The following is a 72,089-nucleotide window of genomic DNA, read 5'->3' on the forward strand; positions in this document are numbered from 1 at the left end:
TGATCTCCTGACCTCCTGATCCACCTGCCTTGGCCTCCCAAAGTGCGGGGATTACAGGCATGAGCCACCGTGCCCGGCCGCTTCAAAGCTATTTCTTAATCTTAGCATCATTTGCTATCTGGAAAGGCTAGGAATTTTCAAAAACATGAAATTCTGGCTCTCTTTTGTTTGACAATACTTTCCTCAATTTTTTTTCCTCTCTTCTTTCACATTTTATTATAAGCAGAAGTATAAAGCAGGTAATACATTTAATGCTTTGGAAATCTCCTTAGCAAGACAACTCAGTTAATTAGGGTCATTTTCTAATTTCCATGTTACTGCAGGGAAGAGTGTTGCTAAGTTTTCTGCCATTACATAATAAGGGTCACCCACCTTTCCTCTAGTTTCCAATAACATGTTTTTCATAACCCTTTTAGGCAGAAATCATGATTTCCATTAACAGTTTAATCAAGCAACTTAAGCTTTCTCTAACATACTCCTCAAAATCGGTCCAGCCTCCTCCACTGCCCAGTTGCAATGCCACACATGTACTTTTTCTTATTTGTAATGACATCACCCCATTTCCAGGTATAAAAATCTGTTTTAATTATTTATTTTGTGTAACAAATTATCCCCAAACACAGTAACTTAAAACAACAAACAATTATTATCTCACAATCTCTAAGATTCAGGAATATATAAATGTTTAAAGCAACCCTCAAAGCATAGATTTTAAAAACTTTCCACGATGGTCTTTAGATAGAGGAACTGGGTGACTTGGGGAAAGAGCAGAGGGAAAAATAGTTTTTGCCATATATTCTTTTAAATTTTGTGTCATATATGTGTATTACCTATTAAAATATAATAACAATTAAGATGAAATATAATAATAAAGATGATCTCAGTTTATAACATGCCAGTGAGAAAAAGAGAATCCTTCAGGGTAAAAGTGATTAAAGGGAAAATATGAAGAGATGGATCTAAAAATATGGAAGCTGTAGGGCAAGTTGCCTTTCTAATGGTCAAACAGGTAAAACAGGTGAGTCTCACCTTCTAAGGTCAAGAGATTCTGAAACATCCAGACAGTGGCTGAGCGAGATGGAATATATTTTGTGGAAAATTTTTTATTTGGTTCTGGAAGAACTGGAGAGCATAACTCATGGAAGCTTGTAGTGGTAGTGCAGTGGGCTTTGGTGTCACATGCACCTGGATGCAAATTCCATTTCTACCATTTTGATGCATTATCATGAAAAATCATTTGAATTATTTACAAATGTCTTGAACTCAGTTAGAGATAATCATAATGTTGCCATTGTGAGAGTTAAGGAAAAATCTATAATGATCTAACAAAGTCTGGCACAGAATAAACTATTAATTGAAGATAGTACCTATGATTATTAATAATTATGATGATATCACAATACTCTTTCTATACAACAGAATCAATCAACATGTCTATGCTAGTTTACCAGGACTATCAGGGCCTCTTAGAAATACCAGATTTGCCAAAACCTGGTTTAAAATGACAACAAATTATAAACCCTGAAAAGTTCATTCCTATAGCGCCCTTAACATAATGCTAGATTAAGATACAGTTTGTGGTATTGGAGGCAAAAATATTAATTTTTGGATTCTCTTGAATGTCATGCCATACTCCCTCCTAGTTGAACTTCCTTCTTTGCCTTCCTTATGTCTGCACTCAAATTGTTGAGCATTGCTGAGGAAAATGACCCAGTAAGGCAGCTTAGAAACATTGTAAATGTATGATCAATGAGCCTTCAACATGCCATCAAAAGGCCCAGCCACTTAAACCTAGTTTTCTATTTAGAACTCCCACCTACCACCATATTTGTACATTTCATCCTCCTTTCCATCTCTCTTCCCATTTCATCCCCTATTTCATTCTATCCCCCATCCCACCCATTATATGGAGGAGCTGTTCCCATTATGAAATACATATTCTCCTACCTGTACTCTGAATCCTATAACTGCTTGCCTTATTAAAGCCTTAACCTATTAATAATGCCCTCACCTATATCTTTAATTTCTTTCTCTACCTCACATTTCCCATGAGCTTTCAAACATGCTAAAATCGCTTCCATATTTAAAATTTAAAAATTAAAATAACTTAGTTGAATCACATATTCTCCTCCAGCTACTGCTCTGTCTTCTTTTCTTCAAACCAATCATCTCAAATGAGGACCCAATCTGGACCTCTTTACCATCTTAGGTAATGGTATTGCCATTCAGTTGAGCAAATTAAAAACCTTACCATCTCCACTTCTTAATCGCTCCAGCATGTCTTCAACATGCTCTGTTTCATCAAAACTGCTCTCACTAAGACCAACAATGACCTTCCCTTGCATTTTGTGGGCACTTCTAAGACCTCATTTTACTTGGCCTCTCAGTAACATTTGATACTGTTGAAAACACCCTCCTTCCTGCAATTCTCATCCCCCTTGACTTCTCTTTTCCCACTCTCTCACGGTTTTTCTTCTACCTTGCTGGCCACTCCTTCTAAATCTTCTTTTTTAGCTCTTACTTTCTATCTGGCTTTAAATATTTTAAAAATATGAAGGCTTAAATGTAGACCCTGTTTTTGGTTTACATTTTCCCATAGGTAATTTTATCTTCATAATGGGACTCCTAGACATATTCCCAGCTAAAAAACCCTCTTCTGAGTTCCAGATACACAGGTTCCCCACATATTTCTTCTTCAATGTTTAAAATTCATATCAAATCCAATAAATTTCAGTAAACTCATGGTCATTTCTCCCCAAACATGTTTTCTCAGTCTGTCCAGGCTGCTATAACAAATAAATAAACTGGATACCTTATAAATAACAGAATTTTATTTCTTACAGTTCTGGAGGCTGAGAAGTCTAAGACCACGGTGCTGGCAGGTTTGATGTCTGGTGAGGGTCCCCATGCTGGTTCACAGAAGATGCTTTCTTGCTTTTTCCTCACATGGTAGAAGGGGAAAAGGCAGCACTCTTGGGTCTCATTTAAAAGGGCACTAATTGCATTCATGAGGTCTCGTCTACCATAATCTAAACACCTCCCAAAGGCCCTATCTCCTAATATGATCACATTGGTGATTAGGTTTTCAACATATGAATTTTGGAGGGACACAAACATTCAGTCTATGGCACAGGTCCTCTCCCATATCTTGAGGAATGGCACTGCAATCTAGAAATCCAGATGTCACCATTGACCCTTATCTCTTCCTTACCACCTATATCTACTCCAGCACTGAATAGACATTTTACCACTTAAATATCACTTGTTTGTGATTTTCAGGTACATTACTCAGTACAGATTTTAGTAATAATATTTCATATTTCCAAATCCCACCTAAATCAGTTAATCTGTGGAGATCCCCTTAAAGCTCCAAGATGACTCTGGCCCTTTTGGAATTAGTTTATGATATGAGAAGTCATTTTATGGTTTATAGTTGAACAAATTCAGTTAACTCTAAAGGATTCTTTTAGTTCTTCACTGGCCAGAGTTAATTTCCACAATTGTAGTTTCAAGTAAAATTTTTGTTTTTATTGCTTTTTACATTTTTTAGCTTAAGTTTTTGAGTCATACACTGTCAACCTAAAACAAACTCATTTTTTCCCTTAATCTCCCCTTGGAAATAAAATATATTCCTCTCCATACTTCCCTTAGCCTACAGTGAAAAGTCCAAAAAATTGTGAAACAGGACTACTACCTTGCTCCTGTAGAGCTGTTCCACATTAAGTTGACAAATCTTGCAGGCAGAGGTCATTTGTCAAAAAAAATACTATATTTATTTGAGTTGAACTCACTTTAGGTGCATGGTGTGCTGGGTTGATTATCCAGCTCTTCTTAAATATTTTATCAAACTCTTAAATTGTTTGAAAAATAAAAAATAAAACCTCATAATAAAATTTTAAAATGTTCTTGTATCTCAAACTGTGCATTAGAGAAAACACAATTATAGCTCTTCACCATATTATATACCTCCATTATGCTAAATTCAGTAGTCAAGTGGTTGCAAGTGTATTTCAAAATAAACACAAATAATAGTGTGAAAGACAGAGAGCTGCTCTACTTTCTTTTTTTTTTTCTTTTTTTTTTTTTTGAGACATAGTCTCACTCTGTCACCCAGTCAGGAGTGCAGTGGTGTGATCTCACTCAGCTCACTGCAACCTCTGCCTCCTGGGTTCAAGTGATTCTCCTGCCTGAGCATCCCAAGTAGCTGGATTTACAGGTGCCCGCCACTATGCCCAGCTAATTTTTGTATTTAGTACAGATGGAGTTTCACTATGTTGGCCAGGCTGGTCTCAAACTCCTGACCTCAGGTGATATGCCCACCTCGGCTTTATTATTTATCTTTTTCTTGAGGTCCTAACCAAACTCCAGTATATGAGAAATCATCATCTTATAAATTGCTCTAGTGTTCAAAGGAAAATATAGTATCAGCTATATTTGGAGTTTGGTGGCATGATCATGACCCACTGCAGCCTCAATTTCCTGGGCCCAGGCGATCATCCCACTTCAGCCTCACAAGTAGCTGGGATCACAGGCACATGCCACCACACTGGCTAATTTTGTTTATTTTTTGTAGAGACAAAGTCTCACTATGTTGCCCAGGCTGGTCTCAAATCCATAGGCTCAAGAAATCCTCCTGCGTTGGCCTCCCAAAGTGCTGGAATTACAGGCATGAACTGCTGCATGCGGCTAGTATCTGCTGTTTACAAAACCTTAGGGACTCTCTTAGAACTCAGGAAAAGTAACATGCCCTGTATATAGATATTTAAACAATATGGATCAATGACCTAAATGTAGGAGCTAAAACTATAAAATTAGAAGAACATATAGGAGAAAGTCGTGACTTGGATTTGGCAAAGTATCCTTAGATATGAAATAGAAGTCATACGCAACAAAAGAAAAAATAAATGAGACTTCATCAAAATTAAAAACTTGCGTGCTGCAAAGGACACCATCAATAAAATAAAAAGGAAACCCACTAAATGGAAGAAAACATTTGCAAATTATATATCTAAGGGACTTGTATCAATACTATATTAAGCTTAATAAAATGACAGAAATGTTTATTAAGATCAATTTTTAAAATGATCTAAATATCCATTTCTCCAGGTGGCTAATAAGCACATGAGTGAAACGATGTTCAACACCCTTTGTCATCAGGGAAATGCACATCAACACCATGAGGTATCACTTCACACCCACTAGGATGGCTAGGATCAAGAAGACAGATAATAAGTGTTGGTGAGGATGTGGGAAAATTGGAAACTCAGGCATTGCTGGTGGGAATGTAAAATGGTGCAGCCACTGTGAAACAGTCTGGCCATTCATCAGTTAAACCTAGAGTTACCATCTGACCAAGTATTTTCTACTCTTAGGTGTTTTCATTTCTCTTCCAAGGAAAATAAAATGTTTTGTTTGTGTTCACACAAAAACTTGTACACAAATATGTATTGTAGCATTACTTATGATAGCCAAAAGGTGGAAACAACCCAAAAAGAAACAGAATGTGATATATTTCTACAATAAAATAGTACTCAGTTATCAAAAAGAATAAAGTACTGATACATGCTACCACTTAAATGAGACTTGAAAACATACTAAGTTAAAAAAAGTCACAAATGTGTACACATTATATGATTCAATTCATATGAGGGTCCAGAACAAGTCAATTTATAGATATAAAATGTGAATTGGTTGTTGCTTAAGGCTAAGGGTGAGGAATTAGATGGGGATTGGGAGATATAGCTAAAAGATGAGAGTTTCTTTTTGAAGTAATCAAAATGTTCTAAAATTTACTGTGATGATGGTTTCGCATATCTGTGCCTATCCTAGAAACTATTGAACTGTACACTTTAAATGGATGAATTCAATGTCATATTAATGATATATCAATAAAGCTGTTTTCTTTTTAAAGAAAATGCCTAGTTTGAAATAATAGGTGGTGAGAGGGGTGGCTCTTCATCAGCACCAGAGGGATGGGCAACTTTTTGCTCTGTGCTCACCAACGTTGTCCCAGCAAATAGGAAGGAATATGCATAGCAGTTAGTTGTGCACATTCTGGAATCAAACTGCTCAACTTTGAACACTGAAGCATTTTCTGTCATTTCCTAGCTGTGTCATCCTACACCCATCATCTCCCTTCTCTAAGTCTCAGTTTCCTCATCTTAGTAGCAATAGCACATATGGCTGAGGATGTTGTGTGGAGTAGGGGTTGATCAAGTCAGAAAATCCATGTGTCTGACAGAGCATAGGCACCCTATTGCTTATGCTCTGGGGTAGCTTAGTTGACATTCCTTTACCATCTCAAAGTATTTAGTCAGGGAGAACATCATCTTAGCCCGTAGCTGCCCAAGCCCCTCTAGCTGGAATTACTTGGGCTTTCTACCTGCCAGGATCTATCCAGGTTACTCCTCACTCAGTCCTGAACTACACAGTATTTTGTTTCAACAGTTTTAGCCCAGCAGGTCATAGAGTGTGGAATGGATCTCACAACCATAGATTTGGCATCAGGTGTGCCCACACTGAAATCTAGAATATAGACTCTAGACACCCGAGTGTCCTTTTCAACTCCAGCTTTCTGGTAGATTACTTAGTCTTTGACTATCACCCTGAACCAAGGTTACCTATTGATACTATAGCCAGATCCTGAAGTGACCTTCTTGGATGCAGCCTCAGAACTCTCCTCTGAATATTGTTCTAGTACTTACCAGCTAATCACTGGCATCTTGTTATAAGTGGACCAATTACATGGAGCCATACCCCTCTGCCCACCGAAATTAGGGTGCTCTACTTCCTAGGCTTCTGCTGCCATATTCAAATGTCTGACCATCTACTCCATTTAAAAGAAATCCTGTCTAAAATTTTACCTAAGTGGCCAAATCTTCAGACCCAAATAATTAGAATGCCAGCAGTCCATTGAGTTGGACACAGTAGAGCAGAATATTAGCTGTGTAAAGGACACAGCCTTCAGCCTGGTCAGTTTCTTTGTATGGAATCAAGCCTCTTCCCTTCTGCCATGAATCAGCACCTGAGCCTCCAGCATGCATTTTGCTGAGCCCTAGCTAGGAAGTGAATTAATAAAAGATGTTGAATATTCCCTTGATTGTAAATAGGTCTTTTGATGGTTGGAAGACTGGGGAGATTGGCAATTGTAAAATTCAACATGTGGGGCTTAACAGCTTCTCAGAATAAAGGTCACCCCCTGGGTTATTTTGTTGGTTTGCTTTCCTCCATTTTGTCTGTGCCCTAGAATCACTAGCAGTGAAATCTGAAACGTCACAATTTTACTCTGGAATTTTGAAAGCTGCCAGTACTCCAACTAAAACATACCCAGGTTTACATATTTTCTTTTTATTTTCCTCCTGTTTTCATAGAAGTTGAATAGAATTAGAAGACAAATTAGTCATCAAAACAAACTCAAATCTCGCCTGTAATCCGAGCACTTTGGGAGACCGAGGCGGGCGGATCATGAGGTCAGGAGACTGAGACCATCCTGGCTAACATGGTGAAACCCTGTCCCTACTAAAAATACAAAAAAATTAGCCGGGTGTGGTGGTGGGCACCTGTAGTCCCAGCTACTCAGGAAGCTGAGGCAGGAGAATGGCATCAACCCAGGAGGCAGAGCTTGCAGTGAGCCAAGATCGTGCCACTGAACTCCAGCCTGGGCGACAGAGTGAGACTCTTATCTCAGGAAAAAAAAAAAAAAGACACATTACAAAGTCTTTTAAAGCATTCCCTCTGTTGTCCATTGACTCTTGGGGAAAGAAGTGCTCTAGTTTTTTTCTGCAAAACTGGGCATGTAGTTTAGCAAGATCGTTTACAAGATTCTCTCTTTCTCTCTCTCTCTTTCTCTCTCTCCCCCCACCTCCCTCCCTCTCCCTCCCTCTCCCTTTCTCTTCTTCTCCCTCCCTCTCCCTCTCTCCTCTTTCCCTCCCCATCCACCACCTTTCTTACCTTTACAAGATGAATGAGAGCTGGATTTTTTAAAATTTTCTGTGGGGTGTTGTCTAAAATCAGGACACCATGGTGACAGTTTAAAGGGGCAAAATGCTTTTTAAAGGATGACGAGAGGAAGGAATAGTTTAATGTTCTAACTTGGGAGTCATTGATACTGACTCACAGGTCACTGAGATCCTTCTCTAACAAACTGTAGAAATCAAGAAGTAGTCGTTTGTTTGTTTTTTCCCAAGATTGGCAGATTAGAGGCATTCAGCATGCCTCAGCCACTTGCAAATAGCAAGATAGTACATAAAGATCAAGTCTGTGAGCTTTAATTCAAGAAGCAAATGGTAATCCACCAGAATCTTAAAGAACAACCCAGATCCCAGAGAAGAAAACACCGGCAAACAGCCTTCATGGTAATGTCCAGCTGATAAAAGGATAGAAAAAAAAAAGAAAAAATCCTACCAGCGTGAAAATAATTACAAAAATTAGAAGTGCTAGCATCTCCAGATGAGAAGGAACCAGAGCAAGAATTCTAGCACCATGAAAAATCTGAATGTAGTGATACTATCAAATGATTACAATAGCTCTCCAGCAATGGTCCATAGCCAAAATGGAAACATGGAAATGACAGATAAAGAATGTAAAGCATGGATTGCAAGGAAGCTCATTGAGATGCAAGGCAAGGCTGAAAATCAATACACCGTTCTCCTGCCAGCATTACCGACCTGAACCCTCATGTGAAGGGTACAATCCCTAAACTGGAGTTGGGTAGTAGTGAGCTGGCACTCCCTTATGACCTCTGGCGCAATAGCCTCAGAATCAGACATGGTCCAGAACTTGAAGGACTTAGAGGAATGGCTGCATACTGACTCCTGGGACATAGTCATGGCACTGAAGCTGCTGCTAGGGGCCAGCACTGTGGCCTATGGTGTCCCCAAATCCAAGTTCACCATGGAAGGCAAACACAGCCATCTTCTTCAATTATATCGGTGGCATGCAGCAAGACACTATCCTGGCCAAAGGCTTCATTTCAGGATTCCCTGGTCTCGGTACCCCATCAACGATGACATTCTGGCCGGACCTTGAAAAATTTCCTCCCTAACAGGCTCAAAAGACCTGCAGATGGTGAACATATCCCTGTACATGGTGTCTCAACCCAATGTTCAGGAGCTTCCTAGCATGCACAAGCACCTAGGGCTAGACAACAAAGAATGAGTGTTGCCATCCATTGTCAAAAGAGTACTCAAGAGTGTGGTGGCCAAGTTCAATGCCTCATAGCTGATTACCCAGTGGGCCCAGGTATCCCTGTTGATTCATTGGGAGCTGCCAGAGAGGGCCAAGGACTTCAGTCTTATCTTGGATGATGTAGCCATCACAGAGCTGAGCTTTAGCTGAGAGTACACAGCTACTGTAGAGGCCAAACAAGTGGTCCAGCAGGAGGCCCAGCAGGCCCAGTTCTTCGTAGAAAAAGCAAAACTAGAACACCAGCAAAAGATTGCCCAGGCCAAGTGTGAAGCTGAGGCTGCTAAGATGCTTGGGGAAGCACTGAGCAAGAACCCTGGCTACATCAAAATTCACAAGATTAGGCAGCCCAGAACATCTCCAAGACAATCACATCATAGAATCATATCTGTCTCACTGATGACAATCTTGTGCTGAACCTACAGGATAAGACTTTCACCTGGGGAAATAAAGGCAGCCTCATTAAGGGTAAGAAATTAGCCTGGTAACCAAGAATTTTACCCCCAGAGAGAAAGTGAATCTGCTTCTCCAGTTTTTGAGAACCCAGTTAGGAACCCAGCACAGCCCCACCCTGCCCCAGTACCATGTGAAACTTCCTTGTACCTGAAGCTATCCTCCCAACTCCTCCTGAATAAAGAAAGACTGAAGATCAGCCCTTTTTCTGTGGAATTACTTTCCTCCTCCCTGTGTTGGCCAAGGGTGTTGTGACAGTGTGTGATTCCTCAATGATTTCCTACAGTGTTGTTTCCTCCCTCAAGACTGGGAGGAGATAACCACTAACCTAGGAATTCTCAATACATTTTTATTACTTAAAAAAAAAAAAACAACACAAAAAAACTTCTAAAGCAATCCAGGAAATAGAGATAAACATCCTAAAAGAAAATCAATCAGAGTTTCTGGAATTGAAAAACTCACTTAAGGAATGTCAAAATACAATTGAAAGCTTTATCAATGGACTGGACCAAGCAGAAGAAAGAATTTCAGAGCTTGAAGACTGGTCTTTTTAACCCAATCTAACAAAAATAAAGAAAAACTGATTATAAAAATGAGCAAAGTCTTTGAGAAATATGGTATTATGTAAAGTGACCAAACCTATGAATTATTGACATTCCTGAGAAAGAAAGAGTAAAAATAAACAACCTAGAAAATGTATTTGAGAAATTAATTTAAGAAAAATTCCCTAATTGAGATCTGCTGGCAAGATGGCTGAATAGGAACAGCTCCAGTCTGCAGTTCCCAGCAAGACCAACACAGAAGGCAGGTGATTTCTGCCTTTCCAACTGAGGTAGCCTGTTCATCGCAGACTGGTTAGGCAGTAGGTACAGCCCACAGAGGGTGAGCAGAAGCAGGGTGGGGTATCACCACACTGGGGAAGTGCAGGGAACAGGGTTTAGGGGGGCCTCCTTTTCCCAGACAAGGGAAGCCATGAGGGACTGTGCTATCCAGCCCAGATACTATGCTTTTCCTAAGGTTTTTGCAATCCACAGACCAGGAAATTCCCTCACGTGTCTACATCACCAGGGCCCTGGGTTTGAAGCACAAAACTGGGTGGCTGTTTGGGCAGACACGAAGCTAGATGCAGGAGTTTTTTTTTTTTTTTTTTTTGTACCTCAGTGGCACCTGGAACCTCAGCGAGACAGAACCATTTACTCTCCCGGAAGGGGGGTTGAAGACAGAAAGCCAAGTGGTCTCACTCAGCGGGTCCCACTCCCACAGAGCTCAGCAAGCTAAGAACCACTGGCTTGAAATTCTCGCTGCCAGCCCAGCAGTCTGAAGCTGACCTAGGATGCTCGAGCTTGGTGGGGGGAGGGGCTTCTGCAATTACTGAGGCTTGAGTAGGCAGTTTTCCCCTGATAGTATTAAAAAGGCCTGGAAGTTCAGAATGGGCAGAACTCAACACAGTGCAGCAAAGCAGCTGTGGCCAGACTCCTTCTCCAGATTCCTCTTCACTGAGCAGGACATCTCTGAAAGAAAGGCAGCAGCCCCAGCCAGGGACTTACAGATAAAACTCCCACCGCACAGGGACAGAGGACCTGGGGGAAGGAGCAGCTGTGGGTGCAGTTTCAGGGACTTAAATGTTTCCGCCTGCCGGCTCTGAAGAGAACAGTGGATCCTGACAAGGAGGGTACTACCAGGACAGCACTCTAGCTCTGCTGAAGGACAGACTGCCTCCTGAAGTGGGTCCGTGACCCCTGTGCCTTCTGGCTGGGAGAGACCTCCCGAAAGGGGTTGACAGAAACCTCATACAGGAGCGCTGTGGCTGGCATCAGGCTGGTGCCCCTCTGGGACAAAGCTTCCAGAGGAAAAAGCAGGCAGCAATCTTTGCTGTTCTGCAGCCTCTGCTGGTAATACCCAGGCAGATAGGGTCTGGAGTGGACCTCCAGCAAACTACAGCAGACCTGCAGAAGAGGGGCCTGACTGTTAGAAGAAAAACTAACACAGAAAGCAATAACATCGATAAAAAGGACCCACACACAGAAACCCCATCCAAAGGCCATCAACCTCAAAGATCAAAGGTAGATAAATCCACTAATATGAGGGAAAAACCAGTGCAAAAAGGCTGAAAATGCCAAGAACCAGAATACCTCTTCTCCAAATGATTGCAACTCCACTCCAGTAAAGGCACAAAACTGGAAAGAGAATGAGTTTGACGAATTGACAGAAGTACGCTTCAGAAGGTGGGTATAACAGACTCCTCTGAGCTAAAGGAGCATGTTCTAACCCAATGCAAGGAAGCTAAGAACCTTGAAAAAAGGTTAAAGGAAATGCCAACTGGAATAACCAGTTTAGAGAAGAACATAAATGACCTGATGGAGCTGAATAAACACAGCACGAAAACTTTGTGAAGCATACACAAGTATCAGTAGCCGAATTGATCAAGCGAAAGAAAGGATACCAGAGGTTAAAGATCAACTTACTGAAATGAGGCGGGAAGACAAGATTAGAGAAAAAAGATGGAAAAGGAACGCACAAAGCCTTCAAGAAATAGAGGACTTTTCTTGCAAAAAGACCCAAACTACGATTGATTGGGGTCCCTGAAAGTGACGGGGAGAATAGAACCAAGTTGGAAAACACGCTTCAGGGTATATCCAGGAGAATTTCCCCAGCCTAGCAAGACAGGCCAACATTCAAATTCAGGAAATACAGAGAACACCACTAAGACACTCCTCTAGAAGAGCAATCCCAAGACACACGATTATCAGAATCTCCAAGGTCAAAATGAAGAAAAAAATGTTAAGGGCAGCCAGAGAGAAACATCAGATTACCTACAAAGGGAAGCCCATCAGACTAACAGCAGATCTCTCTGCAGAAACCCTGCAAGCCAGAAGAAAGTGGGGGCCAATATTCAACTTTCTTTTTTTATTATTATTACTTTTTTATACTTTAATTTCTGGAATGCACGTGTAGAACATACAGCTTTGTTACGTAGGTATACACGTGCCATGGTGGTTTGCTGCACCCATCAATCCATCATCTACATTAGGTATTTCTCCTAATGTTCTCCCTCCCCTTGCCCCCCACCCCCCGACAGACCCCAGTGTGTGATGTTTCCCTCCCTGTGCCCATATGTTCTCCTTGTTCAACTCCCACTTACGAGTGAGAACATGCAGTGTTTGGTTTTCTGTTCCTGTGTTAGTTTGCTGAGAATGATGGTTTCCAGCTTCATTCATGTCCCTGCAAAGGACATGAACTCATCATTTTTTATGGCTGCATAGTATTCCATGGTGTATACATGCCACATTTTCTTTATCCAGTCTATCATTGATGGACATTTGGGTTGATTCCAAGTCTTTGCTATTGTGAATAGTGCTGCAATAAACATACGTGTGCATGTGTCTTTATAGCAGAATAAATTGTAATCCTTTCAGTATATACCCAATAATGGGATTGCTGGGTCAAATGGTATTTCTGGTTCTAGATCCTTGAGGAATCACCACACTGTCTTCCACAATGGTGGACCTAATTTACATTCCCACCAACAGTGTAAAAGCGTTCCTATTTTTCTACATCCTCGCCAGCATCTGTTGTTTCCTGACTTTTTAATGATAGCCATTCTAACTGGTGTGAGATGGTATTATGGTTTTGACTTGCATTTCTCTAATGACCAGAGATGATAAGCTTTTTCTCATGTTTGTTGCCGCATAAATGTCTTTTTTTTTTTTGGGAAGTGTCTGTTCATATCCTTCACCTACTTTTTGATGGAGTTGTTTGTTTTTTTCTTGTAAATTTTAGTTTCTTGTAGATTCTGGATATTAGCACTTTGTCAGGTAGATAAATTGCAAAATTTTTCTCCCATTCTGTAGGTTGCCTGTTCATTCTGATGATCAGTGCACTTTTTGAACTTTATATATATATTTATGTCTAAATAGAAAAGGGAAAAAACAATATTGTTTGATATTAAGGAACATATAACAATGAATCTTGTGATAATAGTTGGTTTATTTACAGTAAGAATATTCATAAATATATTTGCTTTATGAAAATCTCTTGGGGGAGGCTGAGGTTTGCAGATCACCTGAGGTTGGGGGTTCTAGACCAGCCTGACCAACATGGAGAAACCCGGTCTCTACTAAAAATACAAAATTAGCCAGGCATAGTGGTACATGCCTGTAATCCCAGCTACTTGGGAGGCTGAGGCAGGAGCATTGCTTGAACCCAGGAGGCGGAGGTTGCAGTGAGCTGAGATCATGCAATTGCACTCCAACCTGGGCAACAAGAGCGAAACTCCATCTAAAAAAAAAAAAAAAAACTTCTCTCCAGTTTTACTATGATCTGTGCTTCTGTTGCATCTGAACATATATTTATTTTTATTTCATAACTAGAACTTTTATTTTCCTCTTCACTTTGGCTGCCAGGCAGCCATAGGTCCAATATGCAGTCAATCCAAGTATCTGTGTATCTGTGTAGTATTGTTCATGTGTTTTTTAAGCTAATGTCAATCTTTTTTTTTTGTTTTTTGTTTTTTGAGACGGAGTCTCGCTCTGTCGCCCAGGCCGGACTGCGGACTGCAGTGGCGCAATCTCGGCTCACTGCAAGCTCCGCTTCCCGGGTTCACGCCATTCTCCTGCCTCAGCCTCCCGAGTAGCTGGGACTACAGGCGCCCGCCACCGCGCCCGGCTAATTTTTTGTATTTTTAGTAGAGACGGGGTTTCACCTTGTTAGCCAGGATGGTCTCGATCTCCTGACCTCATGATCCACCCGCCTCGGCCTCCCAAAGTGCTGGGATTACAGGCGTGAGCCACCGCGCCCGGCCGCTAATGTCAATCTTACCGCAGGCTTTAGCTCATTTATTTCCAATCTTACATATCCCCCCCATCAATTTCCTCACTTATTATTTTTGACAATCAAAACTGCAGACACCAAGACTTGTTGTAGAGTTGGCTTCAGATGATGCAATTAATAACCTCTTAAATATTTTAAAAAGCTATAATTATTTATTGACTTCTTTCATGGAGTCTATTGAGTTTGTTTCTGTAGATAATTATTCTTTTGTTTAATGTTGGTGCTTCTCATTTCTGATCCTAGCTTTCCTAGATGTTTGGTGATTCCTAATTGTTGTCTGATCTCTTCCAGAACAGTTCTCTTTTGCACATTTGTCCTTTGTGTGTGTGTGTGTGTGTGTGTGTGTGTGTGTGTGTGTGTAAGGCTGAATATGTAGAGTGACGGGGTGGGGAGCAGCTAGATCTGACTTCACCACATATCTAATTTTCAGAAATTCTTTCATTTTCAATCCACTACTCGAAGTCCTTTTATTAGACAGCATCATTGTTGAAATTTTTTGAAAAATATTTTCTTTCCGCTCTTATTTCATGGAATTTAAGATGAGAAGGAAAGTAGGCTCATGGGCTCAGCCTGCCATCTTCAGATCACTTGAGGGTATAAAAGAGCTCAGCAACAGGGGAGAAATATAAGCTGACAGCTATGGAAATAAGCCCAGCAAAGTCACTAGAATTCAATGGCCAAGCTCTGGAGTTATGAACTGCAGAATCAGAAAAGCAAGGAGGCCTCTAGCTGCCATCTTGTATTCCTGCATATGTGCACCTAATCTCAGCTGTTCTGCTCGAGACTCCTGAGTGCCAGGTCTAGAGCTCCTCTCAGTCTCTTTTCATTCCAATAAGATGAAAGTAAGCATCATGAACTGGGAGAAACTTGCCAAACTAGAATCATAAGTGTGCAGCAGTGAAAAAATAATTGCTAGCAGAAAGAAGATGGTTCATAGAACATCTATAGCAAATAATTAAAAGTTTGGTTCTCCTTAAAGAAGGTAGAGGTCAACAATATTTCTGACACTGAAGAGAGGAATATGTTTACAAACCAAAGAATGGTGATGTACTTTAGCAATGCTCTAGGTCAGGCATCTCTAGCAGTGACCACTACTATTACAGCCCATGCTGAGACAAAGCAGCTGAGATAAATGCTGCCCAGCATCTTAAACCAGCTTGGTACAGACAATCTGACTAGTTAAGGGAGACTGACAAGTTATTCTGCCCAAATAATCTAGGGGATAGAAAAGCATTTGCTGCTGGAGATGATGATGAGGATGAAGTCCCAGATCTTAGGGAGGATTTTGATGAGGCTTCCAAGAGTAAGGCAAAATGAGTCAACTTTTGAAGAAGATAAAACTTGAAGAAGTTACTGGGACCTGCTATTTTATATTATCACTGCTTTTTAAAATTTTCATTTATGTATCTGATAAAATCTAGATTTTTAATATTTTTAAGCCTAAGCCTCTTGGACTCTGCAGCTCTTTCCAGGTTTTGCTTATACATTATTCATTTTTTGCAGCTAATTAAACTGAAGAGATGGTAATAAAATTTGAACCAAAGGTTTAAAAAGTTTTCTGGCTGGGCACGATGGCTCATGCCTATTATCCCAGCACTTTGGAAGGCCAAGGCAGGAGGATCACTTGAGCCCAGGAATTCAGGACCAGCCTGGGCAACATTGCAAGACCCTGTCTCTACAAAAAAAAAAAAAAAATTTAAATAGAAGCTGGACATGGTGGCAGGTGCCTCTAGTCCCAGCTACTTAGGAGACTGAGATGGGAGGATCATTTGAGCCCAGGAAGTGAAGACTGCACTAAGCCATGATCACACCACTGTACTCCAGCCTAGGTGATACAGCAAGACCATGTCTCAAAAATTAATTAAAATAAAATAAAATAGAAAGTTCTCTGCCTCGTTAAAAAACATTGAAATGCAAAGTCCTGGGTAGCAGGTGAAGTTGGCAAGCAATTCAAGCTCCTTGTCTGGAAATAGATTTGATAACCTGTATCTGTCTCCTATCTGTCATTGTAGTGCAGGTTATGGAGGGGCCAGTCATTTGTAAACAACCAGAGATGTGGCAGACAAGAGCCACCTCATCCTGTCACCCCCTTGAGACTCCAGAAAACTTTATATCTGTCATCTACTACCCTCCTCCCACTGATTGGCAGTCTCTGATTAGATATGCTCTCTATTGCTGATGTCAAGTATAAACCTCTATGAGGGCAGACAGCCAGCCATATGGTGACTGAGTTCCACATGGGGAAAACTAGTGCTTTTTTTTACTTCTTCAGGCTGAGGATGAAAGGCTTTGGGTCAATTATTTCTGGCAATGGCATGGGGGTAGCATTAAGGAAGGATTTGTCAGTATTTTTGATGAAGACATTTTTGAAGAGAAGGACCAGGAATTTGAGAGCTTTAGTTCTAGTCGAAATAAAAATTGTGTGATAAACTTAATATTTATTTCTTAGTGAACTAGGGATGATTTAACAAAATAGTCTATGTACTTTTTATTTTATTTATATATTTTTTGAGATGGAGTCTCGCTCCATCCCCAGGCTGGAGGAGTGCAGAGGTGCAATCTCAGCTCACTGCAATCTCCACCTCTCAGGTTCAAGCGATTCTCCTGCCTCAGCCTCCGAAGTAGCTGGGACTACAGGCGTGTGTCACCATGCCTGGATAATTTTTGTATTTTTAATAGAGATGGGGTTTCACCATGTTGGCCAGCATGGTTTTGATCTGCTGACCTCGTGATTCGCCCACCTCAGCCTCCCAAAGTGCTGGGATTACAGGCATGAGCCACCGTACCCAGCCTCTATGTACTTTTTTTTTTTTTTAATTTTACTTAAGTTCTGGGATACATGTGAAGCATGTGCAGTTTTGTTGCATAGGTACACATGTGCCATGGTGGTTTGCTGTACCCATCAACCCATCAACTGCATTAGGTATTGCTACAAATGCTATCCCTCCCCTAGCCCCCACCCTGGACAGGCCCCAGTGTGTGATATTCCTCCCCATGTGTCCATGTGTTCTCATTGTTCAACTCCCACTTATGAGTGAGAACATGCAGTGTTTGGTTTTCTGTTCTTATGATAGTTTGCTGAGAATGATGGTTTCCAGCTTCATCTGTGTCCCTGCAAAGGACACGAACCCATCCTTTTTTATGGCTGCATAGTATTCCATGGTGTATATGTGCCACATTTTCTTCATCTAGTCTATCATTAATGGACATCTGGATTGGTTCCAAGTCTTTGCTATGGTGAATAGTGCCACAATAAACATACGTGTGCATGTGTCTTTATAGTAGCATGATTTATAATCCTTTGGGTATGTAGCCAGTAACAGTATTGCTGGGTTGAATGGTATTTCTAGTTCTAGATCCTTGAGGAATTGCCACACTATCTTCCACAATGGTTGACCTAATTTGGACTCCCACCAACAGTGTAAAAGCGTTCCTATTTCTCCACATCCTCTCCAGCACCTGTTGTTTCCTGACTTTTTAATGATTGCCATTCTAACTGGTGTGAGATGATATATCATTGTGGTTTTGATTTGCATTTCTCTGATGGCCAGTGATGATGAGCATTTTTTCATATGTGTGTTGGCTGCATAAATGTCTTCTTTTGAGAAGTATCTGTTCATATCCTTTGCTCTCTTTTTGATGAGGTTTTTTTTTTCTTGTAAATGTGTTTAATTTCCTTGTAGATTCTGGATATTAGTCTTTTGTCAGATGGATAGATTGCAAGAAGTTTCTACCATTCTGTGGGTTGCCTGTTCACTCTGATGAGAGTTTCTTTTGCTGTGCAGAAGCGCTTAGTTTAATTAGGTCCCATTTGTTGATTTTGGCTTTTGTTGCCATTGCTTTTGGTGTTTTAGACATGAGGTCTTTACCCATGCCTATGTCCTGAATGGTATTGCCCATGTTTTCTTCTAGGATTTTTATGGTTTTACGTCTTATGTTTAAGTTTTTTATACACCTTAAGTTGATTTTTGTATAAGGTGTAAGCAAAGGGATTCAGTTTCAGTTTTCTGAACATGGCTAGCCAGTTTTCCCAACACCATTTATTCAATAGGGAATCTTTTCCCCATTGCTTGTTTGTGTCCAGTTTGTCAAGGATCAGATGGTTGTAGATGTATGGTGTTATTTCTGAGGCCTCTGTTCTGTTCCATTGGTCTAGCTCTCTGTTTTGATACCAGTACCATGCTGTTTTGGTTACTGAAGCCTTATAGTATAGTTTGAAGTCAGGTAGCGTGATGCCTCCAGCTTTGTTCTTTTTGCTGAGGACTGTCTTGGCTATGCGGGCTCTTTTTTGGGGTTCCATATGAAATTTAAAGTAATTTTTTCCAATTCTGTGAAGAAAGTCAGTGATAGCTTGATGGGGATAGCACTGAATCTATAAATTGCTTTTTCACTATATTGATTCTTTCTATCCGTGAGCCTGGAATGTTTTTCCATTTGTTTGTGTCCTCTCATTTCCTTGAGCAGTGGTTTCTAGTTCTCCTTGAAGAGGTCCTTCACATCCCTTGTAAGTTGTATTCCTAGATATCTTATTGTCTTAGTAGCAAATGTGAATGGGAGTTCATTCACGATTTGGCTCTCTGTCTGTTATTGGTGTACAGGAATGATTGTGATTTTTGCACATTGATTTTATATCCTGAGACTTTTCTGAAATTGCTTATCAGCTTTAGGAGATTTTCGGCTGAGACAATGGGGTTTTCTAAATATAAAATCATGTCATCTGCAAACAGAGACAATTGACTTCCTCTCTTCCTATTTGTATACTCTTTATTTCTTTGTCTTGCCTGATTGCCCTGGCCAGAACTTCCAAACTATGTTGAATAGAAGTGGTGAGAGAGGGCATCCTTTTATTCTGCCAGTTTTCAAAGGGAATGCTTACAGTGTTTGCCTATTCAGTATCATATTGGCTGTGAGTTTGTCATAAATAGCTCTTATTATTTTGAGATATGTTCCATCAATACCTAGTTTATTGAGAGTTTTTAGCATGAAGTGCTGTTGAATTTTGTCGAAGGCTGTTTCTGCATCTGTTGAGATAATCATGTGGTTTTTGTCTTTGGTTCTGTTTATGCAATGGATTACGTTTATCGATTTGCATAGATTGAACCAGCCTTGCATCTCAGGGATAAAGCTGACTCAATCATGGTGGGTAAGCTTTTTGATGTGCTGCTGGATTCAGTTTGTCAGTATTTTATTGAGGATTTTTGCGTCAATGTTCATCAGGGATACTGGCCTGAAATTTTCTTTTTTTGTTGTGTCTCTGCCAGGTATTGGTATCAGGATGATGCTGGCCTCATAAAATGAGTTAGGGAGGATTCCCTCTTTTTCTATTATTTGGAATAGTTTCAAAAGGATTGGTAGCAGTTCCTCTTTGTACCTCTGGTAGAATTCGGCTGTGAATCTGTCTGGTACTGGACTTTTTCAGTTGGTAGGCTATTAATTACTGCCTCAATTTCAGAACTTGTTGTTGGTCTATCATGGATTCGACTTCTTCCTGGTTTAGACTTGGAGGGTGTATGTGTCCAGGAATCTATCCATTTCTTCTAGATTTTCTAGTTTATTTGCATAGAGGTGTTTATATATTCTCTGATGGTAGTTTGTATTTCCGTGGGATCAGTGGTGATAACCCCTATATCCATTTATTTTATTCTTCTGTCTTTTCATCTTTATTAGTCTGGCCAGTGGTCTATCTATTTTGTTGATCTTTTCAAAAAACCAGCTCCTGGATTCACTAATTTTTTGAATGGCTTTTCGTGTCTCTATCTCCTTCAGTTCTGCTCTGATGTTAGTTATTTCTTGTCTTCTGCTAGCTTTAGAATTTGTTTACTCTTCCTTCTCTAGTTTTTTTAATTGTGATGTTAGGGTGTCAATTTTAGATCTTTCCTGCTTTCTCTTGTGGGCATTTAGTGCTTTAAATTTCCCTCTACACACTACTTTAAATGTGTCCCAGAGATTCTGGTATGTTGAGTCTTCATTCTCATTGGTTTCAAAGAACATCTTTATTTCTGCCTTCATTTCGTTATTTACCCAGTAGTGATTCAGGAACAGGTTGTTAAGTTTCCATGTAGTTGTGCAGTTTGGAGTGAGTTTCTTAATCCTTAGTTCTACTTTGATTGCACTGTGGTCTGAGAGACTGTTTGTTATTATTTCTGTTCTTTTGCATTTGCTGAGGAGTGTTTTACTACAAATTATATGGTCAATTTTAGAATAAGTGTGATGAGGAGCTGATAAGAATGTATATTCTATTGATTTGGGGTGGAGAGTTCTGTAGATGTCTATTAGGTCCACTTTTTCCAGAGCTGAGTTCAAGTCCTGAATATTCTTGTTAATTTTCTGTCTTGTTGATCTGTCTAATATTGACAGTGGGATGTTAAAGTCTCCCACTATTATTGTGTGGGAGTCTAAGTCTCTTTGGAGGTCTCTAAGAACTTGCTTTATGAATCTGGGTACTCCTGTATTGGGTGCATATATATTTAGTATACTTAGCTCTTCTTGCTGCATTGATCCCTTTACCATTATGTAATGGACTTCTTTGTCTCTTTTGATCTTTGTTGGTTTAAAGTCTGTTTTATCAGAGATTAGAATTGCAGCTCCTGCTTTTTTTTAATTTCCATTTGCTTGGTAAATATTCCTCCATCCCTTTATTTTGAGCATCCGTGTGTCTTTGCACATAAGATGGGTCTCTGAATACAGCACACTGATGGGTCTTGACTCTTTATCCAATTTGCCAGTCTGTATCTTTTAAATGGGGCATTTAGCCCATTTACATTTAAGGTTAATATTGTTATGTGTGGATTTGATCCTGCCATTATGATGCTAGCTGGTTGTGTTGCCCATTAGTTGATGCAGTTTCCTCATAGAGTCAATGTTCTTTACAATTTGGTATGTTTTTGCAGCGGCTGGTACCAGTTGTTCCTTTCCATGTTTAGTGCTTCCTTCAGTGCTTCTTGTAAGGCAGCCCTGGTGGTGACAAAATCTCTCAGCATTTGCTTGTCTGTAAAGGATTTTATTTCTCCTTCACTTATGAAGCTTAGTTTGGCTGGATATGAAATTCTGGGTTGAAAATTCTTTTCTTTCAGAATGTTGAATATTGGCCCACACTCTCTTCTGCCTTGTAGGGTTTCTGCTGACAGATCTGCTGTTAGTCTGATGGGCTTCCCTTTGTAGGTAACCTGACTTTTCTCTCTGGCTGCCCTTAACATTATTTCCTTCATTTCAACCTTGGTGAATCTGATGATTGTGTGTCTTGGGGTTGCTCTTCTCGAGGAGTATCTTTGTGGTGTTCTCTGTATTTCCTGAATTTGAATATTGGCCTGTCTTGCTAGGTTGGGGAAGTTCTCCTGGATAATATCCTGAAGAATGTTTTCCAACTTGGTTCCATTCTCCCCATCAATTTCAGGTACCCCAATCAAATGTAGATTTGGTCTTTTCTCAAGAAAAGTCCCCTATTTCTTGGAGGCTTTGTTCGTTCCTTTTTATTCTTTTTTTTCTAATCTTATCTTCTCACTTTATTTCAGTAAGTTGATCTTCAATCACTGATATCCTTTTTCCCACTTGATCTATTCAGCTATTGACACTTGTGTATGCTTCACAAAGTTCTCATGCTGTGTTTTTCACCTCCATCAGGTCACTTATGTTCTTCTCTAAACTGGTTAGTCTATTAGCAATTCGTCCCACCTTTTTTCAAGTTTCTTAGCTTCCTTGCATTGGGCTAGAAAATGCTCCTTTAGCTCGGAGGAGTTTGTTATTACCCGCCTTCTGAAGCCTACTTCTGTTAATTCATGAAACTCATTCTCCATCCAGTTTTGTTACCTTGCTGGCAAGGAGTTTTGATCATTTGAAGGAGAAGGGGATTTCTGGTTTTTGCAATTTTCAGACTGTTTGCACTAGTTTCTCCCCATCTTTGTGGATTTATCTACCTTTGGTCTTTGATGTTGGTGATCTTTGGATGAGGTCTTTGAATGGATGTGCTATTCCTTTCCATTTGTTAGTTTTCCTTCTAACAGTCAGGCCCCTCCGCTGCAGGTCTGCTGGAGTTCGCTGGAGGTCCACTCCAGACCCTGTTTTCCTGGGTATCCCCAGCAGAGGCTGCCGAACAGCAAAAACTGATGCCTGTTCTTTCCTCTGGAAGCTTCGTCCCAGAGGAGCACCTGCCAGATGCCACCCAGAGCTCTCCTTTATGAGACGTCTGTCAGCCCCTACTGGGAGGTTTCACCTAGTCAGGATACACGGGGGTCAAGGACCTACTTGAGGAGACAGTCTGACCCTTAGCAGAGCTCAAACACTGTGCTGGGAGGTCTGCTGCTCTCTTCAGAGCCATCAGGCAGAGACCTTTACGTCTGCTGAAGCTGTGCCCACAGCTGCCCCTTCCCCCAGGTGCTCTGTCCCAGGTAGATGGGGGTTTTATCTATAAGTCCCTGACTGGGGCTGCTACCTTTTTTTCAGAGATGCCCTGCCCAGAGAGGAGAAATCTGGCAGTCCGGCCACAGTAGCCTTGCTGAGCTGCAATGGGTTCTGCCCAGTTCGAACTTCCTGGTGTCTTTGTTTACACTGTGAGCATAAAACCGCCTACTGAAGCCTCAGCAGTAGGGCACGCCCCTCCCCCCACCAAGCTCAAGAGTCCCAGGTTGATCTCAGACTGCTGCTGTGCTGGCAGTGAGAATTTCAAGCCAGTGGGTTTTAGTTCGCTGGGCTCCATGGGGGTGGGACCCGCTGAGCCAGACCACTTGACTCCCTGGCTTCAGCATCCCTTCCCAGGGGAACAAACGATTCTGTATCACTGGCATTCCAGGCGCCACTGGGGTATGGAAAAACAAAAACTCTTGTAGCTAGTTCATTGTCTGCCCAAATGGCTGCCCAGTTTTGTGCTTGAAGCCCAGGGCCCTGGTAGGGTAGGCACTGCAGGGACTCTCCTGGTCTGTGGGTTGCAAAGACCATGGGACAAGTGCAATATCTGGGTTGGAGTACCCATTTCCTCAGGCTTAGTCCCTCACGGCTTCCTTTGGGTAGGGGAGAAAATTCCCTGACCCCTTGTGTTTCCTGGGTGAGGTGACACCCCACCCTGCTTCAGCTTGCCCTCCGTGGGCTGCACCCACTGTCCAACCAGCCCCAATGAGATGAATCAGGTACCTCAGTTGGAAATGCAGAAATCACCTGCCTTCTGCATTGATCTTGCTGGGAACTGCAGATGGGAGCTATTTCTATTCAGCCATCTTGATCCAGATGTCCCCTATGTACTTTTAATGGCAAAATACTCTATTACTTTTAATAGCCAAAGCTGCAATTACTTTTGAACCAACCTACTATATCCTACTTCATAATGCTTGGCATATATTGAATACTTAATAACTGTTAGCTGTAATTATTTCTTTTATTATGTGCTTGGTTATCTATTTTGAATATTACAGTGGATCTGTGTCATACCTCTAAATGCATGGAGTGTTCAGGGGTACAGATTTAAAAAGAAATTGTTTCTATATTATAGAGTCTTTTTAAAGACTGTAGTGAGGTGGCAGTGATTTTATAAAATACAAAATAGCTGCAGCTACCCTGAAAATTTTAGGCTACAGATAAAATTACTTCTTTCAAATGCTTCTCAGCTCCAAATTCTGTGAGGAAGATTTAAAGGGGAGAGATTCTGAAGCCATATACTTAGTCATCCACAGACATAATATCATTTCCCTACCAAGCCCTTTGCAACTTCTGAGGTTTCCATGCTTGTGAGAAAGCAATTCCTTTCCGGTAAATGGGAGTTAATGAGTTTGAAAACATCTCCCAGCAAGTGAGCGGACAGGAACCAACCATCCCCTGACAGCTTCTAGAGAAATTTGAATTTTGTCAATTTGCTGACACAATGAAGATTGATGATGTTTTGTTTATATTTTTAAGGCCTTGCTGCAAAACTTTTGCTTTTTTTAAATTCTTCACACCCCTCCATTTCTATTCACTTAATGTCAACAAAGATCAAGGCTCTAAGTAAAAAAGATCTCTTTTTAAATAAAAACTACTTCCACAAATGCCTAAAATCAGATACATTACCTGATTAATTGCTTTGGTGGTTCCCAAGGCACAATTAAAGCCTATTCCGGCAAATTTCAAAGAAAAGCTTCCTTCTTTTATTTAAAATGTCTTTGAAATTATATTTTCCCTGTCATAATTATAGTTATTCCTTTGTAGAAATGTGTAATGGATTTTTTAAAGACAAGGGCAGAAGGAAGTATGGAGGCCATGCAATTAGCCCTAGTGGTTGATGTAGAATTTTTTTTCTTTATTTCTTCAAGCTTCATACTGATCTTCTCTGTTTACCTGGGCCTGCTAATTTGCACATGTCTGCATCAAGCCCTCCAAGATAGAAACAGCAGAGTCCAGGATCCTGGGAATATGAAGGATGCTTTCCTAAGAGAAGGGAAAGCCTGTAAGGGCATTTCTTTAAATCCACACCAAGCCAAAGACCAAGAATACTGGTTTCTTAACATTTCTGAGACTCCAATACAAGACCTCAATCTCATCAGTTACTCTATTCATTCTCGACACAAATAGAAAAACAGCTCACATGATTAAGCCAAGCGCTGACCATCTCTGGCTGATACAGGAGCACAGGATGTAAGGAACGGGGGACTCCAGGCCAATTATTATATGTGATCTCTCTCGGGGATGCTTTCTGGGAAGGCATTTTTTGTCCCAGCTGGCTTCCAGGCTTCAAGCTGCAGCAGAGAAGTTCCCAGAAGAGAATTATATAAGTTTTTAAGAGTGAGCCCTAATCTATCCTTCCTGGGCCACCTGAGAACATCAGCAATATGTTTTTGTTCTTGCATTTTGACTAACTCGTCTTAAGTCTTCTCTGTAGGTCCCAATTAAAGAAGCATTGTTCCAAAAAAGATAGAACGATAAAAGTGGCATCTAATTATAATTGCATATATATTTTTAAAAATAGATATTTAAATTGCATAGTTTAAATTTCAAAAGGTACAAAATATAAACAGTTTGGTATAAATTTTCCTCCTGATGCCAGTAACCCAGCCATGGCTCTCCTCCCTGGAAGCAAACAAATTCATTATTTTCTTATGCTTCTTCCAAAACCACTTTATCCAAAATCAAACAAAATTATGAATGCCTATTTTTTCATTTTTAATTGATACATAATAGTTGTACATATTTATATGGTACATGTGATATTTTCATACATTCATAAAATATACAATGATCAAATCAGGTAATTGGGATATCCTGAAACATTTATCTTTTCTTTATGCTGGGAACATTCTAACTCTCTTCTAACTATTTTGAAAGATGCCATAGGTTATTTTTATCTGTAGTCACCCTCCTGAACTATTGAACACTAGATTTTATACATTTTATCTAACTGTATTTGTTTACCCATTAATCAACATCTCTTCACCCCCTTCTTTAATCACCCTTCCCAGCCTCTAGTACCCATAAATTTACTCTCTATCAACATGAGACCCACATGTTTAGCTCCCACAAATGAATTAGAACTTGTGGAGGATCCGTTCCAAGACGGGTGGATCCATTCCAAGATGGCCGAATAGGAACAGCTCCAGTCTGCAGCACCCAGCATGATCGACACAGAAGATGGGTGATTTCTGCATTTCCAACTGAGGTACCCAATTTATCTCATTAGGACTGGTTGGACAGTGGTTGCAGCCCACAGAGGGTGAGCCACAGCAGGGCAGGGTGTCGCCTCACCCAGGAAGCACAAGGGGTCAGGGGATTTCCCTTTCCTAGCCAAGGGAAGCCGTGACAGACTGTATCTGGAAAAACTGGACACTGCCACCCAAATACTGCACTTTTCCCAAGGTCTTGGCAACTGGCAGACAAGGAGATTCTCTCCCGTGCCTGGCTTCATGGGTCCAACACCCATGGAGCCTTGCTTGCTGCTAGCACAGCAGTCTGAGATTCAACTGCAAGGCAGCAGCCTGGCTTGGGAAGGGGCGTCTGGCATTGCTGAGGCTTGAGTAGGTAAACAAAGCAGCTGGGAAGCTTGAACAGGTGGAGCCCACCACAGCTCAGCAAGGCATCTGCCTCTATAGACTCCACCTTTGTGGGCAGGCCATAGCTGAACAAAAGGTAGCAGACAGCTTCTGCAGACCTAAAGGTCCCTGCCTGACAGCCCTGAAGAGAGCAGCGGTTCTCCCAGCATGGTGTTTGAGCTCTGAGAATGGACAGACTGACTCCTGAAGTGGGTCCCTGACCCCCATGTAGCCTAACTGGGAGACACCTCCCAGTAGGGGACGACAGACACCTCCCAGTAGGGGCTGACAGACACCTCATATAGGCAGGTGCCCCTGTGAAACAAAGCTTCCAGAGGAAGGATCAGGCAGCAATATTTGTTGTTCTGCAATGTTTGCTGTTCTGCAGCCTCTGCTGGTGATACCCAGGCAAACAGGGTCTGGAGTAGACCTCCAGCAAACTCCAACAGTCCTGCAGCTGAGAAACCTGACTGTTAGAAGGAAAACTAACAACAGTCCATTCCAAGATGGTGAATAGGAACAGCTCTGGTCTGCAGCTCCCAGCATGATTAACACAGAAGACAGGTGATTTCTGCATTTCCAACTGAGGTACCTGGTTCATCTCCTTGGGACTAGTCAGAAAGTGGTTGCAGCCCACAGAGGGTGAGCCAAAGCAGGGTGGGGCGTCGCCTCACCCAGGAAGTGGAAGGGGTCAGGGGATTTCCCTTTCCTAACCAAGGGAAGTCATGACAGACTGTACTGGGAAAATTGGTACACTGCCACCTAAACACTGTGCTTTTCCAATGGTCTTAGCAAACGGCACACCAGGACATTATATCCTGCACATGGCTCAGTGGGTCCCATGCCCACAGAGCCTTGCTCACTGCTAGTCTGAGATCAAACTGCAAGGTGGCAAGCCTGGCTGGGGGAGGGGTGTCCACCATTGCTGAGGCTTGAGTAGGTAAACAAAGCATCCGGGAAGCTCTAGCTGGGTGGAGCCCACCACAGCTTAAGGAGGCCCACTTGCCTCTGTAGACTACACCTCTGGGGGCAGGGCATAGCTGAACAAAAGGCAGCAGAAACTTCTGTAGACTTAAACGTCCCTGTCTGACAGCTCTGAAGAGAGCAGTAGTTCTCCCCAGCATGGTGTTTGAATTCTGAGAATGGACAGACTGCCCCCTCAAGTAGGTCCCTGAACCCTGTGTAGCCTAACTTGGAGACACCTCCTAGTAGTGGCCGACTGACACCTCATACAGCCAGATGCCCCTCTGAGACGAAGCTTCCAGTGGAAGGATCAGGAAGCAATATTTGCAGTTATGCAATATTTGCTGTTCTGCAGCTTCTGTTGGTGATACCCAGGCAAACAGGGTCTAGAGTGGATGTCCAGCAAACTCCAACAGACCTGCAGCAGAGGGATCTGACTGTTAGAAGGAAAACTAACAAACAGAAAGGAAAAGCATCAACATGAGCAAAATGGACATCCACACCAAAACCCCATTTGTAGGTCACCATCATCAAAGACCAAAGGTAGATATAACCACAAAAATGGGGAGAAACCAGAGCAGAAAAACTGAAAATTCTAAACACCAGAGGTCCCCCTCTCCTCCAAAGGATTGCAGCTCCTCGCCAGCAATGGAACAAAGGAGGATGGAGAGTGACTTTGACTATTTGACAGAAATGGGCTTCAGAAAGTTGGTAATAACAAACTTCTCCAAGCTAAAGGAGCACGTTATAAACCATCGCAAGGAAGCTAAAAACCTTGAAAAAAGATTAGATGAATGGCAAACTAGAATAAACAATGTAGGGAAGACCTTAAATGACCTGATGGGGCTGAAAACCATGGCTCGAGAAATACGTGACGCATGCACAAGCCTCAGTAGCTGATTTGATTGAGTGGAAGAAAGGATATCAGTGATTGAAGATCAAATTAATGAAATGAGGTGAGAAGTTTGGAGAAAAAAAGAGTAAAAAGAAATGAACAAAGCCTCCAAGAAATATGGGACTATGTGAAAAGACCAAATCTACGTTTGATTGATGTACCTGAAAGTGACGGGGAGAATGGAACCAAGCTGGAAAACACTCTTCAGGATATTATCCAGGAGAACTTCCCCAAACTAGCAAGGCAGGCCAACATTCAAATTCAGGAAATACAGAGAACACCACAAAGATACTCCTCGAGAACAGCAACCCCAAGACACATAATTGTCAGATTTACCAAGGTTGAAATGAAGGAAAAAATGCTAAGGGCAGCCAGAGAGAAAGGTCAGGTTACCCACAAAGGGAAGCCCATCAGACTAATGGCAGATCTCTCGGCAGAAACCATACAAGCCAGAAGAGAGTGGGGGCCGATATTCAACATTCTGAAAGAAAATAATTTTCAACCCAGCATTTCATAACCAGCCAAACTAAGCTTCATAAGTGAAGGAGAAATAAAATCCTTTACAGACAAGCAAATGCTGAGAGATTTTGTCACGACCAGGCCTACCCTACAAGAGCTCCTGAAGGAAGCACTGAACATGGGAAGGAACAACTGGTACCAGCCGCTGCAAAAACATGCCAAATTGTAAAGACCACAGATGCTATGAAGAAACTACATCAGATAATGGGCAAAATAACCACCTAACATCATAATGACGGGATCAAATTCAACATGACAATATTTACCTAAAGTGTAAATGAACTAAATGCCCCAATTAAAAGACACAGACAGCAAATTAGATAAAGAGTCAAGACCCAACAGTGTGCTGTATTCAGGAGACCCAGCTCATGTGCAGAGACACACATAGGCTCAAAATAAAGGGATGGAGGAAGATCTACAAAGCAAATGGAAAGCAAAAAAAAAAAAAAGCAGCGGTTGCAATCCTAGTCTCTGATAAAACAGACTTTAAACCAACAAAGATCAAAAGAGACAAAGAAGGCCATTACATAATGGTAAAGGAATCAATTCAACAAGAAGAGCTAACTATCCTAAATATATATGCACCCAATACAGGAGCACCCAGATGCATAAAGCAAGTCCTGAGAGACCTCCAAAGAGACTTAGACTCCCACACAGTGATAATGGGATACTTTAACACCCCACTGTTAACATTAGACAGATCAACGAGACAAAATGTTAGCAAGGATATCCAGGACTTGAACTCAGCTCTGCACCAAGCAGACCTAATAGACATCTGCAGAACTCTCCATGCTAAATCAATAGAATATACATTCTTATCAGCACCACATCACACTTCTAAAATTGACCATAAAATTGGAAGTAAATCACTCCTCAGCAAATGCAAAGGAACAGAAATCACAACAAACTGTCTCTCAGATCACAGTGCGATCGAATTAGAACTCAGGATTAAGAAACTCACTCAAAACTGCACAACTACATGGAAACTGAACAACCTGCTCCTGAAAGACTACTGGGTAAATAACAAAATGAAGGCAGAAATAAAGATGTTCTTCAAAACCAATGAGAATGAAGAGACAACATACCAGAATCTCTGGGACACTTTTAAAGCACTGTATAGAGGGAAATCTATAGCAGTAATGCCCACAAGAGAAAGCAGAAAAGATCTAATATCGACACCCTAACATCACAATTTAAGAAACTAGAGAAGCAAGAGCAAACACATTCAAAAGCTAGCAGAAGGCAAGAAATAACTAACATCACAGCAGAACTGAAAGAGATCGAGACACAAAAAACCTTCAAAAAATCAATGAATCCAGGAGCTGTTTTATTGAAAACATCAACAAAATTGATAGAACCTCAGCAAGACTAATAAAGAAGAAAAGAGAGAAGAGTCAAACAGATGCAATAAAAAATGATAAACAGGATATCAACTCTGATCCCACAGAAATACAAACTACCATCAGAGAATACTATAAACACCTCTACACAAATAAACTAGACAATCAAGAAGAAATGGATAAATTCCTGGACACATACACCCTCCCAAGACTAAACCAGGAAGAAGCTGAATCTCTGAATAGACCAATAACAGGCTCTGAAATTGAGGCAGTAATTAACAGCCTACCAACCAAAAAAAGTCCAGGACCAGACAGATTAACAGCTGAATTCTACCAGAGACACAAAGAAGAGCTGGTACCATTCCTTCTGAAACTATTCCAATCAACAGAAAAAGAGGAAACCCTCCCTAAATCATTTTATGAGGCCAGCGTCATCCTGATACCAAAACCTGGCAGAGACACAACAAAAAAAGAGAATTTTAGACCAATATCCCTGATGAACATCCATGTAAAAATCCTCAATAAAATACTGGCAAACCAAATCCAGCAGCACATCAAAAAGTTTATCCACCAAGATCAAGTTGCCTTCATCCCTGGGATGCAAGGCTGGTTCAGTACATGCAAATCAATAAATGTAATCCAGCATATAAACAGAACCAATGACAAAAACCACATGATTATCTCAATAGACGCAGAAAAGGCCTTCAACAAAATTCAACAGTGCTTCATGCTAAAAACTCTCAATAAACTAGATATTGGTGGAGCGTATCTCAAAATAATAAGAGCTACTTATGACAAACCCACAGCCAATATCATACTGAATGGGCAAAAATGGGAAGCATTGCCTTTGAAAACTGGCACAAGACAGGGATGCCCTCTCTCACCACTCCTGTTCAACATATTGTTGGAAGTTCTGGCCAGGGCAATTAGGCAAGAGAAAGAAATAAAGGGTATTCATTTAGGAAAAGAGGAAGTCAAATTGTCCCTGTTTGCAGATGACATGATTGTATATCTAGAAAACCCCATCATCTCAGCCCAAAATCTCCTTAAGCTGATAAGCAACTTCAGCAAAGTCTCAGGATACGAAATCAATGTGCAAAAATCACAAACATTCTTATACACCAATAACAGACAAACAGAGAGCTAAATTATGAGTGAACTCCCATTCACAATTGCTACAAAGAGAATAAAATACCTAGGAATCCAACTTACAAGGGATGTGAGGGACCTCTTCAAGGAGAACTACAAACCACTGCTCAATGAAATAAAAGAGGATACAAACAAATGGAAGAACATTCCATGCTCATGGGTAGGAAGAATCAATATCGTGAAAAGGGCCATACTGCCCAAGGTAATTTATAGATTCAATGCCATCCCCATCAAGCTACCAATGACTTTCTTCACAGAATTGGAAAAAACTACTTTAAAGTTCATATGGAACCAAAAAAGAGCCCGCATTGCCAAGTCAATCCTAAGCCAAAAGAACAAAGCTGGAGGCATCATTCTACCTGACTTCAAACTATACTACAAGGCTACAGTAACCAAAACGCATGCTACTGGTACCAAAACAGAGATATAGACCAGTGGAACAGAACAGAGCCCTCAGAAATAATGCTGCATATCTACAACTATCTGATCTTTGACAAACCTGAGAAAAACAAGCAATGGGGAAAGGATTCCCTATTTTATAAGTGGTGCTGGAAAAACTGGCTAGCCATGTGTAGATAGCTGAAACCAGATCCCTTCCTTACACCTTACACAAAAAATAATTCAAGATGAATTAAAGACTTAAATGTTAGACCTAAAGCCGTAAATACCCTAGAAGAAAACCTAGGCAATACCATTCAGGACATAGGCATGGACAAGGACTTCATGACTAAAACACCAAAAGCAATGGAAACCACAGCCAAAATAGACAAATGAGATCTAATTAAATAAAGAGCTTTTGCATGGCAAAAGAAGCTACCATCAGAGTGAACAGGCAACCTACAGAATGGGAGAAAATTTTTGCAATCTACCCATCTGACAAAGGTCTAATATGTAGAATCTACAAAGAACTAAAAAAAAAATTATATAAAAAAAACCAATCCCATCATAAAGTGGGCAAACAATAGGAACAGACATTTCTCAAAGGAAGACATTTATCCAGCCAACAAACACATGAAAAAATGCTCATTATCACTGGTCATCAGAGAAATGCAAATCAAAACCGCAATGAGATACCATCTCATGCCATTTAGAATGGCGATCATTAAAAAGTCAGGAAACAACAGATGCTGGAGAGGATGTGGAGAAATAGGAATGGTTTTTCACTGTTGGTGGGAGTGTAAACTAGTTCCACCATTGTGGAAGACAGTGTGGCGATTCCTCAAGGACCTAGAACTAGAAATACCATTTGACCCAGCAATACCATTACTGGGTATATACACAAAAGATTATAAGTCATGCTACTATAAAGACACGTTCACATGTATGTTTATTGCAGCACTATTCACAATAGCAAAGACTTGGAGCCAACCCAAATGTCCATTAATGATAGACTAGATTAAGAAAATGTGGCACATATACACCATGGAATACTATGCAGCCATAAAAAAGGATGAGTTCATGTCCTTTGTAGGGACATGGATGAAGCTGGAAACCATCATTCTCAGCAAACTATCACAAGAACAGAAAACCAAACACCACATGTTCTCACTCATAAGTGGGAATTGAACAATGAGAACACTTGGACACAGGGTGGGGAACATCACACACTGGGGCCTGTCGGGGTGTAGGGGGCTACGGGAGGGATAGCATTAGGAGATATACCTAATGTAAATGACAAATTGATGGGTGCAGCAAACCAACATGGCACATGTATACCTATGTATCAAACCTGCACGTTGTGCACATGTACTGTAAAACTTAAAGTATTACAATAATAAAAAAAGAACATGTGATATTTGTGTTTTTGTGCCTGGCTTATTTTACTTAACATAATGATCTCCAATTCCTTTTATGTAGCTGCAAAAGACAGGATTTTAATTTTTATGGCTGTATAATATTCCATTGTGTATATATACACCACAATTTCTTTATCCATTCATCTGTTGACGGACACTTAGGTTGATGCCATATGTTGGCTATTGTGGATAGTGCTGCAATAAATATGGGGCTTCAGACATCTCTTCAACATATTTTCTTTCTTTTGCATATATACCCAGGGGTGGATTCTTGGATCATATGACAGTTCTGTTTTTAGTTTTTTGAAGAACCTCCAAACTGTTCTCTATAGTGTCTGCACTAATTTATATTCCCACCAACAATTTATAAGATCTCCCCTTTCTCCAATTCCTCACCAGCATTGTTACTTTTTGTCTTTTTTATAAAAACCATTTTAATCAGTGTGAGATGACATCTCATTGTGGTTTTAATTTGTATTTCCCTGATGATTAGTGATGCTGCACATTTTTTTCATTCCAGTTGGCCATTTGTATGTCTTCTTGAAAAAAAAGGTCTATTCAGACGTTTTGCCCATTTTTAACAGGATTTTTTTTATAATTTCATATTTTTAACTTTTGTACATACATACTTGGTGTATATACTTATGGGGTACATGAGGTATTTTGACATAGGCATGCAATATGTAATAATCACATCATGGAGAATGAAATATCCATCCTCTCAAGCATTTATCATTTGTATTACAAATAATCCAATTATATTCTTTTAGTTATTTTTAAATGTACAACTAAATTATTATTGACTATAGTCACCCTTTTGTGCCATCAAGTAGTAGGTCTTATTTATTGTTTCTAACTATTTATTTGTACCCATAAACCAACCTCACCTCCTCCCCACAAACCCCCCGCTACCCTTTCCAGCCTCTGGTAACCATCCTTTTACTCTCTAGGCCCATTAGTTCAATTGTTTTGATTTTTAGATCCCACAAATATGTGAGAACATGTGATGTTTGTCTTTCTGTGCCTGGCTTATTTCACTTAACATAATAACCTCCAGTTCCATCCATGTTGTTGTAAATGAGAGGATCTCATTAGTTTTTATGGCTGAATAGTACTCCCTTGTATATATATACCACATTTTTCCTATCCATTCATCTGCTGATGGACACTTCAGTTGTTTCTAAATCTTGGCTATTGTGAACTGTGCTGCAGCAAACATAGGAGTGAAGGTATCTCTTTGATATACTGATTTTCTTTCTTTTGGATATATATATGCAATAGTGGGAATGCTGGATCATATGGTAGCTCTATTTTTAGTTTTTTGAGGAACTGTTCTCTGTGGTGGTTGTACTAATTTACATTCCCACCAACAGTGTACAAGGGTTCCCTTTTCTCCACATCTTCATCAGTATTTGCTATTGCCTTTTTGATATAAACCATTTTAACTGGGGTGAGATGATATCTCATTGTAGTTTTGATTTGCATTTCTTTGATGATCAATGATGTTGAGCACCTTTTCATATGCCTGTTCGCCATTTGTGTGTCTTCTTTTGAGAAATGTCTATTCAAATATTTTGCCTATATTTTGATCAAATTATTAGATTTTGTAATACAGTTGTTTGAGCTCCTAATATATTCTGGTTATGAATTCCTTATCAGATGGGTAGTTAGCAAACATTTTCTCCCATTCTGTGGGTTGTCTTCACTTTGTTATTTGTTTCCTTTACTTTACAGAAGGTTTTTAACTTGATGTGATCTCATTTGTTGACTTTTGCTTTGGTTTCTTGTGCTTGTGGGGTATTCAAGAAATTTTTACCCAGAGCAATGTCCTGAAACTTTTCCCCAATGTTTTCTTGTAGTAGTTTCATAGTTTGAGTTCTAATATTTAAGTATTTAATCCATTTTGATTTGATTTTTTTGTATATGGTGATTTGATTTTTTTATATGGGTTTTTTGTATATCATGAGAGACAGGGGTATAGTTTCATTCTTCTCCATATGGATACCCAGTTTTTCCAGCACTGTTTATTGAGGAGACTGCATTTTCCCCAGTGAATATTCTTGGCATCTTTTTTGAAAATGAGTTCACTGTAGATGTATGGGTTTGTTTCTGGGCTCTCTGTTCTCTTCCACTGGGCTATGTATCTGTTTTTATGCCAGTACCATGCTGTTTTGGTTACATAGCTCTATAGTATAATAAGCTCAGGTAATGTCATTCCTCCGGTTTTGTTCTTTGTGCTCAGGATAGTTTTGGCTATTCTGGGTCTTTTGTAGTTCCATAAAAATTTTAGGATTTTTTTTCTTTTTATCTAAAGAATGTCATTGGAATTTTGATACAGATTGCATTGAACTTGTAAGCCACTTTGAGTAGTATTGACATTTTAATAATATTAAATCTTCTAATCCCCTTTGTGTAGTATTGACATTTTAATAACATTGAATCTTCTAATCCATATGCATGTAATATCTTTCCACTTTTTGTGTATCCTCTCCAATTTCTTTCATGGTATTTTATAGTTTTCCTCGTAGAGATCTTTTACTACTTTGGTTAAATTTATTCTGAGGTATTTTATATTTTTGTAGCTACTGAAACTGGCGTTGCTTTCTTGATTTCTTTTTCAGATTCTCCACCATTGGTGTATATAAATGCTACTAACATTTGTGTGTTTATCTGGTATCCTGCAACTTTGGAATAAGTCCAATTATTCTTGTTCACAGAGGACATAATCTTATATTTAGAAAAACCTAAAGACTCAACAAAGTCTGTTAGAATATATATTTCTTTTTATTCATTTTTAAACAAATAAGCCTTCGTTTGTATCTTGCATTATTCAGTTTTGCTTCATAAAAGGTTTGCTTCATAAAAGCTTTGCTTCATAAAAGCAAAATTATGTGAGATTTTTCATGTTTTGCCAACATGAAATATGAAAGATAGCATTCAGTATAGTTTTAAATTGCGTTTTTCTCATATGTGAGACTGAACATCTTTTCATGTATATAAAATCTATCTTCATTTCATGTTCTGCAACTGTTTTCCAATCTTTTCCCAAATTTTTGCTAGACTCTTGGTATTTTTTTCTTACTGATTTATAGGGTTCTTTATATACTAGGAAAATTAATCCTTGCTGATATAGATATTTAGAAGGCCTATTCCACATCAAGATTTTATGTGGGGGTTGGGGGCATGTATAGGCACATTATTTAAATACATACCTACATATTCTCTTGTTTCTTCTAGTAATTTCATGGCTTTAATTTTAAAATATTAACTAAATTAATTATTAACTAAATTAAATATTTAAATATTTGACTCATTTAGAATATATTCTGACATGAGACATAAAACCAGGTTTATTTTCCTCCAGATAAAAGCCCAGTAGTTCTAACCTAAATTCACTTTTTTAAAAAATGCTCTCTTAACACTCAATTATTCTTTAACAAAATATTATGAGTGTTTCCATTTCTTATAAATCTTTCTCCCCAGAATCACGGCATACTTTCATGATATATCATTCATCCTAGATTTTTAGACAGTCTAGGTCCAAGTGAGTGGAATTTCTAGAGAGGTGAATTTTGAGTCTTTATGAAGCTTTCTTTCTGAAGATTTCCATAAAATATCCTGAACATGTCAGTTTGATTTTTATTCATCATTTTATTTCAATAGCTACAGAAACTTACGTTGAATTTTTATATGTAATTGCATCCCTACTGGAATGTGGCTTTTTGCTGCATTTTAAAAATGTTTGTAAATATATTTGTGTGGTGTGGTGTGTGTGTGTTTGTGTGTGTGACACTCTGCCTATCTGACACTGCAAGGTATATAAAGACATTGGAGACATAACTTCAGCTTCTTCGAAACACCTGCAAACCAGAATAGAGATGAAACAGACTAATTCTAAAATTAAAAGTAGAGAAATGGTATGTGTCTCAGGAACATACAAAGTGTGGAAGTTTAAAGGAAGGAAAATTTACATATGTTTGGAAGGGAGTTAAACAAGAAAAGGCTCAAGAAGGTTATATTTGAGATGGCTTCTAAGAGGTTGAGACTGGAATGGGAAAAAGCCTTCTAGGAAAAGGGAATCCTGTGTGAAAATGCTTTACAAAGGTGGGAGGAATGTTCTCCAGCAGAGAGCAGTACAATTTGATTGGAGGGAGGACATCATGTAGGAGAGGGAGAAAAGAGAGCAATGTAGAATGGGAAATGGGGGCCAGATCACTGAGGGCCTGGGCTGAAGAGTTTGCAGGTTGTGGGAAGGTTAACATTGGTGATAGGTGGTGGGTAGGAGCAACATGGTCCAAGCTCTGTGTTGTGAAAATTAAACATGAGAAAAAACATATGAGAGTATTGTCAGAAATTGGAGTCCATGTGTGAAGTTTTCAGGAAGTTGGCATTACCTGTGCACTAGGATACAATGAAGACATGGCCCTGGCCCTCTAATAGAGATCTGTCTTTTTATGGGGGAGGCACGATAGGACTTGTTAATAAAAATGAGGCTAAGGCCCCTTCACAGAATATGAGAGTTACTAGTATCATGATATTGAAAACAAATAAACAATAAACAACTATAAATAGCTTTGGTTTTTTCTACTTGATTTTGGTAACTTATAAGACAAGGCAAGAACACCTTGACAAAGGCCATGATTATCTGCCATTCCATTAGGCACACTGGGAGAAGAAGTTGCTTGAGGGGACAACCAGAAATAGAATTGTCCCCCTGAACCTGTCTTGGGAATAGTAGAGATATTAATGTTGACCAGAGCTTCATGTGGAGACAGGAGAATATGATTTTTAACTCAGATTCCTACCAAGATTATCTTTTTCAAATGATCCTTAAAGACATCTAGTTACTAATGCATTAAAATAAACATCTTATAATACAATTTATAAAAATCTTGTTAATAAATAAACTAAACCACAACCTAATCAGGTTTTCTGAAACTGGCATAATCAAATGATGGTGACCCACAAGACAGGGTGGAGGGCTGAATGGGAATGATGTTAATACTCTGCCCCATGCTCATATGCCTTCCCTACTTCCTCCTGCAAGCTCTGCTATATAAATATGCTTCCTTTACCCATGACAGCTGCAGAGAACATTGATAATAGCCCCTTTGGATACTCTAACATTCAAAGGTCAAAGACGACATTTTAATTTAGCACATAAGCATCTGTATTCATCTCTTTTCAATTACTATAGATGAACTGGCTTTCCTGGAAAAATTAAGATACGCAATAGCAGAGCCCTTGAATAACACATAACATTTAGACTACCTTAAGAAAAATGTAGATAGGGTTTCTAACCTAAGAAGTGCAAGAGCAAGCCACATTTCTCTTTTCATCATGTCACCTATTAGAACATCGGCCTGGAGATAGTAATATACAAATAAAGATGTTTAAAAAGCGAAGGCTATGACTTCTAGAATAAGAAAGCCTCATAGAAAAACATTTGATTAAAATATATTTGACTTTGAAGCTTTCTTTAGGATTTCAATTTATAAAATTAAGAAGAGGGAAGCATTAATATGTTGGTGTTTTCACATTTTTGACCTCTCTTGGTACACAGACCCTATAATTTCATAGCTATTTCGGCGTAATGCCAACACTAGTGATTTTTGGTTCATAGAATTAAAAAAGAATAAGGAATAGTTTCAGGTAGAAAGATGAGCCTACCTAGAGAATAATAGGAAGGTCTGAGTGATGCCATGCAAATTACTATGCAGATTAGAGGCATGATATTTGTAGCATGTGGCATGGCAATCTATAGATGAAAAAGACAATATCAGAATCAAGTCACAGAAGCACAGAAGCTGACCATTGTTAGCCTCTTTAAGATGTTTTAAATCCAGGGTAAATTGTGTTTGCATTGCCTCTCAAAGGTCCTGATTACTCCTTCCAGGCCACAGAGGTTACTGTTGGAACTATTTGGGGCTGTCAGGTATAAAGATGGTGGGATGAGTTAACTCAATTTTCAAGGTCTTTCATGATGATTTTTGAAACTAGGTATAACTATAGCACCTGACTTACTAAATACATTTTGCTGCTGTCTTAGTCCATTTTTTACTGCTATAACAAAATATCACAGACTAGGTAATTTATAGTGAACAGGAATCTATTGGCTCAAAGTTAAGCTGGGAAGTCCAAGGCTGAAGATCTAGCATCTAGTGAGGGCCTCCTTGCTGTGTCCATATGGTGAAAGGTGGAGAGACAAGGGAGGGAGGGATGGGGAGCAAGGAGGAGGAGAGAGAGAGTGTGAACTTGCAAATGCACTCCTGTGATAACAACATTAATTCATTCATGAGAGCAGAGCCTTCATTGCCTAATCACCTCTCATTAGGCCCCATCTCCCAACACTGTTACATTGAGAATTAAGATTCCAACACATATGTTTTGGGGAACACATTCAAACAATAACATTCTGCCATTGGATCCCAAAACTCAGGTCTTTCTCATATTCAAAATACATTCATTCCAACCCAACTGCTCCAGTGACTTAACTCATGCCAGCACCGATTCAAAAGTCTAACATTCAGGGTCTTATCTAAATCAGACATGGATGAGACTAAGTGTTTTACTTATGCTGAGGCAAATTTCCTCCAGTCATAATCCTGTTAAATCAAACAAGTTATCTACTTCTAAAATACAATGGTGGGAAGGCAAAGGACAGATATTTTCATTCCAAAAGAGAGCAACAGGAAAGAAGAAATGAGTAACAGGTCCCAAGTAAGTCCCATACCCAGCACAGTAAACAATATCAAATATCAAGACTAGAGAATAATCTTTTTGGACTCCATGTCCCACCCTATGGTCACACTGAGATGGGGGCTGGGTCCCCAAGGCTTTGAGCATCCCTGATGTTATGGCTTTGCTGGGGTCAGTTCATGGAGCAGATCTCACAGATTGCAGTCATGCTTGCCACTTTTCTAGGCTGGACTTCTGCACTGGTGGCTTTCCAGTTCTGCATTCTTGGGGGCAGTCCCACTCCCATGGTTCCAGTAGGCATTACCCTAGCAGGGACTCTCTGCAGCGGCTTTGCTCTTGTGACAAATATCTGTCTGAGCCCCACGGCTGTCCATGACATCCTTTGAAATCTAGGTAAAGGAAGCCATGCCCCTAGAACTCTTGCATTCTTCATGCCTGCAGAATTAGCTCCATGTGGATTATGCACCTTCCCGAATGGTAGCCCAAACTGCACTTAGGCCCACTTAACTGATGGCTGGGGTGGTTAAGAAGTGCTGAGCCAGAAAATTGGACACAGGGCTGTAAATGCTGCAGTCCCATGGGTGCCTCTCTGAAAACCTTCCCTAAGGGTTCTAGCTTGCCTTTAAGATCTCTGAAATGTTTTCAGAGTCATTCTCCCACTGTCTTGATGAATAGGATCTGGCTGTCTTCCATCTATATTAATTTATTTAGCAAACAGTGGCTTGCTCTCCTAAATATGACTTTTCATTCTTTACATGTTCTGGCCGTGAATTTTTAAAACCTTTCCATTCCACTTCCATTTTAATTATAAATTCCATCTTCAAATAACTTCTATCCTCTCTCATTTTTCTATATGCAGTTAAAAGAAGCCACACAGCACCCTAAATGCTTTGCTGCTTAGAAACTTCTACCAGATATTCTGGTTCATTGCTCTTAAGTTCTGCTTTTCTAAAGCCCTCAGGCATGGATGTAATTCAGTCAAGTTCTTTGCCACTTTGTAACAGTGATGGCTCTTTCTCCAGATTCCAATACTTTGTTCCTCATTTTCATCTAACACCTCATCAGAATGGTGTTTATTGTCTGTATTTCTACCAGCACTCTATTCAGGACCACTTAAAGAATCTCTAACAAGATTCAGACTTTCCCTACAACTCTTCTTCTGAGCCCTCAAAAGAGCCTTCTGAGAAATGCTCTTAATGCTCCATTCACAGCAATAAAGAGTTTTGCTAGCATTGACTTCAAAACTGTCTCAGCCTCCACCCATTACCCAGTTCCAAAGCTGCTTCTACATTTTAAGGTAGTGGTTATAGAAACAGCCCCACTTCCTGGTATGATTTTTTTTTCCTAGTCTATTTTGTGAGGCTATAACAGAATATTACAGACTGGGTAACTTATAATGAACAGAAATTTATTGGCTCACAGTCCTGGAGGGTGTGAAGTATGAAACTGAGGCAAGATTGAGGTGCCAGCATCTGGCAAGGAACCTCTTGCTCATGGTGAAACACAAAACGTCAAGAGAGTACAAGAGAGGGGAAAAAAGGGATCCAAACTTATCTTTTTGTAACCCATTCCTGTGATAACAAACCCATTCTTATGGTAATGGCATTAATCCATTCATGAGGGTGGAGATTTCAGGACCTAATCACTTCTCATTAGGCCATACTTCCCAACACTTTTGCATTTGGGATTAAGCGTACAACATGTGCTTTGTGGCGGACACATTCAAAGCACAGTAGGTGTTCAATATTATAAATGACACAAATCAGTCCTCTCCCAATAAAATCAAGGGTGGTTTTGTGTAGGAGGATTGGCTTATAGATCCCATAGGGTACACTGCCATACAGTTAGTCAAATATTTGTACTTTTATAGAACTGTTGCTGTATATGTCTGGTATGATTTCTATTTTCCCAACTCCTTCTCAGTTCTTCATCACAAAAACAACATTCTTACAGCTTGCTGTCAACACCATGTATTTTAGTCCATTAGCCATCTAAAAAGAGTGGTTTTTTCTTCCATCTTGGCAAAGAGATCAATACTTCTAATATAATAAGTTCAGAGTTTCTTATGTGGCTCAGCCTTCATGGTTTCTATGAGATAAGAGATTGTAAAAGACTACTACTTTCTGAGACTTGATAGGATATCAGAAATTGATGGAGACAAGTTAGCTTTGGGTAGGCTCTGCACAGAGGAAAGGGGTATGAGAAAATCACAGAATAACAGAAATGGAGAAAGTTAAGTTAGAAAGCAAACGCAGGAGTGCCCTGACCAGAAGATATCAGGAGTGTTGGGGTATGAGACAGACTGATTGGGAAGGGCTGGAAATGGCCACAGATCCTATTGCATGTTAATAAGAAGAATTTCTTCTGCCATTGGTTTGGTTTACCTGTGAACCAAAAGCATTTCTTTGCTTACACAATGACAAGAGGCAGAGATAAGGAAGGGAATAAGAACATAGACATCTATGTGTCTGTGTCCACCATTTACAGAGCACCCAGTATGAACCAGGCATGAGCCTTATATAATTTTATTTTCATCAATACTCTGTGAGGTGGGTATCAGTGTCACTTAGATTCTGCAGCTGAAGAAACTGAAGCTTAGAGAAGTTAAGTAAATGCCCCCAAATTTCACATCTATGGAGTGGTTACATTCATATGTTGTATATGTAACAGGTTATTATTATTAAACTCAATTCCTAGAGAGTTAGACAAAAGCAATGCCTCTTGCATACCTAAGGTGGAGACTTTCTGCAAGAAGCAGGAAGCAGGCATTCCAACACTGACCTTTGTCCAGTCCTTGAGAGCCCCTGCTTGCCACCAGCTGTGAGTGCCCATATTATAAACCAAGCATCATCCAAGTGGACCCTGGCTTTTAAACTTAAAGATGTGTGTTGAAAACAAATTGTAGAAGAGCCAGTGTTACAAAAAAAATGAGCAGTTTTGAAGCACAAAGGAAATGGTTTATGAAGAAAACTCTATTAAAGTCATCAACTTTCTATTGCTTAAGGTCAAAAACTTACGGTATGCTACAATACAATTTATTATATTACAAATGAGTGCCAGCATTCATCTATTTCCTTGCTCTTGTCATGTTTCTGCCTGGGGTATTTATCTTTGATCATTGTTCTCTTAATGGATTGAACTAATAAACAAGCATGTGAAAGCTATAGTACCTGCAGATCTGATATAAAAAGGAGTTATAAAGTTTATCAACTGAACATTTGTTATTTTCTTTCCCAGAGTATCATAAGGGAAGTCAATTTGGCAAGCACAGTATTGATTTATGGTCAAGGATAAGGAAATCTATTTGGAAACTAAAGGCAACCCAATTAATTCCTCTTAGAAGAAGAAAGTCGCAAAGAGGGTAGCATAGAAAAGCCCCTCTTCTGTATGGACTTTGGGATTTTTTTTTTTTTTTTGAGATAGGGTCTTTCTCTGTTCCCCAGACTGGAGTACAATGTCACGATCATGGCACTGGCAGCCTCAACATTCCAGACTGAAGCAATCCTCCTGTCTCAGCCTCCCTAGTAGCTGGGATCACAGGCAGGTACTACCACACCAGGCTCATTTTGTTGTTTTTAGAAAGATAAGGTCTCGGCTGACTCTCTTTTCGGACTCAGCCCACCTGCACCCAGGTGAAATAAACAGCCTTGTTGCTCACACAAAGCCTGTTTGGTGGTCTCTTCACACAGATGCAAGTGAAATTTTGGTGCTGTGACTCGGATCAGGGGCCTCCCTTGGAATATCAATCCCCTGTCCTCCTGCTCTTTGTTCCGTGAGAAAGATCCACCTACGATCTCTGGTCCTCAGACCAACCAGCCCAAGGAACATCTCACCAATTTTAAATCCGGTAAGTGGCCTCTTTACTCTCTTCTCCAACCTCTCTATCCCTCAACCTCTTTCTCCTTTCAATCTTGGCACCACACTTCAATCTCTCCCGTCTCTTAATTTCAGTTCCTTTCATTTTCTGGTAGAGACGAAGGAGACACCTTATATCCATGGACCCAAAACTCCGGCGCCAGTCACAGACTCGGGAAGACAGTCTCCCCTTGGTGCTTAATCACGCGGGGATGCCTGCCTGATTATTCACCCATGTTTCAGAGGTGTCTGACCACGTGGGGACGCCTGCCTTGGTCCTTCACCCTTAGCAGCAAGTACCGCTTTTCTGGGGGGCAAGAACCCCCTGACCCCTTATCTCTGTGTCTCTACCACTTCTCTGCTTTTCTGGAGGGCAAGAACCCCCCAACCCCTTCTCTCCATGTCTCTACCCTTTCTCCGCTTTTCTGGGAGGCAAGAACCCCCTGACCCCTTCTCTCCATGTCTCTACCCCTTCTCCGTTTTTTGGGGGTCAAGAACCCCCCACCCCTTCTCTCTGTGTCTCTACTCTCTTTTCTCTGGGCTTGCCTCCTTCACTATGGGCAGCCTTCCATCCTCCATTCCTCCTTCTTCTCCCTTAGCCTGTGTTCTCAAGAACTTAAAACCTCTTCAACTCACACCTGACCTAAACATAAATGCCTTATTTTCTTCTATGATGCCGTTTGACCCCATTACAACCTCGATAGTGGTTCCAAATAGTCAGAAAACAGCACTTTTGATTTTTCCATCCTACAAGATCTAGATAATTCTTATCGTAAAATAGGCAAATGGTCTGAGGTGCCTGACATCCAGGCATTCTTTTACACATTGTTCCCTCCCTAGTCTCTGTTCCCAATGTGACTCTTCCCAAATCCTCCTTCTTTCCCTCCCATCTGTCCTCCCAGTCCCAACCCCAAGCGTTGCTGAGTCTTTCTAATCTTCCTTTTCTACAGACCCATCTGACTTTCCCCCTTCTCCCCAGGCTGCTCCTCGCCAGGCCAAGCCAGGTCCCAATTCTTCCTCAGCCTCTGCTCCCCCCACCCTATAATCCTTTTATCACCTCCCCTCCTCACACCCTGTCCAGCTTACAGTCTCATTCCACAGCTAGCCCTCCCCCACCTGCCCAGCAATTTCCTCTTAAAAAGGTGGCTGGAGCTAGTGGCATAGTCAAGGTTAATGCTCCTTTTTCTTTATCTGACCTCTCCCAAAATCAGTTAGCATTTAGGCTCTTTTTCATCAAACATGAAAAGTCCAGCCCAGTTCATGGCCTGCTTAGCAGCAACCCTGAGACGTTTTACAGCCCTAGACCCTGAAAGGTCAAAAGGCCAACTTATTCTCAATATACATTTTATTTTATTACCCACTCTGCTCCAGACATTAAATAAAGCTCCAAAAATTAAATTCCAGCCCTCAAACCCCACTACAGGACTTAATTAACCTCACCTTCAAGGTGCACAATAATAGAGTAGAGGCAGCCAAGTAGCAACATACTTCTGAGTTGCAATTCCTTGCCTCCACTGTGAGACAAACCCCAGCCACATCTCCAACACACAAGAACTTCCAAATGCCTAAACCGCAGTGGCCAGGCATTCCTCCAGGCCTGTCTCCCCCAGGAGCTTGCTACAAGTGCCAGAAATCTGGCCACCAGGCCAAGGAATGCCTGCAGCCCAGGATTCCTCCTAAGCTGTGTCCCATCTGTGCAGGACCCCACTGGAAATCAGACTGTCCAATTCACCCAGCAGCCACTCCCAGAGCCCCTGGAACTCTGGCCCAAGGCTCTCTGACTCCTTCCCAGATCTTCTTGGCTTAGCGGCTGGAGACTGACGCTGCCTAATCACCTCAGAAGCTTCCTGGACCATCACAGATGCTTTAAGTAACTCTCACAGTGGAAGGTAAGTCCATCCCCTTCTTAATCAATACGGAGGCTACACACTCCACATTACCTTCTTTTCAAAGGCCTGTTTCCTTTGCCTCCATAACTGTTGTGGATATTGATGGCCTGGCTTCTAAACCTCTTAAAACTCCCCAACTCTGGTGCCAACTTAGACAATACTCTTTTAAGCACTCCTTTTAGTTATCCCCACCTGCCCAGTTCCCTTATTAGGCCGAGATATTTTAACTAAATTATCTGCTTCCCTAACTATTCCTGGGCTACAGCCACACCTCATTGCCACCTTTTCCCCCAGTTCAAAGCCTCCTTCACATCCTCCCCTTGTGTCTCCCCACCTTAAACCACAAGTATAGGACACCTCTACTCCCTCCTTGGTGACCGATCATCCACCCCTTACCATCTCATTAAAACCTAATCACCCTTACCCCGCTCAACGCCAATATCCCATCCTGCAGCACACTTTAAAAGGATTAAAGCCTGTTATCACTCGCCTGCTACAGCATGGCCTTTTAAAGCCTATAAACTCTCCTTACAATTCCCCCATTTTACCTGTCCTAAAACCAGACAAGCCTTACAGGTTAGTTCAGGATCTGTGCCTTATCAACCAAATTGTTTTGTCTATCCACCCCATGGTGCCAAACCCATATACTCTCCTATCCTCAATAACTCCCTCTACAACCCATTATTCTGCTCTGGATCTCAAACATGCTTTCTTTACTATTCCTTTGCACCCTTCATCCCAGCCTCTCTTCGCTTTCACTTGGACTAACCCTGACACCCATTGGGCTCAGCAAATTACCTGGGCTGTACTGCCGCAAGGCTTCACAGACAGCCCCCATTACTTCAGTCAAGCCCAAATTTCTTGCTCATCTGTTACATATCTCGGCATAATTCTCATAAAAACACACGTGCTCTCCCTGCCAATCATGTCCGACTGATCTCTCAAACCCCAACACCTTCCACAAAACAATAACTCCTTTCCTTCCTAGGCATGGTTGGATACTTTTGACTTTAAATACCTGGTTTTGCCATCCTAACAAAACCATTATATAAACTCACAAAAGGAAACCTAGCTGACCCCATAGATCCTAAATCCTTTCCCCACTCCTCTTTCCGTTCCTTGAAGACAGCTTTAGAGACTGCCCCCACCCTAGCTCTCCCTGACTCATCCCAACCCTTTTCATTACCCATAGGCAAAGTGCAGGGCTATGCAGTCAGAATTCTTACACAAGAACCGAGACCATGCCCTGTAGCCTTTTTATCCAAACAATTTGACCTTACTGTTTTGCCTAGCCCTCAAGTCTGCATGTGGCGGCCGCTGCTGCCCTAATACTTTTAGAGGCCCTTAAAATCACAAACTATGCTCAACTCGCTCTTTACAGTTCTCATAACTTCCAAAATCTATTTTCTTCCTCACACCTGACACATATACTTTCTGCTCCCCGGCTCCTTCAGCTATACTCACTCTTTGCTGAGTCTCCCACAATTACCATTGTTCCTGGCCCAGACTTCAATCCAGCCTCCCACATTATTCCTGATACCACACCTGACTCCCATGGCTATATCTCTCTGATCCACCTGACATTCACCCCATTTCCCCATGTTTCCTTCTTTCCACACCCTGATCACACTTGGTTTATTGATGGCACTTCCACCAGGCCTAATTGCCACACACCAGCAAAGGCAGGCTATGCTGTAGTACAAGCCACTAGCCCACCTCTTAGAACTTCTCATTTCCTTTCCATCGTAGAAATCTATCCTCAAGGAAATAACTTCTCAGTGTTCCATCTGCTATTCTACTACTCCTCAGGGATTATTCAGGCCCCTTCCCTTCCCTACACATCAAGCTCGTGGATTTGCCCCCACCCAGGACTGGCAAATTGGCTTTACTCAACTTGCCCCGAGTCAGGAAACTAAAATACCTCTTGGTCTGGGTAGACACTTTCACTGGATAGGTAGAGGCCTTTCCCACAGGGTCTAAGAAGGCCACCATGGTCATTTCTTCCCTTCTGTCAGATATAATTCCTCAGTTTGGCCTTCCCACCTCTATACAGTCCTATAACAGACTGGCCTTTATTAGTCAAATCACCCAAGCAGTTTGTCAGGCTCTTAGTATTCAGTGAACTAATGGTCTTTTAAAAACACAGCTCACCAAGCTCAGCCACCAACTTAAAAAAAGGACTGGACAATACTTTTACCACTTGCGCTTCTCAGAATTCGGGCCTGTCCTTGGAATGCTACAGGGTACAGTCCATTTGAGCTCCTGTATAGACGCTCCTTTTTATTAGGCCCCAGTCTCATTCCAGACACCAGAGCAACCTGGACTGCGCCACCCCCTCACCCAAAAAAAAAAAAAACTTGTCATCCCTACTATCTTCTATCTGGTCATACTCCTATTCACTATTCTCAACTACTCATAAATGCCCTGCTCTTGTTTACACTGCCGGTTTACACTATTTCTCCAAGCCATCACAGCTGATATTTCCTGTTGCTATCCCCAAACTGCCACTCTTAACTCCCTCTTAAAGTAAATAAATAATCTTTGCTGTCAGGGCTATGCTGAACCTCCTTAGGCACTCTCTAGTTAGATGCCCTGGGTCCTCCCAATTCTTAGTCCTTTAATACCTGCTTTTCGTCTTGTCTTATTCCGTTCTTTTTTCAATTCGTACAAAACCATATCCAGGCCATCACCAATAATTCTATATGACAAATGTTTCTTCTAACAACCCCACAATATCACCCGTTACCACAAAATCTTCCTTCAGCTTAATCTCTCCCGCTGTAAGTTCCCACGCCGCCCCTAATCCCGCTCGAAGCAGCCCTGAGAAACATCGCCCATTATCTCTCCATACCACCCCCAAAAATTTTCCCCGCCCCAACATTTGAACATTATTGTTTTATTTTTCTTATTAATATAAGAAGACAGGAATGTCAGGCCTCTGAGCCCAAGCTAAGCCATCTTATCCCCTGTGACCTGCACGTATACATCCAGATGGCCTGAAGTAACTGAAGAATAACAAAAGTGATATTTAAATGGCCTGTTCCTGCCTTAACTGATGACATTCCACCACAGAAGAAGTGAAAATGGCCAGTCCTTGCCTTAAGTGATGACATTACCTTGTGAAATTCCTTCTCCTGACTCATCCTGGCTCAAAAACTCCCCCACTGAGCACATTGTGACCCCCACTCCTGCCCACCAGAGAACAACTCCCCTTTGACTGTAATTTTCCTTTACCTACCCAAATCTTATAAAACGGCCCCACCCCTGTCTTCCTTCTCTGACTCTCTTTTAGGACTCAGCCCACCTGCACCCAGGTGAAATAAACAGCCCTGTTGCTCACAAAAAAAAAAAAAAGAAAGAAAGATAAGGTCTCACTATGTTGCCCAGGCTGTTCTTGAACTCCTGATCCCAAGTGGTCCTCCTACATCAACCTCCCAAAGTGCTGGGGATTACAGGCGTGAGCCACTGCAGCCAGCCCTGACTTCGGTATCTTTTTGATACCAAAATTCTATTCCAGAAAATTATACTTCAGGGAGGATTAGATTCTGTCATTTTCATAATACATCAAAGTCAGAAATGAACTTATCTTAATCACTTTATGGGATATACATGATAGACCTTTGATGACTGGGGCTCTGATTATCATCAAAGATTGAACCTACAGAGCTCAAGCAGGGGTGCCTCATCAAGGCAGGGATATAGATTGGTGAGATTAATTTTAAAGAATCAGTGGAGCCAGAACACGCAAAGTAACTGTTTAATAATTATTTGAGTGCATGAAAGAATGGAAAGAAAAACAAAGAACAAAATTGGTGGTCCCCATGGTCAGGATTCATACTCCTGGCCTATGATTCTAGAATAGAGCAATCATTTTATATGAAGATTTTAATATATGAACTCATTCTATTTTGGGGATCGTATTCTGGTTTACCACCTATCTTAGGTGACAGAATTTAGTTTTGGTGAAATAATGTCAGGGATCATCCACTTTAGTTCCCATATTTTATAGAGGAAAAAATTGAGGCTCATAGAGTAAGGTTATAACCATAATTAAAGGCAGAGATAGGGTTAGACTTAAAGTTTCCTAAGATTCTCTTCAGCACGTAGTCTGATTTTCCATTAGTATAAATCCAGAGATCAGGATCAAGAACATTTTAGTTTACTGACTTCTCTTTCAATTATATTTGTACCATGTATTAACTTATTTATTTTTAAAGTATTTATTGAACATCTACTGTATGCCAAGTTCTGTGCCAGGCACTGGAAATACAGCATTAAATGAGGCAGCTATTGGCTTTGCACCCATAGGCCTTAGAGTCTAATGTAAGGTGAGCACTAAATAAGTAATTACAAATCAAAAGTCTTCTTTGAAAAGGGGAGTTTTTCAGGTCAGGCATTACTTCTGCTTTCTAAACAAGAAAACCGAATGGCCCAAGAGGCTCTTATACAGATGTAGGAGCAAGAATCTGGAACTTTGACTCTCAATTCAAGACTCTTACCATTTCATAATTATCTTTACAGTATGTAAAGAACCTTATTTCTTTATTTCTAATGTATACACTATGATGAAATCTTTTGTTTGCATGCAAAATATTCATCTTTATTTCTCATGATAGCAACAAGAATTGCCTTTCCAAAGTCAGCTTTCCACTTTTCTTATCTGGCATGTGTGTGTGTGTGTGCACGTATGCATGTGTGTGCGTGTACGCATGTGTGTGCATGTGTATACTTGGGGGAAGCATAAACTCCATCTGGCCAGAGTGTTTGGTTCAGAAGTGAGCACTCAGTCCCTGCTGGTCCATCTAAAGCTGCTGTGAAGGGGAAATTTTCTCCTGTTGGATGTGAAGTGAGAAGACTGGAAGACTGGAGCTGTGGGGCCATCACAGGGAAGAGCCTGCCTGAGAGTGAAGCCAACACTCAGGAAAGCGGAGTCAACAGGTCCTCTAAAGGCAGCAATACATAGATCTTGAAATGTTCACTTATGGAAGTGAATAAATATCCATTTTTTGTTTAAACCATATTGGCTTGTGTTTTCTGATCCTTCCAGCAGAAAGAATCCCTACCGATACCCCAACTATACAACCAGGTATTTATCAGACGCATTTTATTACGTCCAGACTCCAGATTAAGCAACCCTGGTTTACATAGTTTGTAATTCAGGGAGATTTGCTGGGCTTGGTTTTTCCAGCACAAGTAATTAATGTGACTCCCACAAGGATAATCCAGTGTAACTGCCTGAGGGGTACGGAAAGATTTTTGGATCACGAATACTAGTCCTTCTCTCTTTCTTGGGTTTTTCATCAATCACTTCCAATAATTAGATGAAGGTTTGCCAGGTTTGAAGTGCATCAAAATCACCCAGGTGCTGTGATGTGCTTGGACCACACTTTGAGGACACTGATATGGGAGCAAATGAATTTGATCACTTCCTCCCTGCATAACGGCAAAGCCACTGTTGGAATTTAGTGTATGCAACTGACAAAATAAACTTCAGGCTCAACAGAGTAGCTTCTGATTTTCAAATTCCTCGGTGCAAATAAGGATTTATGAAGCTGAATTTGGACTGTCACTACATCTGTTACTGGGTTTGAAAACTGAAAAGGTATAGAAAGTTCTCTGCCACCTTGAGAGCAAGAGGAAAGGTCTTTGTCTGGTATGAGAGCTCACCTTATGGGGACAAGACCCTCTGTCCTCCATGAGGCTAAAGAGAAGGTAGCTGAGAGGACAGATACTGAGGGGGCTTTGAACCAGAGCTTTCAAAGACGAATCGTGGCACCATATCCATTACCAATAGGCCCTCAGTAGGGCCTATTGTGAGCAACTTTCCAGAATGAAGTAAAATGGAGCTGTCCAGCTTCAGGGGAATCCAAAGGCTGTTTGAAAGTTTCCGAGAAGGTGAGAAACATGCAGGACTCCACAGAAACAGCCTTGGGAAGTTACCACTGAGAGAAGTCGCTACTGCAGTTTCTCAGTAAAAAGAATAGAAGCCACAGCTCAGAGCTTCGGACAGCAGTTGCTGACGGTCACCACAAACATTTATGAAGCATTGACCATGCACAAGGCTGTTATTAGGCATTGCAGGAGGTGGATGCCTGGAAAAGCTGGACAAACTACTATACCAGAAGATATTTTGGTCTGGAAGGAGAGAAAAGGTGGGTACCCAGAAAACAGTGAAACAAGAGTAAGCATCAACATGAGGAGAACAAATAAAGTACCACGAAAAAGCTGAGATGCAGGAGAGGGCACTCGTAACTAGAGAGCCCAGGCCTGTTTGTGGACAGGCAAGGAGAACAGAACTACAGAGAAGAGCAGTGGAAATGTCCCCTGAAATCTGACAGTGAATGGCCTCAGTTTCCAGACTGGCCACTGGGGATGCCTTGAAGACATCTAAGCAGGGAAGGTGATGGGCAAAGCCAGGTTCAGAACGGTTAATCCTGTCCTAAGGTTTCTGAGTTTCTAAGAAATGGAATGAATCTATGCCCAAGGGTTGGAAAGGACCTTCAAATGAAGACATTTCTTCCACTAAAGAATGAGGAAAACACATGTGACCTAGCACATTCCAGATCAGCTCTCAAGAATGAGATTTTAAATTTTGATTGCAGTTCTCAGAATATCCATCTGCATACCAGTATTTTTCTAAATGACAAATGATCATTCCCTGGACTCAGCAACCAATCTCTGGAGACCTTACCTCCAAAAATACATGTGTGAGATGGCACATGTCCAGGTTGTTCCCCGCAGTATCCCTTGAAATAACAAATATTGGAAATAGCCCAAATATCCAATAGCAAATTGATGGAATCTATTATTGTATATACCTACAATGAAACATTATGTCCCTATAAAACAGAATGAGAAATCTTTCCATGTTCTTAAAAATTGAGATGCTGCCAACCGGAGGGTATGGGGAAGTTTTGCAGAACAGTGTGCTTCCTTCTATGTAAAGAAAGAAAAAAGAAGCATATCTATGCGTATTTTGTTGCATGTTTAAAAACCAGGCAGGGAGGAAATTGGGAAGATGTTGGTCAAAACATAAAAACTTTCTGTTAGATAGTGGAAATAAGTTTAAGAGATCTATTGCACAACATGATGACACAGTTAATAACACTATATTGTATTCTTGAAAATTACTAAAAGAGTATATTTAAAGTGTTCTTTCCACAAAAAACATAGTATGTGAGGTCACGTATATGTTAATTAGCTCAAGTTAGCCATCCCACAATGTATACGCATTTCAAAACATTGTGCTATACATGAGAAATATGTTTTTTGTCAATTAAGATTGTTTAATTTTTTTTTTATTATTATACTTTAAGATTTAGGGTACATGTGCACATTGTGCAGGTTAGTTACATACGTATACATGTGCCGTGCTGGTGTGCTGCACCCACTAACTCGTCATCTAGCATTAGGTATATCTCCCAATGCTATCCCCCTCCCCCCACCCCAAAACAGTCCCCAGAGTGTGATGTTCCCCTTCCTGTGTCCATGTGATCTCATTGTTCAGTTCCCACCTATGAGTGAGAACATGCGGTGTTTGGTTTTTTGTTCTTGCCATAGTTTACTGAGAATGATGGTTTCCAATTTCATCCATGTCCCTACAAAGGACATGAACTCATCATTTTTTATGGCTGCATAGTATTCCATGGTGTATATGTGCCACATTTTCTTAATCCAGTCTATCATTGTTGGACATTTGGGATTGTTTAATTTTTTAATGTAAACAAAAAGCCAGAGAGATACATAGAAAACTACTTAAAAATGGTTGCTATCTAAGGGAGAAGGATGTAAACTTGAAGGAGGAGAGATAGGAGTGGGAATGAATCTTTTTATTCTAATCCTCAACTACATTTGAAATATGTGAAGGCATTATATAGTCAACATATTAAGTGTTTGATCAAATGCCAGTGAGCAGAACACATCTGATATCAGACAAAGCTGATACCAAAGATACCCATGGAGGTATAAGTTCTCTTGCAGCAGAACTCATACCTCCACGGAGGCCTTGGGAGTTATCAGCTGCAATGTGCCCAGTTAGCAAGACACCATCACCATGACGACCCATTTCCTATACCCAGTCCTCCTGGCAGAAGAGAGCAGATAATCCAGCACTGGCCAGTTCCCAGAGCCCTGTGGGTACCTGTGTGCAGAGTCAAAGGCTTCTACTTTCCAGCAAACATCCCATTTTACAAATCTTACCTGACACAAGGGTGACGACTTTCATTAGTGTCATCATCAGCAATTCAGGAGTTGCCTCCTTGTTCACCCTTGTAGATATCACCAATACCTGTCTTTTTTGCCACTCAACTTTTTCACTGTGGAGGTGTGTGTGTATGGGTGTGTGTGTGCGTGCATCCATGCGTGTGTGTTTGTGTATGCACATGTTCTTGGCTGTGGAAGAAAGTAGACCATAATGGCTAAAAAACAGAGGATTTAGGCCAGGTGCAGTGTCTCAGGCCTGTAATCCCAGCATTTTGAGAGGCTGAGGCAGGAGGATTGCCTGAGACTACGTGATCATTACCAGCCTGGGAAACATAGCAAAATCTCATCTCTACAAAAAATTAAAACAAAAAATACAGGATTTAGTAGGACAAATATAGCTTCAGAACCCAATCTGGCACGTAGCAGCATGGCCTTGAAAATGTTACTTCACTTACATAGCCCAGTTTCCTCACCCAGAAAATGAAGTTGTTTTATAAAATAAAAGATAAAATATTTTTAAAGCATTAGCTCTGTTTCTGGCACATAGAAAGAACTCAAAAAAGTTGTTACTGTTGATGATGATGATGACCTTCATCTCCTGGGTGTGAAACTTCTGATATAGAATAACCTGGAAGCTTTTGATAGAAAACATATTGAACAACATTTACCAGCTTGTTTACATCAGTTGCATTAAAGACCCATGGAATCTCCTTCAAGAGTTCCATGGAAACTTCTTTCATTTCCTTGAAATAATCTATCTGAAACCAAGAGGTGCTAGCTTCTTCATGTATTTCTGTCCCTAATTCTAACCATGTATTTGTTTATATTTGTAGCCAGAGTGGCTGGCAGTCATTTAAGCTACATCAGGCTCCTTTGTTGTAACCTCCTCCTCTAATTAAGGCCTGTAATTGCCCAGCAAGGACAAATTGGTTCAGCTTCTGCTGGGAGTACAGCCACAAGACAGACTCAGCATCTTCCTATCTTTATAGTCTTTAAACAGGTTCACAGCACATGCCCCACAAAAAACAAAAGCAGGTGCCACTGCTGCTCACATGGCCTCGGGACTGGCTCCTGGAAGGAAGCTGCTGCTCTGTTCGGGTTCACAAGGACAGATTTCTGTAGGAAAGCAGTGACTGTTCAGGGCATTCCCTCTCTTTACCTGTCTTCCTGCTTTCCTTTGTTTCCCAGTAATAATAAATAATTTTCCTAATAAACCTAAAAGTACTTACTACTAATATGTCCATTTTAAAAGCTTAGTCTTTATTTTAAAGAGGAGACAACTTCGTCTGGAAGACATTAAGGGACGTATCCAACAATGATTCAGATAATGGTGAACTGGGTTGCAAAACAGGTTTGTCTGACTCTGGAGCCTGTGTTCTGAGCTACCTCATGTTATTACCTCCCATTTCGAAGGTGCTTGATAGGTTAATTGCCTTATACAGTTTGAGAGGGACACATCATTGGACATTCTCCCTCTTTCCCATTTCACTGACAAACAGAAAAACCTCACTGCTTGGGCTGATTGGAATGGGAATGTTGGAGAAGAGGCTTATTAATGGCCCAGGGTTATTCTCAGGTTTCAGTAATGCAGGGGTCATCCAACTCAAAACCATCGTATGCTATAATAACCACCCCTTTCCAGGGTATTATTCAGTATTCAAAGTAGAGTTCAGAGGTAAAGAGTGTTTGACAGAAAATCAGCATGGCATCCGCACAGGAAAAAAGAAGAATCTTCACTTGCCCTAATTCTAATACATCTTCTAGTGAACCTAATTTGTACTCAAGGCTTCCCTATTGACTATGTAAATGGGATTAATGACATGATACCAGTAGAGAACAAAAAGTACTTAAGGAACTGCTTTGGCCAGATGATACATTATTAGTAGTAATAAGGGGCGGAATTACTTGGTATTTATATGGCCCTTTATGTGCAGAGATTATCTGATGGCTTTCTTGTGCACATATTGTAACTCTAATGGTCATTTTGTGCTCTCCTGTTTGTCATTCTTGTATGTATTTGCAACATTTACACATTTGTGATACAAAGTAAAATTAACACTCCTGAAAGCCTGCAGCTGCCTGCCCTGTGTAGTTTGGTCCATCCTTTATTCATAGAACACTTGCCGCCCCTCTGCTGAAAATCCTAAATCCAAGTCTTTTTGACCATGAAAGGCCTCTGCAGCCTGTTTGGGGTTATAACCCACAGGATCAGTAGTCTGCTGGTAGGGAAGAGTTTAATGATGCTCTGGTGTTGTTTGGCTCCCTTAGGAACCTTCCACTTGGGGCAGTTTCTCTGTTTCTAGCTGCAAATTCTCTTCTAGGTTTTATTTCCACAGTCATTCAATGCCTCTAAATTGGGTTAGTCTGAAGATGACTGAGATTTATTTAACCAAATCTTGACTGCAGGTTTATCTGGGATAATGCAGAATAAATTCAGATTTGCTGTAAATAATATTGTTCCACCACTCTCCATTGTAAATCCCTTTCTGACACCTCTATTTCTGTTTTGTGAGTTGCATGGTGATGACTATAATCAAAAGAGAATTTATTGAGTATTTAGATGGGAAGCACTTAGCTAAGTACTTCACTTGCATATTCACTTTACTCCTCACAAGAACCCTAGGAGGTAGGTATTATTATTATTATTCCCATTTTACAGAGGCAGGAGCTGAGGCCCACCTCACACAGCTGACCAGTGCTGCACCTGATATTCACATCCACGCCAGCCAACTGTACACCATGCGCTTGTAGCCATTGTGCAGCTTTCATTTGCTTCAGATTTCTGAAGAGTTGTGAGCTGAGAGAATTTTGTGCAGGTTTTTGAAAACAACTGTCCACAGTTTAGTTTCATATATGGTCTACTTAGGAAACCTCTGTGATCTCAAATGGCTTTGACCCTGAAGGCTAAAAGTGAGGGAATTACTCTCAGCCCTCATGCTCCTCTGTCTTTCTTTTCTTTTTTTCTTTATACATATTTTTACTCCTCTCATGTAGGAAGGTGACCTAAGATACTGACTCACACTGGGTCTTGGTCACATAATGTGATTCCTCTGTCAAGTGACACTAAAATAGATAATTGTGTGTGAGGATTTAAGGTAAACGAATGTTTCTTAGATGGTAGCATTTTAAATCAAAGCAAGAACAGTTAACAGGTGTCACATTCTTCCTCAGTTCCAGGCACCACACTAAGTTCTCCCCATCCTATCCCATTCAAACCTCACACAACCTTACACAACAGATCATTGATCCCATTTTAGTAAGAGAAATGGTAAGTGATTGGCCTCATGTGTCACAGCAGGTAAATAAAGGAAGTAGGTTCAAACTCTGGTCTGTTTCTTCCTAAAACTCTACCTAACCTTTGTGGTCCACCTGACGGAAGGCTCTGCTGTAGGTGAGAAAGCCTCCTCTGTGACAGGCAGCCAGAGGCTCTGACCACTCCACCTGCACACAAACTGCCCCTGACAAGGAATTAGCTGGGATCTTCCTTCACTCCTAGGGTGATGATGTTTCCTTTCCATCTGTGGTGGGAAATTTCCTGGTGGCCATGGGTGAAAATGAGGGTGATTCCTGAACTCTGGCTGTGGCTGAGGGATCAACCCAGCAAAGCCTCAGATCCAGCTCTCCTTTGGACAGAATTAACCTTCTTTCATTTTCCATGCTCAGTAGGAGAGGAGCAAGGATCCTACATGAGGAAGAAAGGAGGACCCACTTATTGAGGACCCACAGGGTATACATTATATGCCAGGCCCTTTTAGGTTTATCTCAAGGACCATTCATTCCTTTTTTTAATTTAACAGAGATCTATAGACTAAGTGCTATTTGGGGAAAGCATATGATTGGAAAAGAAACCACAGAGAATTCATTTGGCTTGGCCTTTTGACTTTTGCATCATCTTCACCAGATAGAGCATTAGATCAAAGCCTGCATGATGAATAGTTTTATGTGTCAACTTGGCTGACTTATAGAACCCAGTTACTTAATCAAACACTACTCAGTGTTGTTCTGTTATTTTTTAGATGTGATTAACATCTACAATCAGTTTATTTTAAGTAAAGAAGATTACCCTCAATAATATATGTGGGCCTCATCCAACCAGTTGAAGGCCTTAAAAAGAAAAGCCGAGGTTTACCAGAGAAGTGATTCTGCTTCAAGACTGCAACATTAACCCCTGCCTGGGTTTTAAGCCTGCCAGCCTGCCTTACAGGTTTCAGATTTGCCAGTTCCCACCATCACAGGAGCCAATTTCTTGAAAATCTACCTATCTATCTATCTATCTATCTATCTATCTATCTATCTATCTATCTTTCAAATCTATAGTGTCATCTGTTTCAGCCTGAGACTTTAAAAACTCTGGAAAGTATACGAATGGGAGCTGCCAACTCTGGGAACAACGCTGTTGCCTCTGTTTTCTCTTGGATGGTATTCTTTCATTCTTAGCATTCCCCAAAGGTCTCTTTAGATGTCACTGGCACCTGACTCAGGGGATGAGAGACCACATGGTTCTGAGTTCTTTCATTTCTAACTCTATTGAAAGTTTAGAAAAGAAACTGCGGATGAGCAGTTGAGTCACAATGACCTGCAGTTCTGTGTCACCCAAATAATATGGGACCTTCAAAAGGAGAGGTGATGGCCCACAATGAATGTCTCCATTCCACTTCTAATGAAGATGTGGTGCCCATCATCACTTTGCTGTCTTCCATGCCAAACACCAATTGGAAAGGTCTATGACATTTTTCAAGGACTTAGACTGCTACCATTTGTAGCATTGAGTCAAATTTAACTGGTTTCTCTCTGGCAATTTTAAAGTCCATCAGGTCCTGGGGAGAGATCATCCAAAAGGCCTGAAGATGAGATGATTTGCCTCTCTTCAAAGACAAAATAGTGAAAAAATTCAGCAGATGATTGTTTAGCAGGTTAAAGCTCATAAATCTGTCGGCAAAATTTACTGTCCATGTACATGAAATTAAGCAAGGCTTTTTTCCCCCCTTACCTCCAATGTAATTTTGAATTACGTACTCTATATTATAGATAAATCAGCTGCTTGTTGGCTGGTAGCCAAGCTTTTGGAAGACAGAAGGTGGTTTTATTTTTATTTCAACCTACTTCTGATTCACAGATTAGGGTGACATATAGTAAGGCATCAGAGTTTTTAAGATAATCTGTAATCAAGCAGTCAAACTACTTTCAATTATGCCCAATGAGATATAATTGGTGATATTGACAACCCTTGGATTGCATTGATTTTCTTATCCAAGCTGAAAATCTTGGTAACACTTCTCATAGCACAACTCTATTAATTACAGAAAATTCTTACTTCCCTTCTGTTTCTCAAACGTTATACTTTTGCTGTGGCTTTGCCATTACCCAAAGCATCTTAGGATGCTCCCCAAGGAAAATGGTCTCTCCTGACCCTTATAATAACCTACAGAGATGAGACCTTTTTTCAGGTGGAGTGATGCTGGATGAGAGAATGTTTGTAGGAGTGAATCCATGTGTGCTAAGAAGCGCAAGATGCTTGTTTATCTCAAATCATCAGACAGGAATAGCTAAGTTGGTGACAACCATGAATGCCTTTTTTGATTACACTAGACTTGGAAACCAAATGATGTTCCCCGAGATGCTGCAAATTGGTATTTAAACATTATAGTGGGGACATAGAGGAAGGCATAATGTAATCAGAATACTACAGTGGGGAAAGTTATGCTACAGCAGGTCTGGTGGTGCTTCAAGGCCTCTACAAATAGATGATGCCTCTCCAAGGCCAGTAAGAGGTTATGGAGGCACAAAACAGAGCGATTGTAACTCACCTCAGACAACTAGAAAATTGTCCAAAATAAGAAGTTGTTTTTCTCTGAGGCTTGGAGAAAGGCCAGGTATTTTCTCCCAGGAGAAGTGACGGTGAGGAGGATCTTCCACATAAATAATTTCCCATCTTTATAAATCTTTATAAACCTTTCCAGAAGGAATCTATAATTTAGAGGTCAGCTCAGCAGAGGAAGAATACATTTATTTATGGAAGAGAAACTTGGTCTGCAAGCTACACTTGGAGCAAGGTAGGGGAATGAGATATCTCCATTTTTCTGTTCCTCAAATTTAAAGATACAGACACCAGTCTCAAGGGGGTCTGGGGAGGGATGTGTTTTCAACAGTCAGTCAACCACCATTTTTGTACCAGACAGGTAGAACATGTAGATATTCAAGAAACTGTTTCTGTCCAACACTGAACGCTCTCTTTTCATCTCCCGTAGCCATTGTTCCGATTTTCATTGTCTCTTATCCTGTATATTCATTACCCTCCTAAATTTGTCCTTGATCTTCATGAGGCACCTTCCTGGTCTTTGCCAGACAGAGATATTTTTCAAAATCACAAAAGATGAGAGGTCTTCGAAGGGAGGATGGTTAAGAATTTGGACTCACAGGTAGATAACCAGGGTTCAAATCCCGCCCCCAGTTATGTTCTTAAAGGATGGCGTTGGTCAAGCTGATTTTTTCTATAACTGAGTTTCCTCTTCCTCGATCTGTGAGTAACAATAGTACTCTCTCATAGGCCTGGAGTAGCACAGGTAAGTAGTGTATGTAGAACAAGGGTTCCTGGTGCCTGGTAAATGCACACTAATTACTATATGTTATTATGAAGTCACTCACCAGGTTAAAATACTCCTGTGGACTTCAACTGCCTCACAAATTCATTCAATTCCTGACAGTGATGCCAAGGCCCTTTGAAATATGGCTTTAGGTTCCTCCATCTTCATCTCCTGCCACCCCACCCTGACTTTTATCAGGCCTTCAGGACTCTGTTTCCTTAGTGTGGCACATGCTTTTTATTCCTCTGAGCCCTGCACACTCTGCTCTCTCTATCGCTCTTTCTCCTCTGCACTCAGCAAACAACCACTCATCCTTCCCAAGGAGGTCTTGAGAATTCAGTGGTTAGAAGTGTTGAGAAATCAAAGCAGACAGGATTTTAATCTTGGCCCCAATACTCACCCACCAAGTGATCTCAGGTAAATTCAGCTAAGAATAATTTCCTGTGCCTTAGTTTCCTCATCTGTACAATGGGCTCAAGGCTCCTCCCTCCCCAGCATAGTTATAATAATTAAATAAGACACTGAGCACAGGCACTCATCAAGGATCTGGCACAGGTAAGGTCTGAAGTGAGCACAGCTGTGAGTGTGACCCACCTCAAATTTCATTTTCTTTGTAAAGCCCCCCCCCCAATCTTTTCTCCATGCTTCCAAAGCCCTTCTTATACAGCATTATCATGATATATATTAAATTTTAGAGGACTACTTGATCATTTCTACATGATCATACTACAGATCAGACCTGTTTCTACATGAACTGTATCTGTGTAAACACAGAGAATCATGTTGTATTCATCTCAGTAGACTTAGTACCTTGCAAAATCCCAAGAACAGCATTAAGTGTTTAAATACGTATTGGATGAATTAATTAATGGATGAGTAAATGAGTATCTGGATAATGGGATGGATGGGTGGGTGGATGGAGAGATGAATGGATGATAAAAGCAGATAAATGACACTTTTTTTTTTTCTTTTTAGTGACTGGGTCTCACTCTGCCACCCAGGCTGGAGTGCAGTGGTGCAATCTTTGCTCACTGCAGCCTTGAACTCCTAGGCTCAAGCAATCCTCCTGCCTCAGCCTCCTGAGTAACTGGGACTACAAGCACACAACACCACACCCAGGTATTTTTAAAATTTTTTCGTAGAGATGAGGTCTCCCTATGTTGCCCAGTGTGCTCTCAGAATTCCTAGGCTCAAGCGATCCTCCCACCTCAACCTCCCAAAGTGCTGGAATTGCATGCATGAGCCACTGCTTCCAGCCTAGTAACACACATTTTAAAGATAACTATCAAAAATCGGCAAGGTATGTTTTAGAGCTTAACAGATACTCCAGACTCTCAGTGCTGTACAGATTTAGAGGACAAAGAGAACTTTGTACACTAGTACATTAGGAATGGCTTTCCAGAGGAGAGGAAATGAAGTAGGCCTTTAAGGATGGGTGAGTTTAGAAAGGACCAAGGACCCTCCAAGTGACAGTGGTGTAGCCAAAGTGGCTCAAAAATTCTAAATCAGATAATTCTCAATCAATTGTGTATGAGGTTGGATGGAAGGTCACTGATAAACACAAAATACGATTAGAACAAACCTGTCAAAACGTATTACAAAATGAACTTAAAGCAAATGCATTTAATTACTGCACTTGGTAATTAGAAAAGCACATCTATCTGTTACAGAGCAACCTACCTTTGTTTTCTGCACGATCTACTAGGCACACAGATAACCAAACGCAATACCAGACTGCAGTAGTTAGTGCAGGCTGCCCAAAATACAAATCGTAAAACATAGTAACAGTATTTCTTGCTTAAGTAACAACCCAAGGACTATGTTTTTGATTGGGGGTGACTTCCCTATCATGACTCAGGGACTCAGAATCCTTCCATCCAGTGGCTTTGCCACCCCTGAGAGTCTCTTTGTGAGCTACTATTTAAAGGGCAAATGACATTAAGAGCACATGCTGAAGGACTTTCATGGGTCAGGCCAAAAGTTGAAGCACAGTTCTTCTTCTCAGACTCCATGGGCAAGAGCGCAGTTACATGGCCCCATCTAACCCGAAAGAAGGCTGAAAATACTGTACAGCTCTGAGCCCAGGAAGAAGAGGACACTGGCTTTACTGAGCAACCAGCAAGGTCAGCCATGGGTCCGTCTGGTTTTGCCAATGGGCACTTCTCCCTCACCCTCTTGATCATTTTCCTCTTCTCCTCAATGATAACACAATGTCATCTGCACCTAGTGTCTAAAACTCTAGCTTATGTATTTTCTGGTTTATTAGACCAGGTGACTTTTCTCTAAGAATAATACAGCCTGCATGTGCTAATGTTATAAGTAGTCAATTTGGGGGCTGAGTGGTACCATGTTCTAAATGAGAAATACCTGCTGGTTTGTAAATGTTTTAACTGATTTCAAAACTATATATACAGTTGACCCCATAACAACATGGAAGTTAGGGCCACCAAACCCACATGCAGTAGAAAATCCACATGTAACTTTTGACTCCCCAAAAACTTAACTACTAATGATCTATGGTTGACCAGAAACTTTACTGATAACATAGCCAATTAATATATGCTTTGTGTGTTCTATGTATTATATGCTGTATTCTTAAAATAAAGTAAGCTAGAGAAAAGAAAATGTTTTAAGAAAATCATAAGGAAGAGAAAATATATTTCCTATTCACTAAGTGCAAGTGGATCATCATGAAGGTCTTCACCCTTGTCATCTTCACATCGAGTAGGCTGAAGAGAAAAAGGAGGGGTTGGTCTTGTTGTCTCAGGGATGGCAGAGGCGGAAGAAAATCTATGTATAAGTGAATCCATGCAGTTCAAACCCATCTTATTCATGAGTCAACTATATATACATATTTTTTTAACAAATGCAATATCTCTTCTCATTGTTTACTGTTATTAACATACACAGGATAATCAACATTTAGCTAAAGTAATCACTATTTATTCAGTGTGTACTTTGTTGCGGATTTGTGCTTTACACTATATACATCTGAAAACCATAATCCAGGGGTTATTAATTTCTGTTTTAAAGTGAGACAGCTCAGGTGCAGAGAGGCTTAATGACTGAATCAAGGCCCTTTTCCTAGTAATTGTCACTGCTGATACTGGAATTCAGGTTGGCCTGTCTTTAAGGCCCACATTTTTTATTCCATACAATCTTTCATCCATTAATAATACACCACAGATTGATGATAACAAGGTCACAATCTAATCATGATGCTTCACAATCATAGTGGGAATTTAAGGTTCTTTGGCCCAACCCAGAACCCGTATACCTCACTTTTATCATGGGAGCAGTGAGATAATCTAGTTTTTCTATGCAAAATATTACTGTTATGAATATCTATGATTCTTGCCCTCTGAAAGTGATACTAGTGACTTGTAATGAGCATATTGGCTCAATACTGGGAAGAGAAAAATTAACATTTGTGTACCTAGATTAATGAAGAGTTAGTTGGTGGCCTGGGGATAGGCTGGGCAATGATTGTTCATGATGATAGCAGAAATTTCTTCAAAGGCTCAGAAGGCATGATCTAAGACCTCTCATGATGGGGAGAGAATTTCTGAAGGGCTCAAATTCATTTCTGACACAAAATCATAATGAGATGATGCATTTAGTTATACAGATATCTTGAAATAAAGAAGATGTTTGGTAAATAACTTTACACTTATGAACTACAAGGTCTGTAGTATACTATTAAATGCGGTGTTTTTTTTTAGCCATTATGCTAAAAGCATCAAGTTTTAAAATATGAACGTTTAAATTATTCCATAATTTTATAACTCCTGTTTGGGCATTTCTCCATATTTTTAAACGTACTATTAGGTTGATGCAATTGAAAGCATAGCAAAAATCTCAATTACTGTTGCACCAATCTAATAGTGCTCACAGGAGAAAAGAAGAAGGACAGGCTTCCCTCAACTTCTGAAGCATGGTTCTACTAGTTCTTCTTAGGGCTGTGGAAGTTCCTAAGTGTGATTATTTGTTGGGAGTGGTTTAAGCTGGATGTGTTTTGGGTTCCTGAGAACACTGTAGCTATACACCTGTGGTTTTCCTATGAGCTAGGCAGTTGGATGTACACGCCATGTGCACAGAGGATACAGGCTTTGAGAATTGATGACTAGTCTAAGTTATAATTTTTGAATGCACAGCATTGTAAGGACAAAGAAAAAGTCTATATATATATATATATATATATATATAATTTAAATACTTTGAAATTTATTGACGCTCATTTTAAGGGCCAAAATATAGTCCATCTTGGCAGATGTTCAGTGCAAACTTGAAAAGAATGTGTACATTGTTAAGTGGAGTGTTCTGTAAATAATCAGATAAAGTAGGTTGATAGTGTTGTTCAAGCCTACTGTATCCTTTCTGATTTTCTGCCTACTTTTCCTAAGAATTATTGAGGTATGGGTATTAAAATCTCCAACTATTATTATGAGATTACCTACTTGTCCTTGAAATTCTAACAGATTTTGCTTCATGTATTTTGAATCTTTGTTGTTAGCTGCATAAATGTTTAGAATTGCTATGTTCTCTTGATAAACTAACCCTATTATCATTATGAAATAAACTTCTTTATCCCCAGTAATACTCTGCTTTGAAATATATTTTGTCTCATATTAATATAGCTGTACCAACCTTATTTTGATTCATGAAACAACAAGCTACAGACTGGAAGAAAATGTTTGCAAAGCAAAAAATGTCTAATAACAAACTTACATCTAAAATGTATAAAGAATTCTCAAAATTCAATATTTAAAAAGCAAACAAAATTTTTAGAATGGACAAAAGTTTTGAACAGGTATTTCACTATACAAATATACAGATGGTAAATATGTGCATGAAAAGATACTCAATATTATTGTCATTAGGGAAATGCAAATTAAAATCAAATGCAATCTTACTCCATGCCTATTAAAATGGCTAAAATTAAAGACTCTCTGTAATAAGATGGCAAGGATCTGGAGGGTGGCAACTCTCATGCACTGCTGGTGGGAATGTAAAATGGGACAACCACTTTAGAAAATGATCTGGCAATTTTTTACAAAGTTAAACACCTACCATATAATTCAACCATTTCAATCCGGAGAATGTATTCAAGAAAAAAGAAGGCATATGCTTATATAAATATAAATGTTCACTGCAGCTTTGTTGTAATAGCCAACAACTGGAAACAACCTAAATATCCATCAATAGATGGATGAACAAATTGAGGTACTGTATATACAGACAATAAAATATTTATCAACAATAGAAAGGAATGAGCTATTGATATTCACCACAACACTATAAATTGTAAAATACTTACGCTGAGTGAATGAAACCAGACATGCTCTATAATTCCACTGATATGAAATCTAGAAAATGAAAAGTAATCTATAGTGATAGAAAACAAAGCAGGGGTTGCCTGCAGATGTGGAGTGATGGGGAAGAATAAGCAGGGATTTTGCAGAGCAGAACAAGGAATTATTTGGGGGTGACGGAGATGTTCATTTTCTTGATTGTGGTGATGGGTTGACAAGTGTGTACAGATGTCAAAACTTACCAAATTGAACCCTTTAAATATGTGCAGTTTATTTTATATCAATTAAAACTCAAGAAAGCTGTTAAAAACATAATTCCATATCCACCCAAGGAAATGAAAACATGTGTCCACACAAAGACTTGTAAACAAATGTTCTTAACATTATGCATAATTTGCAAATATGGCAAATGACCTAAATGTCCATTAAGTGGGAATGGATGGACAAAATGTAGTGTATTCACATAATGGAATACTATGCAGCAATAAAAAGGAATAAACTACAAATGCATGTTACAACATGAATGAACCTCAACACATTATGTTCATTGAAAGAAACCAGACACAAAAGACCACATATTGTATGATTCCATTTATAAGGAATATTCAGCAAAGGCAGAGTTACAGGGACAGAAAGTACATTAGTGTTTGCCTTGGATGTGGAAATTAGGGTGTGGCAAGTGTGCATTAGCAATCTTATTGGGATGATTTAAATTTCCTCAAATTGATTTATGGTGATGGTTGCACAACGTGGTTAGTTTACTAAAATAATTCCAAATTCTGGCCCACATTGTCTCCATGCTGAGATCATGGTGAAATCTCAGAACAGGTCTGCATACTGGGAAGCAAAACTTGGGGGAACTTAACAGAATGAGCTGCAGCAGCTGAGATACTGCACTGTGCACTAATCAAATGACTCCTCTGGAGAATGCTGTAACCTTGCAAATGTGATCTTAGAAGAGAGATATTTGAACAATGAGCACATTATAAGAATATGGCCATGAAAATGAACTGCAGACATTTAAGAAAATCAATGGGGAGAACAAGGATCTCATTGGCTCAGCAAGCTAGATTGGTATCTATCAAGAGATACTGCTATCATCTAAGTATATTAAGTGTAAGATCTGAATTTAGGGCAATGAAAGCAGGGAAATTGTATTTTAACCTACAGCTTAAGTTTTATGTATGCTATGAGTACAGGATAAAGGAAAAGTAAGAAAAGGGGTTTGTTTGTTCTGGAAGTTTTTCTTCTATGATGGTGAATATAAAATTCACCTCTAAAATGGAAAGGCAAGAAAATAGAAATATAATTGTATATACTTCTGTGCACAGACAGACAGCAATTATATCTTCCTGGGATTTCTGTATCACAGAAAATATTGTGATATTATATTTATACGCAAAACAATAGGGGCCCTGGTAATGGTGAACTCAGTGAGGGAGGAGGTAGAGGAGCCTCAAGGATGATGGTTGAAGTTAAGCTCAGCAGAGCCTTGCTGTCCATTGACATTGGCTCCTTGTGTTTGTTTACACATAAGCCAGAATTCAATCATTTGTTACACCTAGACAATATTTCCTTTATGGGAATAAAGGTAAATGAAATGCTTCACCTGCAGATGTGCCAACAACAAACGGGGAAAGCCTGGTGAGGGACCAGTCTACAGGGTCCTCAAGGATTATGTTCTCTGCTTATCAAGATCCCTGTGACCCTCTGCACAATGCCACTAATGCTCAGAACTAAGGAGATTTACTTTCTTTGCCCCTGAAAAGAAATACATCTCTAGAAAGAGTGGAGATGACAGTAACTGTACTGAAAATGGTGAATGCATTGATTGTGCTTCCAAGGAGATCCAGCCTGCAATGCAGCAGGAATTTTTGCTTTTGTAAATATAGCAAGAGAGGCACCAGCCGTGTTTGGATGTACAAATTGCCTGAAGTACTAAAAGTGCTGCTTAATAAAGAGATGGAATAGACTCAACCATCTCCATCGGTTTTACTTTGTTTTTATACTCTTGGGCTGGACAATTTAAGTTACTTTCAACAGTTTGTCTCAAATACAGATTCTCCTTTTCAACATTGGGGGCGAAGATTTCAAATGGTTGTAGCTAGAGATGAAACCATGGCTAACTGTATTGGAGGGTGGAACATTAAGTAAACAGACAAATTGGAGAAGAGAAAACATTGAGTAAACTCATGAGTAAGGGACTTGTTTTTTCTTCTGCTGGGAAGGGTAATTTATTCATCTTATGTTTGGGTTAATTATAGAAATATAATCTAAGTGGACTCCTGCTGTGAAATGAAAAAATAAATAAGGTTAACATACAAATGTGGGAATACGCACAATTTCAATTTAATAATAGATACTTATGGCTTTAATGAAGGCATATCATCTCACAGTTATCAAAGAATTGGCTTTGACCAATAAAAGCATGACTAATGAATTGGCTTATTATTCTCCTCTGCTCTTGATTTAAGAGCCATTGTTCTCTGACTGTGACAACACTCACTGTGGTCTTCATGTTTAAACATGATGCCCACTAATAATGTTGCCAACTGTGTGAGCAGAGGTAGCTGCAACAGCTGGTGAGTGTTCACCTGCTTTTCTCTTATTCTCCGTGGCCAGAGCTACCGCTAGAGACTGTTGTTGTAAGAACTTGGACTCCTATGACTCTCTGCACTTCTGGTGAAACCAAAACACGTGTTTAGACTCAGCTGGTCCATACCTTCTAGTCTCATATTATACTGTTCCTTTTTACTGCTGCTCATCCTTTGGCTTTTTGGATGGAAAGGCAATGAATCAAACAAACAGTTTATTCTAATGGATGTAAACAAAATTAGAGGGAGAGCAAACATCACAACAGTTCTGTATCCTAGAATGGTAAAGCATCTCAGTGTCTCTTTACACTGGCTGGAAGGAGGCTGAAAACTAAATTTGCCTCACGCCTCTCATGAATAGCAATAACTTTATGTCAATCCTTCCTGGAATGAGGTGGATGGAGTATTAAATAAATAAACTCTCTTGGTTTAAAGATTGGCATTTGCATGAGACTTAAATGAGATGAACACATACAAAATATCTGCAGCCGCGTCTAGCACACAATAAATGCTCGTTGAATATTTGCTTTTATGTTTTTTGTGATTAATGGATATGTCTGTTTAAAATAAAATCATCTTCAATTCTAGAATTCTGGACAACATTGTCTTGACTGAGGGATTGTCCCAAATGAAATAAAATATACAATAGTTGAGTTGGGTTGTGTCCAAGTGGCTCTCCCTAATGGAGGTCTCTGGACAGCATGAAAAAACAGATTTAAGACCTTCAGAAGTTCACCAGGGAAAATGAAGAGGGCAATGGAGGGAGGAGGGGTAAAAGTTAAAAGAAAACTGTCTCCACTTTTGTTTTGTAGCACTACAGGAATGCAACACTTCGGAGACGAGAGTAGGGTTCCTCAGGGCACGGCCTTGGAATGTGGTTCTTAGAAGTAAAGAAAGGAAGATGCAGATGCTGTTAAAACTAAGTTGTGGCTGTCATTATTTCTGACCCTGAAGTTCCACTACTCTGACCCCCACAGAACTATATCAGTCTCCATAAGGTGATGTGCTTAGGGGAGGCCAAAACCAAAATGATTTGGAGATCATGAGACTTATTGGTCCCACCTACTGCAAAGTTTATTTTTAAGCAGGGCTGTCTAAAGATATAACAGGTAGGGAGTGGTCAAATCCTCTTCATGTTCACATTTCTTTTTACTGCACTTCGTGTCACCAGCTCACCTCCAGCCACCATTATTGGTTCTTGGGCATCACTATGGTTTCCTGATGAAATTAAAGCCCCCTTTTAAAAGTTGATTCCCAAACCCCTTTGAGGGGTTTAAAATGAATCCCATTTAAAAAGAATATGCCTACAACTTAATAATAATATGTAACAATTATTGAGCACCTTCCAAGTGGTAGGCCCTGTGCTAAGCACTCCCCAGGCCTTATTTCACTTAATTCTCATAATTACCCTCTCTATCCCTTCTAGAAATGAATCACACAAAGACAACTCTGAAAATTCCTAAATTCCCAATATTTCCCAATTCTACTGCTACTCCTATTTTTGCTCTATTTTCCATGAACATCCTCAATTCTTCCCAAGCTCAAAGGGAACGGTTCACGCTTCAGACATGCCAAATGAGTTCAAGAAGCTCACACACTTTAAGAGGCCAAGGTGGGTGGATCACGAGGTCAGGAGATCGAGATCATCCTGGCTAACACGGTGAAACACCGTCTCTACTAAAAAAAAATACAAAAAATTAACCGGCGTGGTGGCTGGCGCCTGTACTCCCAGCTACTCAGGAGACTGAGGCAGGAGAATGGCGTGAACCCAGGAGACGGAGCTTGCAGGGAGCGAAGATCACGCCACTGCACTCCAGCCTGGGCAACAGAGTGAGACTCCATCTCAAAAAAAAAAAAAAAAAAAAGTTCACAGTACCTCGTGGGCAAGGCAAGGGAGAAAACAGAAGCCTTCAAGCACCCAACCCAGCTTTCAACTCTATAATTCAATTAATGATTTCCCAAAATTGTCAGGTAAGGAGAGGAGAGAAAGAATGATAAAGTAGCCTGTGGTCTATGCCACCCAAGATGAAAGAAGGACTCACAAAATTAGCATGTGGAGGAACTCCGCTTGCTCCCTCAGTAAATCTCTATTTCTGTTTCTAAAGGTCACACAAGTGTATATGCATCCCATAAATGATTCTCTTATTATATCTCTCTCTGTTAATGCTCAACAATCCTACACATACAAAGACCATTTAGCAGAATGCCAATATCAGCTTTAGAGTTTATCATTTTAAAAAGTAACAACTAAGTGCTGCTCTGACTCATAAAATATGCAATAAGGGGTTTTGAGTAAGATTGAAAAATAGAAGGGAAATCTGTGCTCCCAGCAGGCAAAATATTCCTGACATTTTTAATAATAATGAAACATAAAACCTCCTTAAGGCACAACTGAAATCCATTTTGCATGTGAAAAAAAAAATAGGTTCCATTTAATTTGTTTAGGTTTCTTTGTTTGGCTTTATGTTTCTTATTGAAAAGTTTGAGGATATGAAAAGTATAATAAATGTCTCAGCTCTTGAGGGGAGGTGTGGAATAGAGAGTCAATTTTTCTAATCAGACAAGGGAAACTAAGAAATATTTATGCAAAAAATTATTTCCCCAATTTCCTTCACAAATTCAGTTTTGTTTTACTTTCAGAAGGCAAAAAGGAAAATAAGTATAAGCTTACTTGACTTTATTTACATAATCTATATCATGGCTCCTGGCAGTGCAAATATGAAGAGGTATAGCATATTTCACATCCTAACTAATGAGGTTTGCCTAATTCACATTAGAGAGGGAGAAAAGGAGAGAGCAAGAAGATGAGTATTTTCAAATTTTAAAAGAAAATATGATCAGGCCGGGCACGGTGGCTCACGCCTGTAATCTCAGCACTTTGGGAGTCCAAGGCAGGTGGATCACTTGAAGTCAGGAGTTCCAGACCAGCCTGATCAATGTGGTGAAACCCTGTCTCCACTAAAAATGCAAAAATTAGCCAGTGGCACACACCTTTAATCTCAGCTACTTGGGAGGCTGAGGGACGAGAATCACTTGAACCTGAGAGGCGGAGGTTGCAGTGAGCCGAGATCATGCCACTGCACTCCAGCCTGGGCAACAGAGTGAGACTCTGTCTCAAAAAAAAGAAAAAAATTGGAAATATAATCATTATCTTCAAATACTAGATGGAGTTGTCCTATGGTACAACAACAGTACGTGGCATTTACTGGCATGACAGTTCAATCAGGAAGAATGCAATATTGTAGTTATTCATTTCATCTTGTCTGACATTCAATTTGAAGGGCCCTGAAGTTGGGATCATATGTCTCTTGTTCACTGCTGTGTTCCTACTGCCCATAAAGTAAGCATTTCATTAGGGACATAACTGAGTAATGGGGTTAGAGCTGTCCAGTCATGGAAGTGGTGAGCTGTCCATCACCAAAGACATTCCAACATTGCTGACACAGGTGAGATTAGAGCAGAAATCTCAAGGTGCAGGGTTGAATTAAATACATATATGATCGTATGTCTGATCCCAATCTCAGGGACCTTAGAAATGAGTATAAGACAAAATGAAACCAGTAACTACAGTATTAATTTAGAATACATATTTTGCTTATGTGTAACTATCTGTGGAACTATGCTGCCTTTTTTTTTTTTTTTTTTTTTGAGACAGTGTCTCACTCTGTCTCTCAAGCTGGAGTACAGCGGCATAATCACTACACTGTAGCTCACTACAGACTCCAATTACTGTGCTCAAGCAGTCCTCCTGCCTCAGCTTCCCAGGTAGTGGGGGATTACAAGTTCAAGCCATCATGCCCAGCAATTCTGCCTCTTTACAGTTTTTATGGAAATTTTTCTCC

At 40.3% G+C, this 72,089-nt stretch overlaps 2 pseudogenes, besides 1 other annotated feature; both read left to right on the plus strand.

The window, feature by feature from the left end:
- PHB2P1 (PHB2 pseudogene 1) lies at positions 8,652-9,959 on the plus strand (annotated as a pseudogene).
- BTF3P15 (basic transcription factor 3 pseudogene 15) lies at positions 15,303-15,777 on the plus strand (annotated as a pseudogene).
- Positions 48,395-48,896: an enhancer, noted in NCBI's record as "NANOG hESC enhancer chr10:111327505-111328006 (GRCh37/hg19 assembly coordinates)". NCBI's record gives its function as "activates a minimal SCP1, AML or CMV promoter by ChIP-STARR-seq in primed H9 embryonic stem cells {active_cell/tissue: H9 hESC(primed)}" and the evidence as "EXISTENCE:reporter gene assay evidence [ECO:0000049][PMID:30033119]".

The sequence above is a fragment of the Homo sapiens genome, chromosome 10, assembly GCF_000001405.40.
Source record: "Homo sapiens chromosome 10, GRCh38.p14 Primary Assembly".
NCBI lineage: Eukaryota > Metazoa > Chordata > Mammalia > Primates > Hominidae > Homo > Homo sapiens.